Raw genomic sequence first — 72,089 nt, forward strand, 5'->3', positions numbered from 1 at the left:
ACTCGTGCAACTGTTGTTGCATGTGACCGGGCGGGCTTGTTAATGAAGTTGTGTGCAGCATGGAAAAAGTAGGAAGAATAATAATGAACGTGCTATCGCTGGCCTAGGGCCAGCGTGTAAGTATGTAGTAGTGTGGAGTATAAAAACAAAAAACAAAACTGATCAAACCGACAAAGAAGAAAAGAAAAAGTCCGCACAAATCTCTGCATAAAATAAATGGCATAGGAGTTTAGATGAGACTCTGTTAGTTTTCATCTAAATGAGAATTGACAAATCATTTTTTTTTATTTCAATCTACTGGGGAATAGCTAATGCGACCAAATATAAACATAACCCAAAATTTACCCCTAGACAAATTATATGTTTTAGAAAGGAAATGATATAAACCGATATACAAAAGCTCACCATACAAAAAAATGATGGAAGAGAAATGATATAGCCATGCCAATTTGCGATCGAATGTCCAGAAATTCGAATAAATCCGGCTCGTATGTTCCAAAGAAACTGGGATGTACTAAAAGTAAATGTTACTGCAGGGGTGAAGGAATTCTTTCGCACGGTAGTCATGCCAGAGGGTGTTAACAATATGACCATCGTTCTCATCCTCAAAGTAGACAACCCGATAATACTGACTGATTTCAGGCCTATTAGTCTCTGCAATGTTATTTACAAAGTGGTTGCAAAATGTTTGGTGAACCGCCTCAGGCCAATCTTGGATGAAATTATCTCGCCAGCTCAAAGCGCCTTTGTGCCCGGATGTATGATTACTGATAATGCTCTTTTGGCCTTCGAGTGTATTCACCATATTCAGCAGGAAAATGATCCAGAGAGAAGTTTTTGTGCCTTTAAACTTGACCTATATAAAGCTTATGATTGGGTAGACTGGACATACTTGAAGCAAATGATGCAAAAGTTGGGTTTCGCTCAGCCGTGGGTGAACTGGATTATGGCTTGTGTCACCTCGGTGAGATATTCTGTTAAACTTAATGGAACCCTCTTGGACTCATTTGCACCGTCGCGCGGGCTGCGGCAAGGTGATCCTCTCTCCCCGTTTTTGTTTCTGTTTGTTGTTGATGGTCTCTCCGCTTTGCTGAAGGATGGTGAGGACCGTGGTCTGTTCTCACCTATCAAGATATGCAGACGGGCTTTGGGAATATCTCATCTTGTGTTTGCAGATGATACCCTCTTATTTTTTAAAGCAGATAACAATCAAGCTATTGAGGTTCAAAAAATTCTAGTGTGACGCCCCCGATTCAATCATACACTAATCATACATGCAAACGTGTACGATCAAGATCAGGGACTCACGGGAAGATATCACAACACAATTCTAAAAATAAAATAAGTCATACAATGCCACGCACGGCTGTGTGGTTAGGCTCTAGCTTAGAGGAGATGGCTACCCTTTGTATGAACTATATTATGCCCCCTTAATTTAATACAATCTCCTTTCTCCCCGCGCAAAAAAACTCAAAGTTCAACACGAATCACAGTGCGAGACCTAGCGACAAAAAAGAGCGAAATGAATTGTAATTAGTATGTGGTCTGATCAAAGTCTACTCGGTAGCTGTAGATATAAAGGTCGGTTTCAGCCTTGCCTGGATCCGTGCCGCGAGACATGGCCCATCAAGGCCAAAGGAAAAAGAAGAAGACAAAAATGCCAACAATGGCAGCTCGACAAGCACGAATGGTCCGCCACCGCCGCGCACTCCATCTACATCCCACTGCTCGCCATGGCACCGGACCGCCGCGTACCAAACAACACCTTCAAGGAGGAATGCGACGCCAACGATGCAGCTATCCGGATAAGTCCTAGGGTTTCCCCCGGCACGCAGAAGGGGGGCGAGGGATGGGTAGCACCGACGCCCTTCAAGAAGGAGTGGCGGCATCCACCGGCATCACCACGTCGGAGCCGGAAAAACAGGCAGGGATTTCTCCCGCACCCCCATGCCTTGACCCCCACTAGAATGGAGCCAACCCACCATCTTGCCACCCGCAAGCACGCGCCACCACGGTCTTGGACCCATCCACGCCGTCTTGCTGCGAACATCACCACGAGGTCAAAAGAGCAGAGGCAAGATGCGCCTAGATGGCACGGACGGAGGCACCGGAGTCGAACGGGAGGGAACCGCCTCCACCGCCGTCACGCCAGAGGCCTCTGCCTCCCGAACCGACGCAGATTGCCGACCGGACGCTGCAGCCGAGGCAAACCAGGCCACCCGGGCCTGGCCGGGCCCATAACGGTACCGCAAAGCCCCGACCACCGCGCTGCTGCACGATGGCAGCCGAGCCGCCACCCGCCACAAGCCCGACGCACCGCCACCGCCTCCTGAGGGCCAAGCCAACGCCACACTTGTCGCCGGCCCGCCCCGGCCCAGAGCTCTGGGCCGGGCGGGCGCCGCCAGCCTGCGAAGCCCCGCCGTCGCCCAGAGCTCACCCCCGCCCGCGACAGGAAGCCCCCCCCCCCCCCGCCGCGCAGGACCGCCGCCGCCTGAAGACACCGCCCGGAGCCGTTCCGTCCCACGCCGGAAAAACCCTAGATGGGGAAGGGCCGGGGGCCGCCGCCGCCAACGTCGCCCAGGCCAGGCCCGCGGCGGGCGCCGGCGGCAGGAAGGAGGAGGGGAGTGGGGAGACGCTCACGGGGAAGGAGGGGAGACGCGGTCGCGGTCGAGAGGGGGCTATCTCTTCCAACACAACTATAGACGAAAAACCTGGTGATTTTTACCGTTAATCTGCTTTGGTCGATGACTTGCATTTGGGATTTGAGATGAAGAATGCAGATTCTGTTTCATAAGAAAAGATGCAGGAGTAGAACCCAAACATGTGGTGTGCTGATGGATCCCAGTGTTAACGTGCATATGTGTAACTGTGGGTCGGCTCCACGGCACTAGAGGCCTCCAAAACGTGTAGCCAAATGAACGCAGAACGTTGTTTGATTAGCGGTCGTGTAAGGATCGTCCCAACAGATGTCGCTGCGGGAAGTAGTTCGTGTATGTTATTTGGCTTTTTGGCACTAGTGCCCACCACTATGCACCCTGATGCCAAGCTACATGCTGATCGGATGCTAAATTGGGCTGCACATTAAAAGAAGTATGTTTTTATTGTTTCTCAACTTTCTCAAAAGTATAGAAATGGCTCATCAACTTTAAAATCAGCAAAACTTAATCTCTTGACTTCTTAAACCGGATAACTTTAGTCCCTCGTACCGCGTCCCCGCTTCAGGTGGTTTAAATGATGACATGGCATGGTTTTTTTAGGGGATACATGGCATGGTTTTGACTCTGGTGTTCCGAGTTAATTGCCACCTCGTCATTTTTTTTCTCTCTCCTCTCTTCTTATCTTTGTTTTGTTTTCCCATGCAACGGCCATTTCCTGGAATAGTTGATGTGCACATTTGTGGGCTCCTTCCACCTGCGCTCATCGGTCTCCTCCTGTTATCGCTGCCTTAGAGCAGAAGATTGCAGAGACATGGAGAGTTAGGAGGAGCTGGCGGGTGGCCGGGCCAGGAAGACGGACACCCCCCCCCCCCCCCAGCCGTAACGGTCGACGCATCACGGAAGTCGTGGCTGGAGTGGAAACCGACGAGGTTCTCAAGCAAGGCGGTAGCCCTTTGTGCCGTTTGTCGATGTAGCCGAGAGCGTACGATGGTGTAGCCGTGATCGAGGTAGCCATGCGAAGAATACTGTGGTCGATGTCGAGTCGGGGTAGCCGGTGTCGAGGAAGTCGCTGTGGAGCCGCGGGCGCAAGGAGGCGCCGGGTTAGTCATGGGCGCAGTGATGTCGAAGTAGTGGTGCGCCGGGGAGAAGACGTTGTTGACGACATGTCGCACTGGGGACACATCATAGACGAAGGCACACACCGGTGTTGCCAGCACCAGGCATGCATAGACGGACGAAGACGAAGTTGACGAAGTGCCGCACCAGGCTTGCCAGGCCCGGGGACACGTCGTGGACGAAGGCACGCTTCGGTGTTGCCAGCACCGGGCATGCGTAGACCGGGACCTGCACGAGCTGTACGCCATGTCGAAGAAGTCGGAGAGGCCAGCAGAGAAGGACTCGATGACGGTTGCGGCGCCAATCGGCGCGAGGCTGATGTTGCCCGCGGTCGTCGGAGTAGATGAAGTGGTCGGGGTAGATTAAGGCGACGCTGGCGACGGGCTGGTGCTGGACGAAGACGAAGGAGGTGGACGGGCGGCGGCAGCTACAGGGGTAGCGGCGGCGGCCAAAGAAGAGAGGCAGCGACAGCTAGGTTAGGAGCGTGGTGGCAGTGCTCGAAGGAGGCGAAGAACCCGATAGCGTGACGAAGACCGGCGCGGACGGTGGCGTTGCCGCGCCGAGGGAGACGGCGCGGCGCATACCATGGGGGGTCAATGCGCAGTGACGGCGGAGGGGACCGCGGGCCGCGGCGCTACGACCCGACGGGGCGACGCAGTGGCGGCGGGCAGGTCGGGGCGATGGCGGGAACGGATGACCTTGGGGCGGCGGCGGAAACCGCGGGCCGCAGCACTACGGCTCGAAGGGGCGGCGCAACGGCGGAAGTCGGGTCGGTGCAACCGCGGGAACGGTCTCGGGACGGCGGCGTCGACCGCGTGCCATGCTTGCTATGGCCCGACGAGGCGACGAAGCGGCGGCACGAGGGTCAGCGCAGCTACAGGGACGACCTGGTGCGGACAGCCTCGGGGCGGCGGTGGACCGCGGGCCGCGGCACTACGGCCCGAAGGGGCGACGCAGCGGTGACGCGGGTCGGTGCAGCCGGGAGAAGAACCATGGGGCGACGGCACTGCGACCCAATAGGGCGACGCAGCGGCAACCCGTTGCTCGATCAGTGGAGGGGCGCGCTGAACTCGTGACAGACTTTACAGGACCTGCAAGGCGTGCGCAACCGACGGGCCTGGGCGGGCGTACAGGCGCGGCGTAGATCGACGTGCAGGCCGGCACGCGAGCGGTGGCTGTGATGGGCCGTCGCATGGCGCGAGGCCGCCGGGTCGGGGCGATGTAGGTGGCCCGGTCAGAGTAGGGTGGTGACAGCCGGCGTAGGTTGACAGGCGGGCCGGCGCGCGAGGCCGCCGGGTCGGTGAAGAAGCCGATTGGTTGCGCCAGTGTCGGAGTAGAGGTGCACTGGTGTCGACGGCAGCGGCGGGCGACGCAAACCGATCGAGTATAGATCGGAAAACCAAAAAGAAAATGCCGATCAAAACGACCCGGAGCAAGGGCTCAGGAAAAAGACTCTTTAGGGCAGCCAGTCAACACGACTGACGGAAGAACCCTAGGTATTGGCGGCGCGGCCCCCGACGGCGGTCATGAAGGCCGACCGTCCCGAGGGCAGCGCGCGCGTGCGGAAGCCACGACGGTTTGGGTTTATGATCGAGGTAAGGCTGATATCATGTTAGAAGTGATAGAGGGATTTGGTTGAAATAGTTCGTTATATTGCTTGAGCCTCGTGGACACATATATATAGGAGTACAATGATCAACTTAAAGTACAAGACAAGCCAGAACAAATTTTAGTCTATCTCGTTTTTCTTAATAATCAATATACTCAACAGTGACGGAGCTGTGCGTGCGGCCAGGCGGCCAGCAACGCGGAGGCACGCGGCCGGTGAGATTTTCGGGTACCTCCAGTGGACACCTTGAGGCAGCGCTACAGATCGCGAGTGCGCGGCTAGAGGAGAATGACTTGGACGTGGAGGACCTTCATGGCTCCCTCCTATGTGTTCGAAGTTGAATAACCGCGGCTCCTCGCTCGGCTACGATGTGAGGACACCCAGCGTGATGCTCACGCTTAGCCTGGATTTTGCCATTAAGAAGCTCATGCAGGAGTGCGGTGCATGCCGGCTGCTCGCATGCATCAGGCAATGCCGAGGCGGTGCGAGAAGGCATGGCATAGCCCAGCTGCAGCGGAGCACGGCGGGGCTGGAGCGGCAAGCCTGCAACACGCATCAACATGCAGTGGTGACGCACATGGTGAGCAGCCGCGGGGCTGGCGGCGTTTGTGCTAGGGACGCACATAGCGAGCAGTACCGATGTGCAGTGGGCACGGTAAGTGGTAGCTCAATCCTCGGTAGACGCGACGGCCATCGGACGCCGGAGTGCAGCTGGACCAGCAAGCACGAACGGGGTACACATGAGATGGTAATGGAGTTGCAACGTGGTTGCTCGGCGTGCTCAAAATGGACTCAGCCAGGGGCAGTGGACGGCGCTAGCGAGCATGGCCTTCAGCACCCGGCGGGCTCCACTTCATCAACCGAAACCACCCGAGTCAGTTAAAATCATGCTACGACATCAACGAAACCACCCGAAGCAGTACAAAGTACTAAAGTTATCTGGTTTGAAAACTCGAGGGACCAAGTTTCGAGAGAGTCGAGGGACGAAAAATATACTTTGAGAGAGAAAAAGCAAACCCAAATGCCAGGAGATCAAAAAATGGCTACATTGGAGACAAACGAAAAAGTTGACATCGACGTCATATGTTTGTTGCATGTGAGATTTGAAGTTGGCCACATGGATGCCCGAAGTGTTTTTCTAGTAATGAGTATATTTTGCAGAACTGAAATATTGAAGTTTTCGTTGTCAATAAAAGAAACCTTGAAGTTTCTGATTCTGAGTAAAGTCTGAAACTCAGATCTAATTTATGGGTAAAAAATAGAATTAAATGTGGCACAAATTGATTAACTGGGGTAAAAATATGAAAACTTTACTAAATGGGGTAATTGCTGTCACAAACATCAAACCTGTGGGTAAAAAAAAGAATCAACTAAAAACTTACCTCTCAAGCGCCAGAATAAAAGACAAATGCCTTGCTAATATACCCGGAAGCCACCTGCTGTGTCCGTGAGATTTCTTCTCTGGAATGAATCAGATCTCCATCTTGCAAGTTTGAGGTTAAGGTGGTCTGATGAGAACTGGTCCCCATCATCGACTTGCATCTCCTTGAGCACCATGGCGTTCTCCACAAGGAACTTGGCGAGCTGGACCTGGAAGCAGTTAACCTCCATGGCCTTAAACTTGAGCGTCACCTTTCGCAGGCTCTTCTGCAGGCAGCTGAACGCGCATTTGTTGTTGGTCAAGGAACCCGGGAGCTCTGAGACGCCGCCGAGCTGCACGATGTCGCGATGCGTCGAGGACATGAGGGCGAGCCTATTGAACCTTTCCATGGATTGAGCGAAGGGTCTGCCGCCCATATTCCCGATCTTGCGTTCGTAGTCGTAGTCATATTCCATGTTTAGCCTAAGCCGGAGTTCGGACATCACCGGGCAAGAGTTGAGAAGCCTCGCCATTGCTAATCCCGTGTGTTTGTTCATGTACTTGTAGCGTCCTTCTACTTCGAGGAGCTCCAGATTTGGGAACGTGGGGAGGATGACGCCGGCGACGATGTCCTCGATGCAGCGGAGGCGCAGTTTCAGAGCCCTCGTGCCAGTGAAGCTTGTCAGAATGCGCGACACGGGCTCATAGTACTGTTGCACGCGATACTCGTGTCGAGAGACATCAAGGTCGACTCGTGCCAGAGCCGGCGTGGGTGATGTCAGCGAGAGCTTGACGGGGAATCCCTTGTAGCGGAAGGAGCGCAGACTCGGCATGTCGAGCTCGATGCCGGGATTGGCCCAAGGCTCGAGCTCCTCCTTGTGGGGACTAGCCTCGAGCACGAAGGCGGTGACCGTCTGGCACCGGAGACGGAGACGCGCCCTGAAACCGGGCCCACAAAATATCCACCTTGCGAGGTCCGGCTTCACCGCCGGCTTGTGGGCGACGTCCACCAGCACGAGGTTGGTGAGCGCCGGCGCGGCGTCGACCACGTCCTGGAGATACCCCTCGAAGATGACGCAGTCGCGCAGTTGCAGATCTGTCAGGCACGGGAAGTACATGTCGGTGGACAGCGGCGCCGTGGCCGTCGGCGGTGGATGTATGTCGCAGCGGGTGAGCGCTCCAACACCCGGAGCGTGGCGGCGCACGGCAGGGAGGCCAGCCAGGGGCGATAGCGATAATCGTCCGGCCGGCAGCGTACGTGGAGCTCTTCCAGCTGGACCGCGGCGGGGTGGGCGAGGACGACGCCGCCGACCCTGTCGTGGGCCTTCTCTTTCCGCTTCTCTTCTTTACACATGATGAAGCGATATTGTTTGGCCCCGCTGTACGCCGATTTGTCCAGGGACAGCGTGAGGCTCTTGAGGTCCGCCGCGGCGCGGCGGAGGGCGTCGAGGACCTTGACGGCGTCGGGCAAGAAGAGCGAATCGGTGTATGAGGTTCTTTGTATGTAGCCGCCATAGGCGTAGGGCTCGAGGTAGTTGGTTGCACGTATGGTGGCGGCGTAGGGCTTGCTGTCCAGGCTGAGGGCGCCTGCCCGGAGCCATACTGGACGCCACCGTCGCGAGAGGACGGCGGTGGATGCGCCGGTCTTGGGTGGCGCGAAGGATAGGATGTGCTGGAGCAGGTCGTCCGGGAGGGCGGACAGGCGGTCGTCGGGGGCGGCGGCCATGGACGCAAGTTGGATCAGATGTGGATGTACGTGTACGTAATGTTTGGATCTCGCTAGGTTTTGTGGAGTCGGCTTGTATTTGGGAAACGAATGCCCCTAATAGTCCGTGCATATTTTTAGCGATTTTTTTTTTCGGGGATCTATAGATTTGGGTTCAATTTATGGTTATTGAATTTTGCAAACCCTGCTAAAAATCACCAAAAAAAAGGACCCACATATCCAGTGGACGTCAGATTTTAGGCTTGGCAAAATAAACCTATTTTTTATGCAATTTGTGTTCGTCGAGGATGACAAGTCTAGTTGGTGAGCAAGGCAAATCCACCTCGGTTTATTTTTTACCAGGAAATTATTGTGCTTGCAAACTTAATTTCCATCCTCACGCCCATATAAATTGCCATGAAAAATATTCGATTTGCCATGCCTAAAACTCTGACATCAGATTTCTAGCCTTTTCGAAAATAAAAGGCGGGCCAAACATACAATCTAGAATACAGGTTCTATATGTCTTACCTTCTTTTCTGTGTCCTCGCTCCTCACCCCACCTCCTTCGTTTTTCATTTTGCCAATTTCACTTGTTGTTTTTGAAATTGTATTCATTGACCCACATTTTATTGGCTTACTAAGTAAAATCATGTTTCTTTGTTAAGTCAATGGCTAATGATTTAATTGGCAACTTAAGTCCATGAATATATTTAATCACATTTTTTTGAGGGGATACTTAATAACACTAACAATAATATTACAGGTAAATCATGATGATTATATACAAAAATGTTTGCTCTCACTGTAAGACATAGTCAATTATCTATTAATAATAGATAAAATGTATGGATATAGAAAATTACGATAATTTTTCTAGGTTGAATGCAATACAGAACACAAAACACAACCTTAAGTTTTCTTTCATTTTTCTCCTTTTTCCTTTTGTGACCCAGTCTGTCCACGTTCTTTGCTAGTATGGGCCAAATTACGGCGCATATGCTATATGCCGCATATGTCAGCATATATAGTACTTAGCTTCACATGTCGCTCGGGCATGGGTCGTGGCCCGGTAGCAAAATTTTCCGGGTTAGCACCTTTTTCTTCTTTCCAATTTTGTCTACTTTTTATTTTATTTTTATAAATTACATGGAAGACTTTTTAAATTTACATGGATATTTAAAAACTAGAGTGAAAACTTTTGTAAGTGTCACCAACACTTGCTGAAATTACAGAAACATTTGAAAAATTAGGGAGAACACCATTTTAAATTTGTGAACACTTTTAGTCTTAAAGTACACATCTTCTAGAATTACATTAACATTTTATAAATGTGCAACAGTTCTTAAAACTACACGAAATATATTTTTCTTCAAAAAAAGGCGTTAACATTTTCAAATCACAAAGCCTTTTTTATGACATGGACATTTTTTAAAATATGTAAACACATTTATAAAATGATGTGAACACTTCTATAAAATAATCATGAACACATATTAAATGGATGACATTGGCACACACCAATTCCATTGGCTACAATCCAAACGTTTTGAAAAAAGTCCATTGGCTACAAACTGTTTCATCAAACGATTCTTGGATGACGTTGAATTATCAAAGTCGAAGAAGAATACGCCTGCTACGACCTTTCCAACAACTACAACATTGATTGTGACTGTGCTAAGATCATGTTAATGCACCTGCAAAAAAATCAATGTTGATGCAGCATTAAGAAAAAACAAAGATAGGGCAGCCGTGGCGGCGGTCGCCTGCGAAGGCTAGTGATGCTATATGTGTGTGTCTCGTCGGCGGTGGCTTACTCCAGTACTTCTGCTCCGAAGACTCTCGAAGCGATGGCATGTAGAGAAGTGCTGGCACGACTTGAATATTCAACAAGCTATGGTGGCAAGAGAGATTTCCTTGGGGTGATAACACTTTCCAAAACAACCTGAAGCCTTTTTTAGGTCGCACTCACGAAGGAGATTAAAGCTTGGTCTAATGAATTATAAGCTATTGGTTTTAGCCGTGAAAAGTGAAGGTAATGTAGAAGCTCAAAGACTAGTGCAGAGCTCTATCTCTCAACCAGATGGCCGTCATACGTCTGGTTTCTAATTTCGTCAGGAGGCGTAGGCATTTCCCGTTTATTCGTTTGTAATTAATAAAAGGTGGAAATTCTCTCAAAAGGAAAAACCGCTGCCCTAAACAAGAGAAGATATTTCGTCAGCCCGAGGCGGTTCAACAGGTCCAAAATTGAATAAATCCAAACATGCACATGGACTTGAGGTTTCTGCTCGCGAGCTCATATGCTCCCCATGAGCAATAAAATTGGAAAAATATTAGTCCCTCCTTCCCAAAATCTTAGGCATATAAGATTTTCATGCAATCCCATAATCTAAGACACACGTGCCTTTATCTCTCATTTAGTTACAGCCATCACTAATGATCCCTATTTTTTTTGGAAACGAAAACAAATTGTTGGCTAGGTCTATCACGCGGTTAGCTCACAAGTCACAACGTCCTCTTCATTTGAGATTGGATCGCTCAAGTAAACCTGCCGCTAATTTTCATGCAGAAACTAATACGCCTAACATTATGGGAAGGAGGGAGTAATAAAAAAACCGGGTATTTCGTAGGAACAAACATTGACGAAATCTCAACATGTATTTTGGAATGTTGTTTCTTCATGAAAATTTACACATATGTTGAGATTTGTTTTATATTAACTCTAAAAATCAGTTTTTTTTTAGAACGAAGGCTCAAGAAGAGTCCGGCTTTGAATTAACAAAGCCATCAACCGGCCAGGATTACTGAGATTACAACCACGAACCACACAAAGAAAAGGAAAAACCATGGCAAAGATACAAAGGCGCTGGGAGACAGCTCACATAGCACACAACCAGCTAGATACCAGATCAACATGAAGCTAATAGCTAGGAGATGCTAGGGACCTCTTGCACACGCAACCAAGGGGAAGGCAACTGCCGGCTCAGGGCAAGGAAACGACGACGATGAGAGGCATGCCATCGCCAGAACACCAGGGGCTTGTAGAGAACACAATCAGACCGTTCCATCGTCAAAGAAGGCCCCTGCCTCCTCGCCTGGCTCGAAAGGCGCCGCACCGTTGAGCGATGGACTGGTTCACCCTAGAACCTGCCTGAATGGCACCCAAGGAAGCCACAGGAGCGGAACCAGGTGTTCCTCACATGTCGACGGCGACTCACCTAGAGCCAAGCAGCCCCAAAACCGAAGATCGGGTGAGAAAGAGGGTGAGCTGCCAGGATGAAGGGCAACAACAAGGGCCAAGACCAAAACTCAGAAGCTCTGGCACCCTCGGCGAGCTGGAGAGGGAACCACCGGAGGAGGGGAACCCTATCCCCTCCCTTCCTGGAGATCCACGGCACCGGAGGCCCTCAAAAGCCGCACGAAGTGCACCACCATAACAGAACCCCGCACCAGGGGCGGCATGGCTGCCGCTGGAGACTTGCTGTCGCCGCCGCCGCACACCCAACCGCACCACACCGAAGCCCACCGCCCCACTTGTTCCCAACAACAGCGTCTTCAAGAAGATTACGGTGCCAGGGGCGTCGCCGCTATCCAACAAAGTTTGGGTTTTCACCCGGGAAGCAAGGGGGCATGTGACGGGGAGGACAGGACCTGACCGGCGCCTCCAAGGAGGTGAGCGGCGCCCGCGGGCGTCGCCGCCGTCGCGCCAGCAAGGCTGGCTAGGGGTTTCCCCCGGTCCTGGAACCCCTCCATCCACTCCCACCCACCGAAACCAGCCCCCCATGTCGTAGCAGACCGGATTTGGAGGGGGAAGGAGCACGCCGCTGGAAAGTTGGGGTGGAGGCGGCCAGATCTGACGCCGCTGAAGCCGGAGCCGACGCCGAGCCCAGATCCGCATCCTCCGGAGGTCTCACCGTCCTCACGGTCAAGACTGTCGGCCCACGCCCGCGCCACCAGGAGCCAAAAGCTGGAGGCGCCACACCACACAGGGCCGCCGCCCCAGATCCCGCAGCCCCCTGCGCGCGAGGCGAGGCAGCGAGGACCCCGCCGCCACCATCATCAGCAGCACACCAAGCTTGCCCGGCGGCTGCCTTCGGTGGCGGCGAGGGGAGCTCGAGGAGGGGGGAGGTGCGGCGGCGGGATTAGGTATCGCCCCTCGAGTCGCCCGAGCGGGCGACGCGAGGGAGGGGAGGGGGCCAAAATCAGTTTTTGTAATAATTTTACTGTTCATGAGGGTGGAGAAGGTCACTTTGGCATGGACAGGCGCTTCAATCTTGGATTGATTGCCGACGACGACATCACATTGTTGCCTGTAAGAGTTTCCGTAGCTCCCAGGCTCCCACGATCAAGTGCCGTGAGCAGAGCACAGTGATTTTTTAAAAAAAAAATACTTTCTTTTTGCGGGGGAGAGCACATTGATTCGAACATGTATAAACGACAAGCCATCAGAAGCTGGAGCAGATCGCTACTGCTGCACACTAAAGTTCAGGTTCCGTAGTTCCTTCGAACTTTTAAACGGCGTGCATCTTCGGACGCCATTTGGCACCTGCTCCTTGTAGTTCAGAGGGCTAGGCTAAGCCAGAATGGTTACAGTTTATTCACCGACGTCAGCGGAGACTGCCGGCCTAATCAGATGCCTAACTAATGATTGAGATTGACTAATTTTGATGTTAAAAAAGGAGATTGAATAATTTTGGAGCATGACTTGCTAAATCAGTAGTTAAAACCACTGGACAATCAATCTCGAAAAGAAAAGAAAATCACTGGATAAGCCATGTGTGACCGCCAATTCGATAGGGTTCTACAAACATGTTGATCGGTGAACGTGTTGCACCTGAATCTCTATCTGATTCGATATAATAGTATATGAAATGGTCCGGTTAGATTTGATTGACCAATAATCCAGGCCGGCCAAAAACTGTTCATGCAACAGATAAGAAAAATGGTTGAAACATGCGTCCTTTAACGAAGCAATTGTTAAAATCTTAATTGCGCAATTTAATCTACTCCGTATTAATTTTTTATCAGAATTTACCATTACATCTTCTGTGTATTTAGTGCATGGTGCTCCTATCCTCGATCCATGCATGATCATGGATGCGACGAAGGAAAGTAGGTCCCATGCGGAGTGCCGCCCGGCCGGCTTCAGTGGAGGGTTCCCAATGGTGCAAAAATGTATTCCTCGGAGGAACCGGACGACGTCGACAACTTTTCCCCAGACCTGTCCCGCCGCCTGCTCGGCATTCGCAGGGGCCACCTGCTCCTCACCACATCTACACCCAGGCGGCAGCAAGGGTCGGGCTTCCATGAGCAGGACGGCGGCGGCCTCGTGGCGGCGTCGCCCGTCGGCGAAGGGAGGCGTGAAGCCGGAGGCCGCTGGCATTCCTCGGACGCTGCAGCTCGGCGCCATGATCCTCGTCTTGTGCCTCCTGAACATCTGCTTCAATATTTACAACAAGCCGGTCAGTACTAATCTCCACTTTTCTCCTTCTCCTTTGGGAATCGTTTCGTGATCCTATTCCAATATGCATGTGACTGAATTACTGATGATGATGCTACACAGGTTCAGAAACTATTCCCCTTCCCTTACACTTACACCATCACCACCTTCCACTTCGCATTCGGCTCCTTCTTCATCACTCTCATGTGGCTGCTAAACCTGCATCCCAAACCAAGGCTCTCGCTTCAACAGGTGACACAAGGATAAACACTGATCTTTCCAATTTGTAGAACTATAGAGAGAGAAGAATTGGCGAAATATGATGGATGTTGTATTGAACCTCTCGGGCGGTTTATACATAGTAGATGGCTTGGAGGGCAAGAAACATTTCCTGAAGATAAGGCAGGAGATTATTACAAATCATATGCTACCAAATACAAACATCCCCCGACAGTCGTAACGGTAGCGTCGCAGACAATAAGAGCGTCGCGGATGATCAGACTGGAGAAACCGACGGGCTGACATCCCCCCATAGTCGTAGTGGGAGCGCCGTGGACGGTGTCACGTCACGGACACGTTGACTGTAGAGGAAATCGCTGAGTTGCTCAAGCGAGGTGATATCCCTTTGTGCCGAATTCGAGGAAGCCGAGAGCATGGGTGGCGGAGCCGTGGTCAAGGTAGCCGTGCAAGGGGTCGCCGTGGTCGATGTCATGGTCGGGTGCTGGTGCGAGCTAGTCGCACATGAAGCCGCAGGCGCACAGTGTGCGAAGAAAGTGATGAAGGCACGTCGAGGCAGTCGTCGAGGAAGCAGATGCCGAAGGAGACGCAGTCCGAGTCATCGAGGACGAGGTGCGGCCATAGTTGTGCCAGAACCAGACGCACGTCGGGGACGAAGGCATACTCTGGTTTTGCCAGAACCGAGTACGCAAAGAAAAGAAGAACTCGACGGTGACATCATCGAGGCAGGTGTAGTGGAGGGTGTCGCTGCCGAAGAAGACATTGCCAATGCCAATGAAGACGAGGCGCCGATCTAAGCTTGCCAGAGGAACGCGTTGGGGACGAAGGCACGTACCGATGTTGCCGGTACCGGGCGTGCAAAGGCAGGGACCCGTGCAAATGCAGGGAGATGATTACAAATCATATGCTACCAATACAGAGATATGCATAGATACTCTAACACAATTTACCCGGTCATGTTAAAATTAAAACATTTCCTTTCGATAACATGTTCTTGAGTCATGTCAAGTCGTAAAGTAATGCAAGTCTGTAATGACTGGGTTACTCTTCTAATTATCGGTGCAGTACGCGAAGATCCTTCCTTTGGCGTTAATACACATGATGGCCATTGTCTTCGCCAACATGAGTTTGGGCAAGGTGGCGGTCTCCTTCACGCACACCATCAAGGCAGGGAACGCCGTTCCACTCTCTGTCTTGTTGCTCAGGCAGGTATTTGATTTCAGGCTTTCTTGTGTTATCTGTCCCAGTAATAAAATGTGCAGAAAGAGATGAATATGTAGTTCTTAATTGTTCTGTTCTTGCAGACACCTTCTCTACTTGTATTAGGTTCTCTCGGGTCGGTTCTTGGTGGAGTTGTACTGGCATCTATGACTGAAATTTCTTTCAACTGGTTAGTTGCAATGTTTGCTATCTCTTAAATTCCAGTGTCAAAAGATTGGGGAAACATTGGCTCTGTTATTACCCTCTTCACATCTTTGGAAGCTATATTTGAATGTATCACACTGTCCATTAGTTCAGTCAATCTTATTCACTGCCACTCTGGAAAGAAAGAAATAGTGGTTCACATTATTGGCAATCGAGTTAGTCTTATACGCATGTATCACTCAAAACATTCTAAAATGGGAAGTAAGGTGTGAACTTTGGATAGACTCTTGTTAGGTTGCAACTTAAAACTCCAGTTAGTTTAGCTCAATTAATGCAGGAATTTTTATTCTGTTTTGTAATCCAAAATATTGGCTGTACTTCAGGCTTTGGCAACTGGGTTATTTCTCGTGGTCTTAAGCAGAGCCATCTGCCATCATGTATACTAATTGTGTAAGTACGTTGGGGAAACAGGATAGGATTTTGCAGTGCCAGGGATTCCGATGACCAATCGCGAAATGCTTTCAACAAGAAAATTCTTGCTGATAAAGAGGTGACTTGCTACTTTATTTTGTTCTACTGGATATTCACATCGTAGAAGCATGATAAATATCGTGAAGCACATTCTCCTTGCACATAATTTTTTGTTGCAGGAAAAATTGGACGATATAAACCCTTTTCAATTATGACTATCATGTCATTTTTGTGTTCGGTCCAATTAACGCTATATCTAGAGGGCATAAAGTTTAGCCCGCTGTTCCTACGGAGCACTGTGAGTATTGCTAGCTTGCAAAAGTAGATATCGATTGTTTTGGCACTTTTTTGGCTAACAAAAAATCAAACATTGTGCCTTACTGTAGGGGTTAAATCTTCAAGAACTATGCCTGAAAGCGGGCATTGCGGCCACTTGTTTCCATTTTTACCAACAAGTATGTCAATCTTCGCGAAGGATCAGCTAAGACCACATAGCGCATAATTATACATAATAGTAGTTCATAACACCCACATAATTGTTCATAATTAAAGTAGAATAGCACTTGCTTTGAGCTAAACTAAAGATAAAATGGGTCGGAGTGAGGATTTATCAACTCAGCGTGTGGGTGCCTTGCAGGAGTCATCGCAGTCGGCGGTGGCAACCTCCTCGAAGATTACATCGTGCTTGCGATCCACCTAGGCCAAGTACCGGCGATAGGCCTCTGCCTCGTGTTCGCCGACAATGGACTGCAAGAATGCTTGTTTAACCTCCACCATCTCGGCGTCGGAGGCGAACTAGACGGCCGCCTCCGTGTCAGGCGTTCTACTCCTCCGCCTCTCGGTGCTCCTCGTCGGCAAGCAACGCACACTCATACTCCCGCTCTGCCACCTCCCATGAGAAGAGGATGTGGTCGCCGGCGCCACCCTCGTATCGGCTTCATCCGTCGCCTGCCCATCCTCCTCCTCCACCTCGCCCCCCTCCTGCTCTTCCTCAGCCTCCTTCTCCTCTTCCTCAAATTCCCTCAACATGGACACCGCGAGCTGTGCCACCTTCCGCTCATCGTCGGAGTCATCGTTCGACGATGACGAGTCGATGGGATAACGTCCGCTGCGGTGACACCCCATCTCTTGCCCCACGACCGGCAGCGCAGCATGGCTATTTGAGTGGCGGCGGCCAACTTTATAAGGGGGGAGGGGGTAAATTTGGCGCTTCTCCCTGGTTGAGTCATTTTTCCGGTGAGATGAGAACACAAAGGAGTTTTGAGGAGAAGTGGTGTTGCTCGCTCAAATTTGAGCCAAAAAGAATCTTTCGAGACTTAACTCCTCAATTTTTTGAGTTATAAGTTTGAGGCTTCGATTAGGTGTGGTTTAACTCCTCAAAAGATACCAATTTGAGAAGTTAAGAAATTTAAGTGTTCGATTAGAGATGCTCTTGGTAGTTGTAGAAGCTTTATATCACCACGATCAATCGGTTTCTATGCTCAGTGATGTTGGACGAGTGGTCGTGCATATTAAGTTTCATGACCTGAAATTCAACTATTACCACTTTTTTGTTTTTCATGTTTGATATTTACCATCAATTCTATTTTAATTTTCCTTTATTTACTTGTAGTAAAGTTTCTACTTTGTTTTTGTGGCAGGTTTCATATAGTTTATTGGCCAGAATATTACCTGTAACCCGTTCTGTTGCGGACTTCTTCAAACGAGTTGTCAACATATCATATGTTCTCTTCTTCAGAACTCCAATTTCACCTATAAATGTCCTTTGTAACTTTATAACCAACCGATCCTACTTTTTTATATTCTAGTAACTCACTCTCCTATTTATTTGTGTCTGAAATATATCCTTATCTGCAGGAACTGGTCTGCCTCTACTCGGTGTTTTCATGTACTCTAGATTCAAGAAAGCAAAATCGAAGACAAATGCTGCATAAAAATAGTTTATACTAGACGCGTTGTCGGGCCCGTTTATTTTTTGATAGAATAATAGAAATATCCGTACCAAATATTGGAGCAAATTTGCATAATCTAACCCATATATTGGTTAGCACTTGAAGAGGAATTTAATCTGATTGAAAGTAGAGCGATTGTAGAGGGGCTAGTATGCACTCTCTTTCTTTATGATTATGAGGGCATATGAAGTGCAAAAATCTTTGTGAAGGAAAACACAACTTGTATCATAACTGATCTGATTGTATTATCTAGACATTGTAGGAAAACAAAAAGTATGTTATATAATTTTGAATGACTTGTATCACACAAGTACGTTGAATGAAATGACATGTATGTGTGAAGGTAGAACCAGATATCAACAACCACTAGTAGAAAACAGGGCTTTGGTTCGGGCCTGGCCAGCCCATTAGTCCCGGTTCTGCACGAACCGGGACCCATGGGGGGCATTCGTCCCGGTTTGTGAGCCCAGGGGGCCGGCCGGGGCCTCGTGGGCATTGGTCCCGATTCATCTAGACCCATTTGTCCCGGTTCTAGGCACGAACTGGGACCAATGGTCCTCGCTCCTGGCCCACATACATTGGTCCCGGTTCGTGCATAGAACCGAGACAGAAGGGGGAGCTTTAGTCCCGGTTCCAGCCACGAACTGGGACAAATGAGTTGCCTATATATACCCCATCGCCACAGCAGAGCACTCCACAGTGCTCTGTTTTTTCTGGCCGGCGAAGGGAGGGCATTTGGGTGCTCTAGCTCACCTCCTATGCACATGAGGTGTTCGATGTAATGTCCGAGCCACACTAGTTAATCTTTCTCCTCTCGAAACTCGACCTCCGAGCTCCATTTTCCCCGAGATTTGTCTAGGTTTAGCGGTCTGTCACGTCCCGTCCCCGTCTTCACCTCCGTCGATCGCCCGTGCCAATCTCGTTGCCGGCACCACCGTGGTGAGCCTCTTGTTCTTATCTTCTTTATGAAAGAAAAAAATTCTTACTTCAGATAGATACTTGTCTAATTTTCTTACTTTTATTATTCCTTGTTATTATACAGTGCGATGGTTTTGGTATCCGCCCCCGTCGGCCCTCGTCCTATCTATGATTCAGATGTGGTATATATTATCTTTTTATAACTATTTGGTTCATTTATTGTTTATGACAATCATGCCGACCAACGTGACATGGATTTTATTTATCTAGGAGGTGGTTGAACCGGAAATTCCAACCGACCCTATTGTCGAGAGGTTAAATTTAGTTCAAGAAGAAAACAATTACTTGAAGGAAAAAATAATAAAAATTGAGGAGGAGAAGATGATATTGGAGTTGCATGTTGCGGATGTCGTAGATGATCACAAGATCAAGATGGATGCAATGCGGTTGAAGATTAGAAAGATTAGAAAATATGACATTCATACCGAGGCTTGGTATCATTATGCCATTGGATCAATTGTTACCTTGGTTGTGATTATGATCGCATTTGTTGTTGCATTGAAAGGTTTTACATAGTTTCAATGTATGGTTTAACTAGATGTTCTGGAGAGCTATATGTTGTTCAATTTGAACTATGTATGTACTTTGGTTTTAATGTGATGATGAACTACTATTAATTTGGTCACTTATCTATCCATGTGAATCTGTAATGGTTTTTGACACACATAATTATATATAATCCACGCAGATGAATCGCCAATGGATGTACGATGACAGACACACCTCCTAGTACATTAAGGGCCTGCATAATTTTCTCGAAGTGGCTGAGGCAAACAAGCAGAATGGTTTTATGTGTTGTCCATGCCCTAACCCTCTCAACTTTTTAGCACATGCTATGTGGGTGAAATGATGATACCATGCCAATTTTCAACCTTTTCAGAGTTCATTTGAAATGCTTTCGAATTTCAGGGTCTTATAGCTCAAAAAAATCAGTAAATGCATGAAAAATAACAAATGAAGTCAGAAAGGGTTGAAAATTGATGATGTGGCTTTGAATGGTGCATTTTGAACACACAAAAAGTCTGGAGTTCAAATAAGTTCACAAAAATGAAATCCCTTTGTAACAGATGAGTTTCCGTATGAAACCCTAATACTTCGAAAGAGATTGTCCATTTTGTACACGAAATGCATCTAGTTTTTGCCGTAACCCTCTCAACTTTTTAGCACATGCTATGTGGGTGAAATGATGATACCATGCCAACTTTCAGCCTTTTCAGAGTTCATTTGAAATGCTTTTCAATTTCAGGGTCTTATAGCTCAAAAAAATCAGTAAATGCATGAAAAATAAGAAATGAAGTCAGAAAGGGTAGAAAATTGATGATGTGGCTTTGAATGGTGCATTTTGAACACACAAAAAGTCTGGAGTTCAACTAAGTTCACAAAAATGAAATCTCTTTGTAACAGATGAGTTTCCGTATGAAACCCTGATACTTCGAAAGAGATTGTCCATTTTGTACACGAAATGCATCTAGTTTTGCCGTAATCCTCTCAACTTTTTAGCACATGCTATGTGGGTGAAATGATGATACCATGCCAACTTTCAACCTTTTCAGAGTTCATTTGAAATGCTTTTCAATTTCAGGGTCTTATAGCTAAAACAAAATCAGTAAATGCATGAAAAATAACAAATGAAGTCAGAAAGGGTTGAAAATTGATGATGTGGCTTTGAATGGTGCATTTTGAACACACAAAAAGTCTGGAGTTCAAATAAGTTCAAAAAATGAAATCCCTTTGTAACAGATGAGTTTCCGTATGACACCCTGATACTTCGAAAGAGATTGTCCGTTTTGTACACGAAGTGCATCTAGTTTTTGCCGTAACCCTCTCAAATTTTTAGCACATGCTATGTGGGTGAAATGATGATACCATGCCAACTTTCAACCTTTTCAGAGTTCATTTGAAATGCTTTTCAATTTCAGGGTCTTATAGCTCAAAACAAATCAGTAAATGCATGAAAAATAACAAATGAACTCATGAAGGGTTCAAAATTGATGATGTGGCTTTGAATGGTGCATTTTGAACACACAAAAAGTCTGGAGTTCAAATAAGTTCAAAAAAGAAATCCCTTTGTAACAGATGAGTTTCCGTATGAAACCCTGAACTTCGAAAGAGATTGTCCATTTTGTACACGAAGTGCATCTAGTTTTTACCGTAACCCTCTCAACTTTTTAGCACATGCTATGTGGGTGAAATGATGATACCATGCCAACTTTCAACCTTTTTAGAGTTCATTTGAAATGCTTTTCAATTTTAGGGTCTTATAGCTCAAAAGAAATCAGTAAATGCATGAAAAATAACAAATGAAGTCAAAAAGGGTTCAAAATTGATGATGTGGCTTTGAATGGTGCATTTTGAACACACAAAAAGTCTGGAGTTCAAATAAGTTCAAAAAAATAAAATCCCTTTGTAACAGATGAGTTTTCGTCCGAAACCCTGATACTTCGAAACAGATTGTCCATTTTGTACATGAAGTGCATCCAGTTTTTCCCATAACCCTCTCAACTTTTTAGCACATGCTATGTGGGTGAAATTATGATACCATGCCAACTTTCAACATTTTCAGAGTTCATTTGAAATGCTTTTCAATTTTAGGGTCATTTAGCTCAAAAATAATCAATCAAAATATTCTGTTATGATCAACTAAAACAAAACTATAATATCCTTTAATAGCAAAAAGAAAATCAACTAAAAAACTTTTATAAAACTCTAATAGCAAAAGGAATCAACTAAAAAGCTTTTATAAACCTCTAGTATTTTTAAACTAAAATTATATGAAATTTATGCAACTAAAATTATCAAAGTATTTTTTGTTCAAAACATGAAAAGCAGAAAGAATTATCATAAAGAATTTTTTGTTAGAAACTTTAGTAGCAAAAAGAATTTTCATAAAGAATTTTTTTGATAGAAACTAAAATAACAAAATATGTTTTTGAATATAATGATAAAACGCAGTAATATTAAATAGCAGGAAAAAGAATCACTCAAAATATATTTTTATAGTGAAGTTATTCACAAACTAGTGATTCACACAAATTTCAAAGAATTAAAATTTAAACTATTCAAATTTGGAAACTAATGGCAGTAACAGAAAATTTATAATTATTACGACCTAAAAGCAAAAAGAATAAAAAAACAAAGCAAAAATCAAAAGAAAATAAATAATTCAAAAAACAAAAAAACTGGAAAAAAATAAAAAATGCCGCCTAATGGGCCACACGGCCTGCATACGACTAGAAACCCATCTGTACATAGGCCAGGATGCAGGGCCGCAGGCCCAATAGGCCCAACATGGCAGTGACAAGGGTAGGCAAGTACTGCCTGCATATTAGAGAGGAGCTCAGCACCTGAGCCGCAACGCAGCTTATAAACAGGTGCTGAGCTCTCTCAGCTAGCGAGGTGGGACTAAACTCCCACCACACCACCGTTGTGCCACCCTTTGGTCCCGGTTGGTGGCACCAACCGGGACCAATTCCCCCCTTTGGTCCCAGTTGGTGGCACCAACCGGGACTAATGCCTACCTTTAGTCCCGGTTCGTGCCACCAACCGGGACCAAAGGTCCCTGTTTGCCGCCCTTTGGGCTGCTGAAAAGAGACCTTTGTTCCCGGTTGGTGGCACCAACCGGGACTAAAGGTACCGGTTGGTGCCACCAACCGGGACAAAAGGCTTTGCTATATAAGATGACACTTAGGAAATTTTCACTTCTCATCTCGCAGTTGCCGCCCCGACGATGCCGACGACATCGACGCCGCCAGGCTGCCCTAACGCCGCCCGCCGCCCGCCGCCCCCTCGCCCGACGCCGTCGCCGCTCGCCGCCCCTACCCCGACGCGCGCCGCCCCGGCCCTGCCCCGTCGTCGCCGTCGCCCTGCCCCGCCCCCTTCGTCGCCGTCGCCCCCTACCCCGAGCGCGCGCCCCCTGCCCCGTCGCCGTCCTCGCCTCCGACCCTGTGATACGTCTCCAACATATCTATAATTTTTGATTGTTCCATGCTATATTATATTCTGTTTTGGACATTAATGGGCTTTATTATACACTTTTATATTATTTTTGGGACTAACCTATTAACCGGAGGCCCAGCCCAGAATTGCTGTTTTTTCCTATTTCAGAGTTTCGCATAAAAAGAATATCAAACGGAGTCCAAACGGAATGAAACCTTCGGGAACGTGATTTTCGGAACGAACATGATCCAGAGGACTTGGACCCTACGTCAAGACATCAACCAGGAAGGCACGAGGTAGGGGGCGCGCCTACCCCCCCCCCCCAGGGCACGCCCTCCACCCTCGTGGGCCCCACGTTGCTCCACCGACGTACTTCTTCCTCCTATATATACCCATGTACCCCCAAACTACCAGATACGGAGCCAAAAACCTAATTCCACCGCCGCAACCTTCTGTACCCGTGAGATGCCATCTTGGGGCCTTTTCCGGAGCTCCGCCGGAGGGGGCATCGATCACGGAGGGCTTCTACATCAACACCATAGCCTCTCCGATGATGTGTGAGTAGTTTACCTCAGACCTTCGGGTCCATAGTTATTAGCTAGATGGCTTCTTCTCTCTTTTTGGATCTCAATACAATGTTCTCCCCCTCTCTCGTGGAGATCTATTCGATGTAATCTTCTTTTGCGGTGTGTTTGTTGAGATCGATGAATTGTGGGTTTATGATCAAGTTTATCTATGAACAATATTTGAATCTTCTCTGAATTCTTTTATGTATGATTGGTTATCTTTGCAAGTCTCTTCGAATTATCAGTTTGGTTTGGCCTACTAGATTGATCTTTCTTGCAATGGGAGAAGTGCTTAGCTTTGGGTTCAATCTTGCGCTGTTCGTTCCCAGTGACAGTAGGGGCAGCAAGGCACGTATTGAATTGTTGCCATCGAGGATAACAAGATGGGGTTTATATCATATTGCATGAGTTTATCCCTCTACATCATGTCATCTTACTTAAAGCGTTACTCTGTTCTTATGAACTTAATACTCTAGATGCATGCTGGATAGCGGTCGATATGTGGAGTAATAGTAGTAGATGCAGGCAGGAGTCGGTCTACTTGTCTCGGACGTGATGCCTATATACATGATCATACCTAGATATTCTCATAACTATGCTCAATTCTGTCAATTGCTCAACAGTAATTTGTTCACCACCGTAATACTTATGCTCATGAGAGAAGCCACTAGTGAAACCTATGGCCCCCGGGTCTATTTTCCATCATATTAATCTTCCAACAACAAACTATTTCCATTGCCTTTTATTTTGCTTTTATTTTACTTTGCATCTTTATCATAAAAATACCAAAAATATTATCTTATCATATCTATCAGATCTAACTCTCGTAAGTGACCGTGAAGGGATTGACAACCCCTTTATTGCGTTGGTTGCGAGGATTTATTTGTTTGTGTAGGTGCGAGGGACTTGTGCGTGGCCTCCTACTGGATTGATACCTTGGTTCTCAAAAACTGACGGAAATACTTAGGCTACTTTGCTGCATCACCCTTTCCTCTTCAAGGGAAAACCAACGCAGTGCTCAAGAGGTAGCACCCCGCGCCCCTCCTCACGTTGGTCCGGCCGGCGCCCTCCCTGTCCTTTTTTTCATATATATGATGATATATATGCTTGTTTTTTTTCATATATATGCTTGTTTTTTTCATATATATGATGATATATATGCTTGTTATCATAATTGTTTTTGTTCATATATATGATGATTTTTTATAGAATATGATGTTTTTTTATTCATAGATGATCATATATATGATGTATGCATGGATGTGGATGAAATATGATGTTTTTTGTTCATAGAATATGATGTTTTTTTATTCATTGATTATTTTGTTCATGTGAAAGGCAGGGACGTCGAGGAAGTTGTACTGTTTAGGGTTAGGGTCATCAGGAAGAAGGAAAATAAGGAAAAGGAAGAAAAGAGGAAGAAGGGAGAAGGAGAAGAAGAAGGAGGAGAAGAAGAGGAGAAAAAAATAAGAAGAGGAAGTAGAAGAAAAAAAGGAGAATAAGAAGGAATAGAGGAGAAGAAGAAAAAATAGAAATTTTCTATTTTTTCTTCTTCTCCTCTATTCCTACTTCTTCTCCTCTCTTTTTTTTCTTCTATTTTTTCTTCTTCTTCTCCTCTTTTTTTAGATGTATTTTTTGTATGTATGTATGTATGAGGGATCATAGATGTATTTTTTCAGAATTTTCTATCATGCATAGACCGATTTTAGACCACGGGAGCACCCCCCCCCCTATCGTTGCAAAAGTTGCTAAGTGATATTAAGAAGGAAGAAGAAGAAAAAGAAGGATAGGAAAAAGGAAAATAAGAAGAGGAAGAAAGGAGAAGAAGAGGAGAGGAAGAAGAGGAGAAATAAATAAGAAGAGGAAAAAAGAAGAAAAAGAAGAGGAGAAGAAGAAAGGAATAGAGGAGAAGAAGAAAAAATATAGGAATCCTCTATTCCTCTATTTTTTTCTTCTTCTCCTCTATTCCTTTCTTCTTCTCCTCTTTTTTTCTTCTTTTTTTCTTTGATCTTCTGCTCTATTCCTTTCTTCTTCTCCTCTTTTTTTTTCTTCTTCGTCTTCTTATTTTTTATCGGGTATGTCGTTGTCGATATACCCCCTCCCCGATAACTTCAACATGAGGGGGGGATCGATATACCCCCTCCCCGATAACCACTAGTACAAAACAGGGCTTTCGTCACAGGGCAATATTCACATTAGTCCCGGTTCAGTCACAAACCGGGACTAATGTGAGCATTTGTCCCGGTTCGTGCGGCTAAGGCATTAGTCCCGGTTCGTGCGGCTAAGGCATTAGTCCCGGTTCACCTGGGCCCTTTAGTCCTGGCTGGTGCCACGAACCGGGACTAAAGGGTGCGATGCACATTAGTACCGGTTGGTGGCACCAACCGGGACTAAAGGTTAGACCTTTAGTCCCGGTTGGTGCCACCAACCGGTACTAATGGGCTTTGAGGCATTAGTACCGGTTCATGGCACGAACCGGTACTAAAGGGCCCATTTTCAAACTCTACCCCCCCCCCCCCCCCCCCCGTGGACCGCCTTTTTAGTTTTAGAAAAAACAAAAGAAAATGATGGAAATGTCAAAAAAATAAAATAAAATAAGTTTCCCATGTGATATATGGTCTAGTTGTTGGGAAAATTAACAAATATGAATTTCGACTTTATTTGCAAAATCTCTCTGGAATTTCTTAAAATGGGCATAACTTTTGCATACGAACTCGGATGAAAAAGTTTTTATATGAAAAATCATCTACTCGAAAACCTAACAGAAAAAAAAGTTACGGGGCTTTTAAGATCTGGAGAGGCAAAAAAATTCAAAAAAATTCAAATTGTGGTCAAACTGTGGTCAAACAATGGTCAAACTAATTATTCTAGAATATTAGTGTTACTAAATAATTATTTCAGTTTTTTTGAATTTTGGTCAAATCTGGTCAAACTGTGGTCAAACAATGGTCAAACTAATTATTCCAGAAATTTTAGTGTTACTAAATAATTATTGTTTTTTAAAACAATAGTTTCAAACTCAAACAGTGAAATGTGTCACTTCATGCTCAAGCTAAATTCCTGAGGGTTAATAGAATTGACATCTTACTATTGTCAGGAAAACAACAAGTGCAGACTTGGAAACGAGGGAGAATAGAACCCGGAAGTTAAGAATGCTCGGGCTGGAGTAGTGAGAGGATGGGTGACCGTCCGGGAAATTAGATGATTTGGAATGATGAGGGGTGATTAGAGATTAGAGGATAAATTGAGCAGTGATGGGGGGTGGTGATTAGAGATTAGAGGTTAAAATAATTCAGAAATTTGAAAATCAAAAAAATTCACAAAAAAATCACAAAAAAAAAATTCAAAAAAAAATATCATAAAATTTCCTTTAGTCCCGGTTGGTAACACCAACCGGGACTAAAGGTGGAGCTCCACGTGGCCGCGGCCTTTAGTCCCGGTTCGTGTAAGAACCGGGACTAAAGGGGGGAGGCATTAGTAATGACCCTTTAGTCCCGGTTCAAAAACCGGGACTAAAGGCCCTTACCAACCGGGACAAAAGCCCCCTTTTCTACTAGTGAACTTCGACATGAGGTTTCGAGGGTCAAGGGGTCAAGGGTCGAGGGTTCGAGGGTCGTCGAGGGGTCGAGGGCCGATGATCGAGGGTTCGAGGGTCGAGGGGTCGAGGGTCGTCGAGGGGCCGAGGGGTCGAGAGGTTGCCTAGCTAGTGTCATAGTATTGAAGAAATCCATGGCTTTTGCATATGAACCCTTGAAGCGTTGCCGAGGCCACCCAAATTTACCAAGTTAAAAGAGTGTTGTCGTCGAGGCCACCCCGAACCCTTGAAGCGTTGCCGAGGCCACCCCAAACCCTAGAGAAGCGTCGAGGCCACTAATATGATTCCTTGTTGTGATTAGGTAGCTAGGTCTACGTTTGCCACTAATATATACCACCTGCTGTCATGTTTGTATAATAATTGCCATGTTGTAATATTTACAGAAACAATGGAGAACGGACGAGACGAGGCAGCAGAAGAGGTGTTGGGGGACATAATCGCAGCCAGAGGTGATGTCATGTTGTATCTCAATGAAACCGATGGTCTGGAAGGACAGGGTGAAGAAGCAGGCTACGGTGATCGAACAATGGAGGAGGAAAGACATGATTATGATGGCTCCGGTGACCGAATGCCGGTGCAAGAAGGAGACCGTGATGACGGCTCCGGTGACCGAACAGAGTCCGGCCAGGTATATATATTAATTAAGCCTGTGCTGACTAGCTAATTGATGCATTCATTATTTTGGTATGTACACATATTAACTCTCGTCTTTCTTCTTTTTTCTAGCCCTCCGGATCGAGCACAATTTCGGTAAAGAAACGAGGCCCGAAGAAAAAGTTGCGCTCGGATGAAAGGTTTGAGATCATATCAATCACGCGCGATGGCCAACCGATTGAACCCATTCGGACCAAGGAAGCATTTTCTGCTCAGTGCGGGGTTCTTGTTAGGGACAAGATCCCGATCAGCATCCACCAATGGTTTAAGCCTAAGAAGGAAGACCCTGAGGTGTCTTATGTCAACGATATGCAGAAAGATGATCTTTGGACCGCGCTGAAGGCAAATTTCACCCTACCGCCAGAGGAGGATCTGGAGAAGCCAGTTAAAGAGCAATTGATCAAGTCTCATGCTCTTAAGAAGATGGCAGACCTATTCAGGAGGTGGAAGAATGAGCTGAAAACATCGTTTGTCGACAAAGAAATAACACCAGAATTCACCGGCTGGTATGAGAAGATCAGAGATCACTCGGACGCATTTGTGGACCACAAGACATTGGACAAGAGTAAGAAGATGTCAGCGAGAAACAAGATAAATGCTGCGAAGAAGGAGCATCACCATCGCACGGGGTCAGGTGGCTACCTTAAAGCCCGGCCGTTGTGGGCCAAGGCTGAGAATGACCTACTTGATAAAGGGGTCGAACCAGAGACATTGAACTGGCCAGACCGTTGCCGGACTTGGTTCTTCGGGGTTGGCGGAACCTTGGACGCTGTATCAGGGAAGTGCGTTTGGACGAAGGAGCAACTGCGAATACCCATCACGAAGCTTCAGGACTATATCGCCGCAGCGCAGCAAGGGACGTTCGTTCCAGACAGAGAGAACGACGAGCTCACAATGGCACTCGGGAATCCTGAGCACCCTGGACGGACACGAGGCACGCCTGGCTCCGTTCCGTGGAAGGCTGGGTTTCCGGACGTAGGCGGTTACAAATGCCAGGAGAGGAGGAAGAAAGTGGAGCAGACCCAACTGCAGAAGCTGCACGAAAGGGTACAAGCGCTAGAGGAACGAGACGCGGTTCGCAGCAAGCGACCTGCCGAAGCTACCCCGCCATCTCAGTGGAGAAGCAGCGTGGCTTCCACCGAGCTGCTTCAGCTGGAGCATGTCTTGACGGCTCCTGCTAGCTACCCCGTGGATGCTATCACGGAGTCTCAACATTGCCACTTTATGACGCAATGGAAAAACTTCAAAGTCAAGGCGGTTGTCGGCTCTGTTCGACCTCCTGAACCCGGTGCAACTTTTCACTGCCGTCCGATTCCAGAAGGATATGCTAGGGTGATGGTGGACAAAATAACGGAGGGATTCGAGGACCTCGAGCTTGACCACCCTACCGGTGAAGGGGAGACTCGGCTGGGTTCTTCTCTGAAGACTCCATGCCTATGGCTGAAGGAGCTCATCAACCTTCTGAACTGGAGCCTCCGCCTCCTCCCCCTCCTCCGGCGAGTCAGGGCACTCAGCCTCCTCCTCCGGCGAATGATCAGGGCACTCAGCCTCCTTCTCCGGCGCGTGGCGGCACTCCGCCTCCTTCTCTGCCTGCGCCGGTGCGCCCGAGCAAACAGCCTCCTCCTTCTCCGCCTCGTCAGCAAGGGCGGAAGAGACCCGTCGCCGCTCCGGCTGCTCCGGCGCGTCGTAGTCCTTCTCCTCCGCCTCGTAAGCAAGGAAAGAAGACAGCTGCAGCCGCTCCGTCTGCTCTGGCGTCTAGCAGTACAGCCAGAGGCGGGAGGCAATACAGATTCGGTCCATCTCTCAAGCCTCTAGAGAAGTTACCATACGAGAGGACCATGGAGGAAAACGCAAAGATCATGGAAACCGAAGTGAGGGACTTCTTTCAAGCGGTGAAAGCAAAGAAACATCCACCTCCGGAGGAGAAGATAGATCCGGTGAAAGCAAAGCGCACTATCGATGCCCTGAAGAAACCACCACCGTCTCTGCCGAAAAACAACTATGAGCGCATTACTGAAAAGGTATATATCGAAGCGGAGCGGTCGGGAAGTACTATTAGTGATCAAAGGTTAGCAGAACGACGAGCTGGGAAAAAAATTGCCCAGCTCAGCGAACAAGCGAACCAATCGTGCCCCCAGCTCAAGGTGTCTAGCGATATCGTCACTAATCATCCGGAGATTTTGCCCAATACCAATCTTGGAGATTACTTGCTCGACGATGTACATTATGATTTCTTGGAGGTGGACGAACACAAATACCATTACGGGAAGCCTCTCGTCAAAGATGAATGATCTCTAACAATGATGATGCGAAGATTCCATGATTGGTACATGGAAACCTGCAGAGAGTCTGGGGGGACGAATACTTTGACGCCGAGAGTTAAAGAGGAGCACGACCTCGTTGGAATTGATCTATTGTCTATTCCATTTGAGGAGTTCTTCCAGTTTTTCAATCAAAAGGCCCTCGATAAATTAACGGTCACTTGCTACTATCTGTAAGTACTACTTCTGCCATTAAGTCTCTATATATAGCTCAGCTCTTTTATTGCATGTATTTATAATTATCCTCACTATATTATGCAGATTGAAGATCGTCGAGTGCAGAAAAGAATAAATATATGATATTGGGTTCATTAACACAAATCTCATAGATGAATATACTGTTAAATTTCAAGCCAAAGAAGCCGAGGCCAACTTGCTCAAATCGTTGGTAATAAATCAAAACAAAGATAAAATACTCTTTCCTTACAACTTCAAGTGAGTGTTACTGTCTTGTGCATATTCGGTTTCCCTTATTAATCGAGGTTATAGTAATGTAATTGATGAGTTATGCATGCGTGCGCAGCTTCCACTATATTCTCCTGGAGATTAAGCTTGAGCAGGGACTAGTAACCGTCTTACTCTCGAGACGAAAAGATCCCGAGACCTATGCGGACATGACTAAAATTCTCAACAAGTAAGTTCAATCGATCATTATCGCACCATATCGGCAACTTTTTGTTCATTTCCTGATATCTCAAGTAATAATTATTTTCTTTGTCTTGCAGGGTTTGGAAAAAGTTCACCGCAGAAGCTCCGGGACTGCCGAGGGAGCTGCGATTTACATACCCGAAAGTAAGTACTACTTGCTAGCTAGTTCCGCGCATCTCCCGTTGATTCTAGCTACTTTCATCAATGCCATTTATAATGCTTCATTATCAGTTTGATTGACCTCTATTTCTCATAAAGTGCTTGTGGCATGAACAAGGGATTGATTACTGTGGATACTACGTGTGCGAGTTCATCTACAACGCGACTTGCAAAAATAAGCGGGGCTACTCTAAAAGACAATATGATGTGCGTAAGCAATAATATTCACAATTTCATTTTATTACACCATCATTTCTGTTGAGTTTCATTCATATATATGTATTAACCCCCTTCTTTAAATTAGACGTGGCAGATGCGGAATGAACTCCTACCACAAGATCGCATGAAAGCAATTCAAGAGGAATTGGTGGGATTCTTTCTTGACCACGTCATCAATAAAGCCGGAGAATACCATGTTGCACCTGAGTTCATATATAATTAGGGAATTATATTGTAAGAGATCTTAATATTGTATATGTGTAGCCAGTAGCATCGGATGGATATACGAAAACTTGATGTTCGCCCAATCTCTCGGAGAAGGAGAGGTCGATATCACTTCTCTCGGTATGCATATGTTCATGACGAACTTCTGTACTTAATGGGTTCCTTCATTTGCTTACTAGCTAGCGTGTCGAGGGCCTCTCTATACGTATAGTATGTAGCGTCGACCAAGCACGGAGATAAGAGAGGACACTTCTCTCTATTAATTAATTAGCTACTTAACACAATATATGAAACACCTAAATTAACTCCCAAAACCCCCAACCCCCCCCCCCCCCCTTCAGAAAAAAACAAAAACCCTAGCCCCTGAACAGTTGACGCGTGGATGCCTTTTGGTGCCGGTTGGTGCCACCAACCGGGACCAAAGGCCCTCCTGCCTGGGCTCGCCGCAGCGACCACGTGGAGGCCCATCTGTCCTGGTTGGTGTGAGAACCAGGACTAAAGGTATAGGGCTTTAGTACCGACCCTTTAGTCCCGGTTCCACAACCGGGACAAATGAGCCTTACGAACCGGGACAAATGGCCATTTTTCTACTAGTGAACCAATATCCATAAAAATCACCTCCCCAGGAATTGCAGTTAGGAAATTCATAGCACCTAGCTTGTTGCTCTTGCAAGTATTTTTTCAAGCATTCTTAACTTAGTCAAGCCTATGATATATAAGCTAACCCAACCCTGTCTAAACCTACATGATTTTTTTAACAAAACGGATTAGCTAAGATCTCAAGGCAGGGAAGAGGAACACAGTTGGGCACCGACTGCAGAGGAGAAGGGTGCATGAGGAGTCACTCAAAGTGATAAAAAAGGTGGCGATAGAGTGCCGACAGCATGGGATCCAACACTGGCCTGCCGTGCAATTCCTTTTGGAATGTTCATGTATCGTTGCCATTGTGAAAACCACAAAGGTGGACGCTGCAACACAAATTAAATTGCTTGCTCAACATGACCAAAAAATTACGAGAGCTAAAAAATGCATTAAGCAATAGTAAAAATAGCGACGAATTGCAAAATAAAAGATTCCTCCAATGGATAATACGATATGATACTTGCAGGGGATCCGGGTCAGCTCATGTTAAAATGACAATGTTCAAAAACGATCATGATAAGCTAACCGATACCACCTGCATAGAAATCATATGGTCTCATAGATTCTATATCTTGCAAAGCATCATGATGCAATGATATAATGGTTGAATAAACTAATAAGGGTAGCTTCTTACTTCTAATTATGCAACAGAAGAATGAGACACTCAATATGTCAAAATGGAAAATGCAGTACTAAATTAATTTCATATACCTATAGCCTTAGCCGATCAGTTCTTAAAGAGGGAACGCCCAACATGAAGTCCTAAATTACCATGTTGGTAGTTGGCTCTTAGTTTACGAATAGGAAGATCCAACCTACATATTCAGGCGCCGGCACATGATTCAGGAATTAGGTACTCATATGTAAAAATTTCCAGCATGGCTAACACATATTGAATATCTTATCGATGCAATGTTCCAGCATGGCTAACATATATATTTAATATCGTATCGAAGAAAGAACAATGTGTATCTACTTAATCAATTCAAGGATTGTCCTCATCTCAATATTAAACTCAACGCTAGTTTGAGTAGCACTAGGTTTTGGGGGCGAAACACTTCGACGGGGGGGCCTTATCTAGCAACATGAAGACACAATTTTTTTAGTAATTTGTCTATGATAGCGGAGTGGCAAAATGAAGCTAGTCAAAATAGACCCAAGAGGAAGACATTTTCTATGACATTCATCAATATCATAAAGATCTTCATTAATAGTTAGACACAATTATATGAAAAGGGGAATCAAGCAAGGCAATTACTTGAGTTACACGAAAAGGTACATACATATTCATTTGTTGGAATAGTTGGTAGCAGCCCATTAGGATATCTAGCCTAGGTTGTGGCTACCGTCATTCTTAACATAAGTTCAATGCCTAACCAACGGCCAGCAATGGCCCTGGTCAAGAGAGTGGACGGCTCGAGAGGCTGGTGGCATGAGAGGTATCCTAGAGTGCTCATTTTTACTATCCTAGAGTTCTAATTCTGGTATTATAGCTTTTGGTGTAACTTTTGATTGGACCAGCCAACGTCAACGTGGGAGCGGCAAAATTTCCTTGAAAAGCATTTTTTTGGGGGTTCTTACGTCTTTGTTCCGTCACGTGTGGCATGATTATGGTCCACTAGTGTAGGGTGGTGATATTATTGTGTAGATGTTGTTTCTAGACAACTCCAACATGGATGTGCTTGGTTTTGTTAAGTCATTTGTTTGCCATCAATGGTTGGCACTGGTTGACATTGTTTAATAACTATTGATCGATCCACATGGATGTATTACCATTATTTTTTGCTAAAAAGAATAAGGTCGACGTAGATCAAGAGTGACCATATTTCCATCTCTTAATTATTGAGAAAAATCGGTATCAATAAATTTTGTAAATTCGATCTCGATTTGTTAGTGTGCCGAAATTTTTATCTAAGATTAGCTCACGTCGGGTCGACCGAACGACTTATTGAATTCATGCTTCAACCAACTAATCCAGAAGTCTAAACTGTTGGAGGGGAGCGGGCAATATATTTCAACACCCCTCATATATTGGCTTTTTGTAGTCCTTGGGACATTTTTATAATACCGCGTTGGCAGGCTCTTGAACTTGAAACTTGTCTCTTCTGATACGATATCGAATTCATGCTCCGATCAATTACTCTAAAAGTCCGAACGGATGAAAAGAGATGGACAGGACAATACATTTCAACAGGACTCGGATATCTATCTGGAAATTTGACAACGGTACCGGATTATGTTCAAACAGCCCAATCACCGTCGCCAAACTGTATATCTGCCGGTGTCTACTAAAATTACTAGTTTTTTTTTCTTGAAATAGGAACTTTATTAACTTCTGTTTTTTTCAGCAGAGAATTGTATTGTATAATTGGTAACGATGGTATTTGACACACGAAGAGAGCAGGGCCAGATCGCAAAAGACCTGAGGTGCATGCACCATACACGCGGACAAGCAAAGGCTTGGGTGCCTTTGCGTTGCAGCCGCCCGTGCAGGTGCTGCAGCGGCCGAAAGCAAACATTCCGATTCCCATCGGCGTGCATGCGCACATGCAGGTCCCAGTCGCAGCCTATTCCGCCACGTGAGACCGCGCGACGCACAGTGCCAAAATCGCCAATCAGTCAGCGCCCGGCCAATCATTGTCACGGGCACCGTGAATCGGAAAACCCGGGGACTACTCGGCGACCCGGAAATCGTCTACGAAACCGATGCTCTCGTCCGTGGCGTTTACCGTTCGCGGCACTGCAGAGCAGGGGACGATCGCGGCCCCGGGCACGCGAGCGGCAACGGCACGCTGGCGTCTCCGTCGCGGCCGGACACGACACGGCACGGCACGCTGGATGCGGCCAACCGATGGATCGGTGGCGTCGCGACTGATGCAACGATGGCAACGTAGCGTCTCATGCGGAGTGCCGCCGGCGCCGGTGGAGGGTCCGCAACGGCGCCAAATTCAGTTCCTCGGAGGAAACGGACGGCCTTGTCACCTTATACTCATTTACTATTCACCAATGTTTTTTATTTTTTGAGTAGTACTAGTATCCCATTTACTCATTTACTATCGTTTCATTTACTCATTTACTAGTATCCCATAGTAATGTATTATTACGGGTGGGAGTGACGGTGACGATTCGCTCCGATCTCCATCATGTGGCGTGGCGTGGGTGGACCATGCATGATGGATCGCGCGTTGCGATTGCGAGATCCACGAGGAGATACAAGAAGAGATCGCCCATGTGTTCTCGGTACTTGCTCGCCGCGCCATTTCTTTATCTGATAGACCTGTGTGCGGCGATCGTGGCCGGCCGTTCCAGCGCCCTCTGTTTGTTGCACACGCATCAGATGATCAGAGCCCTGCAGTCGTGCATATTTTATCCGGGACGGATCCCAGATCGTCACAAGAATATCACAGCGCTACTAGCAGCAGTACTACTGTTGCTTGGGTCGGGTGCAGGGACCAGAAGAAGACAGTACATGTTCTTCCACTGATCCACTCGATCTTCCGGTGTTCTCCATCATTCCATCATCATTCCGTCGCCAGCTTGCTGCAGCAGAAGGTCAGTACAGACATTTCCATTCTCAAAATGATCTCTTTGGTTATCGTGCTCCCTTCCCTTGCAACGAAAGATAAGGATCTCCCTCCTTTCGATTCCCCTGCACGACCATAAAGAAATGAGATCGGATAGATCTACCGCCCCTGCATTAATTGGAAGAAGAATGCCAAGATTCTTCTCCATCCTCCACCTCCCCTAGCTAACAAAAAGGTAGTAGACACTAGTGACATGCTGAGTGATATGGAGAGGAGGTGGTAGTATGGAACTTGAGCATGCCCAGTGGTCTCATCCATTCGTAGTCGTGGTTGCTGGTGCCGATCAGTTGCCATCGGCCTGCTCATCACCGATTTCATCGATCAATCTTCTCCCCGCCAAACTCTCAAAAGATATGTGTAGCAGACACGGATCTTTTTCGTCCAGGCATCTCCAATCGCCTCCATCGCTTTGCGGCAAAGGAGAAAGGGAAGAAAGCCTAGTGGTACGTAGATGCGAGGCGAGCCCCGCCATTAGCGCGGGGCGGGGCGGCGGCAGCAGCGATCTAGGGGAGGCTGTCCCTGGTCCGCGCCCCCGAAAGCTAAAGGTCGACGATATGATAGATCAGGAGGAGTCGGCAGAGTGGCGTGAGAATGTGTGTGCGTTCAAGCACATGCCTTTCTTTGTCCTCCGGCCCCACCCAACCCAACCACACTCACGGCCGCCGGCCGGCCAAAAGCTTGGTCCGCCCGTGTCTGCGTGCACATCATCATATCCATGGATTTTAGTATGCCGGCCTCACTTTGTCTGAATGAGCGAGTTGAGTTGATTTATCTCTCTTTGAAGCAGCTAGGGAGAGGCGCACTAGCTGTGGAGGCTGTAGGTGGACGGGCCCCCACCACACGTGACACGTCTCCGCACTCGTCCCGCTCGGTGATGCCCACCACCATGTTTTCCTCGGCGGATATGTATGCCGCAGTGTATGCCTTTCTCCATTCCCCTCCACTATCTATCTGCTTCCTCGATCTCTTCGTCCTCTTCCCCCTTCATATACCCACCTTGAATCCTTCGTATACCACTAGTATAGTATAGTGCCGTATCCTGTCATTGCCAGCTCCCGCTTCTTTCGAGTTGCCCGTCCGTTCGTTCGCGTGTGCGCGCCGCAATCTTGTCCTTGGCTGTGCTGTTCTTGATGTGCTCTCTTCTTGGACCTGGCAGAAGGAGAACCTAGGCGTCATCATCAGAGCCAGTTTCCTCGTCGAGCTTCGGAGCTCAGCAGCCATGGAGCCCGGAAAGGTCAGCCATAGATTCCCAATTTTTCAAAATTAAGCAAGGTAGGAGGAACATGAATCAATGCTGAAACTGGCGCCGGGTGTCGCAGCGGGAGACATGGCGGACGACGATGTTGCTGGCGTACCAGAGCCTGGGGGTGGTGTACGGGGACCTCAGCATCTCCCCGCTCTACGTCTACAAGAGCACCTTCGCCGACGACATCACCCACACCGACTCCAACGACGAGATCCTCGGCGTCCTCTCCTTCGTCTTCTGGACGCTCACCCTCATCCCGCTCCTCAAGTACGTCTCCATCGTCCTCCGAGCCGACGACAACGGCGAGGGCGGCACCTTCGCGCTCTACTCCCTCATCTGCAGGCACGCCAACGTCAGCCTCCTCCCCAACCGCCAGCTCGCCGACCAGGACCTCTCCACCTACAGCCTCGAGCGCCCGCCGGAGGAGGTCGCCGACGGCTCGCGCGTCAGGCGATGGCTCGAGGGCCACCGGAGCCTCAAGACCGCCCTCCTCGTCATGGTCATGATCGGGACCTGCATGGTCATCGGCGACGGCGTCCTCACCCCCGTCATCTCCGGTACGTAGTAGTATCTTCAGCCTTTTTCGGTCCATCCATCTTCTTTCTTTTTTATTGGCTTTTTATTATTCATTCAGTTGGCTCTTCAGTTCAGGGAGCAGTTACTTATTGGTACTGCTGTCGATTTTTGTCTGTTGCAATTGCAGTGTTCTCGGCTGTTTCTGGGCTTGAGCTCTCCTTGTCCAAGCATCAGCACGAATGTGAGCCTACTCCAATTCTTAACTGCAAATTTGTTTTTTGCATTTAAAGATTTTGTTAGATTTGTCTGCAACCAATGACCAGAGTACTGAACAATAGGTCATAATAAGTAAACACTAGTGATTTTACTGATAAATTGATACAGTACTTTATAATGATGCTTGTGGATTCGCAAAACTGGTAAAAGCCTTTTTACGGAATTACCAAAACTGGTAAAGATTTGGCGACTCCGCCAGTTAAAATGAGGCAAAACTGGGAGGAAAAGTTGTCAATAATGTCTACTACTTCACTTACCTGGCCCAAACACTCCCAGTTATCAGCACGGTCTAGCAGGACTATATGATGACTTTTATGTCTGAAATTTCTGTCACAAACTGAACTGCCTGGAGAGGTTTCCTGAAAGAAAGTATGACCGAACTGTTAAACGCGATTATATGGTTTTGAATTTCAGTTTCAGGAATATTACAGCCACAGCCAAAATCACTAAATTTCAGTTTTCATGCCGGACAGTAATCATCACTTGAATTCGATTAAATCCAATCAAATAGTTTGAAATTTTTAAAAACTCTTTTGAATTTGTGTGAACTGCCTAAAATAGTTTGACCAGAACCCAATTATTTCAGTACCTACTGAAATGATCCGAATTTCTGAAATTTCGTTGAATGTGAAAACCATTAAACTAGTTTCTGTCACCTGTTTTACCTTGATACTTTATTCACTTGTTCTGCCATGCTCATTTCCTCTTCTTGTTGTTGCTTTCATGCAGATGCCGTCACTCCGATAACCTGTGCCATAATAGTGTTCCTGTTCGCTCTCCAGCATTACGGCACCCACCGCGTCGGATTTCTCTTCGCTCCGATAATTCTGGCCTGGCTGATCTGCATGAGCGCGCTCGGCGTGTACAATATCATCTACTGGAACCCTCAGGTTTACATGGCACTCAATCCCGTGTACATGTTCAAATTCTTGAAGAAGACCAAGAAGTCTGGCTGGATGTCCCTGGGAGGGATTCTGCTCTGCATGACAGGTAAAGTTCAGTATGAAATGAATCCTTGGTTTGAACAAAAAAAATTGCCAAAATTACACAGGGAAATTTTCCATAAGTGAACTGCCTGACATGTTTGCTCCATTCCAGGATCTGAAGCAATGTTTGCGGATCTTGGCCACTTCTCCTACAGTGCAATCCAGGTACTACTTAATTTCAGCAAGCAACTAGTTCAGTTGCTATGTTATTTTTGCTCAACTCATCATGCTGTTTGGGCAAATGTTGACTCTGCTCCTGGTTTTGCAGCTTGCTTTTACTTCTTTAGTGTACCCTGCACTGATCCTAGGATACATGGGTCAAGCTGCCTATTTAACCAAACACCATGACTTTGACTCAAGCTACCAAATTGGATACTACATCTCAGTTCCAGGTACCTACTGCTTACTTTTTTGAAACAGAGGCAAAACTTTGTCTCATCATCAATTAATTAAAAAGAAGAGAATTCCCCGATTAATTAATTAAAAAACAGGTGAAAACCGACCTACTGCTTACTTGGATTAGTAGATTACCAGTACTAATGCTAGCTGATGATTCTGCATTGCTCTGCATTGACCATTTTATTCAGTAAGCAGACACTAACTGAACACCAAAATTTATTTATGCAGAGGCTGTGAGATGGCCGGTGCTGGTGCTGGCGATCATGGCGTCGGTGGTCGGAAGCCAAGCGATCATCAGCGGCACCTTCTCCATCATCAACCAGAGCCAGGCCCTCAGCTGCTTCCCGCGGGTGAAAGTCGTGCACACATCGGCGAAGGTCCATGGCCAGATCTACATCCCGGAGATCAACTGGATGCTCATGGTGCTCTGCATCGCCGTCACCGTGGGCTTCCGCGACACCAAGCACATGGGGAACGCGTCGGGGCTGGCGGTGATCACGGTGATGCTGGTCACCACGTGCCTCACGTCGCTGGTGATGATGCTGTGCTGGCACCGACCCCCGGCGCTGGCGCTCGCCTTCTTTGTCTTCTTCGGCTCCATCGAGGCGCTCTACTTCTCGGCGTCGCTCACCAAGTTCCTCGACGGCGCGTGGGTGCCGCTCCTCCTGGCGCTCATCCTCGTCGCCGTCATGTTCGTGTGGCACCACACCACCGTCAAGAAGTACGAGTTCGACCTCCACAACAAGGTCACCATGGAGTGGCTCCTCGCGCTCTGCGACCGGCTCGGCATGGTCCGCGTCCCCGGCATCGGCCTCGTCTACACCGACCTCACCTCAGGCGTGCCCGCCAACTTCTCGCGCTTCGTCACCAACCTCCCGGCGTTCCACCGCGTGCTCGTCTTCGTCTGCGTCAAGTCGGTGCCCGTGCCACGCGTGCTCCCCGCCGAGCGCTACCTCGTCGGCCGCGTTGGCCCGCCGGGCCACCGCTCGTACCGCTGCATCGTGCGCTACGGGTACCGGGACGTGCACCAGGACGTGGACTCGTTCGAGACGGAGCTCGTCGAGAGCCTCGCGTCCTTCATCCGGCTGGACGCGCTCTTTCGGTGCAGCGACGCCCGCAGCGATGCCGACTACGAGCGTGAGAATGCCTTCACGGTCATCGGCAGCAACCCGCTCCGGCGCCGCATCAGCTACGACGACACCCACGACAGCGCATCGTCCGTGGAGATACGCGTGGACAGTCCAACGGGCAGCAGCAGGACGAACACCATAGAGCTCGCGGCCGTGGCGGCGCCGCGAGTGGTGAAAAGGGTGAGGTTCCTGGTGGACCCCGGGAGCCCCGACGCGGAGGACAAGCAGATGCTGGAGGAGCTCCACGAGCTGTGCGAGGCGAGGGAGGCCGGCACGGCCTTCATCATGGGGCACTCCCACGTGAAGGCCAAGCCCGGGTCGTCGCTGCTCAGGAGGCTGGCCATCGGATATGGGTATAACTTCCTGCGCCGGAACTGCCGCAGCCCGGACGTCGTGCTCCGCGTGCCGCCGGCATCGCTGCTCGAGGTCGGCATGGTCTATGTGCTGTGACTCACAGACACGGGGCTTCTGTTCTGTCTCTAGCTTCCGGACATGCTGCTGTAAATTGTAATGTGACGGCGTGATGCGTGATGGAAATATATGTTTTGATTGATGAAATGCAAAAATCGTATGCGGTCGCGAGGTGATAGTGTAAAAAGATCGACCGCTTCGCCCAGTGGCGGAGGATGGACAAAAGTTGAGGTAGGGCTAACTTTGGTTACTGGCCACCGCCGCCGTCGCGCCGATGCGTCGCCTTGCCCTACCTGGTCCTCCACCACTGGCTGCGCCGGCCATCCACAGCCCCTGATAGCCGTCCGATCTCTCCCACATGAGCTAGCCTTGGCAACAAGGCTAGTGTTGTGATCGGCCCTCTGCAACAGGAGCTTTGTTGCAATATCCTTGAACCATTTTTTTTCCTTCTGGAACAAGGTCTCTGTTGCAGTCGTAACAAAATCCCATTATTATGGCCCGTCCATACAGAGGTGCAGTGAGTGCGGCGCCGCCCTCCCGTTGCAAAATCGGCTACTATAAAAATTCCAACTTAAAAAGGATCAAAATAATCTAAGTTGCATTAGGACATGCTATGGTCAATCAAGGACAGAGCAACAATGTAAAAATTATTGTCAGCTAACTCAAATGTAATTTGACAGACTGGTACTAAATCATTGGTTGCCGCTACTCACTATTATAATATGACACCTCTAAAGTACAATCGAACCCAATGTTCCAGTTGTCTCACTTTACCTCTCACGGTCACTATTGTGAAGTCCACATGGTATTTAGGGCTAAGTTTTCGATGCAAATGATTTTAATCCATCAAACATTCAAATTAAGAGCATCTTAGACTATTTGATGAACAAACAAGAAACCAGCTTTTATGTATAAAATCAAGAGCATCTTAAACCATTTGATGAACTAATAATAAATAAATAGCATCTCTATGTTGGATTCAATGGCAATATACATGTGATGTGAAGATGGAGTAGAGGCACATACATGTGTGATGTCCAAACAAAGAGCTTGATACTGCCGTCATGTTCAGACGACCAAACAAATGCAGTGCTTCTCTGCTGCAAGCATGATACAAGATAAACAGCAGCAACACTTCTTCATTATTCTCTCTTTATATGAATATAACAGACTCGACATTCTGGCATAGTGGTATTCAGGCATTAAAACTATGATTCGTCCAGTAGGAGGACTACTAAATGTGATTGGCACCAGCGGCAGCGCTGACAGAATATGACACGAACCTGACATCGAAGATGATATCCAAATGTTAGTGCTTGTATGGTCAACCAGCAACACATCAAGCACACCTGCAACCAATACAAATTAACACAAACATGACTAATTCTGCACGTTTTTATCAGCAGCCAGTAGATACCATCCAGGCTATTGCTACTGGTTACCGATTGCATAGGTACTAAAAACAGTTGCACATCAGGATTATTTGTTCTCTCCTCCTTATTTTGTTTTCAAATAAATTTCTTCTCATGACCGGGTTCACAGAAGAGGCATTTTTGCAGCTCCGGGTACATGTGAAGCAAAACAATAAAATCAGAAAAGACGACTCTTATTACCCAGGTACATGAAAGAATCAAGATAAAGCAGGGGACCGTCCCTAAATTGTTAGCAAATAATTCAAAACATAAATAGATTGCAACAATACATGGTCAGAACTGAATTGCTAGTGATTGGAAATAGAACAAGGAACTCAATCGTACACAAGTAGTCCTTAGTATCACAAATAGTAGGCATAAGCATGGTTATATAGAAGTATTAACATTTGTCCATTAGAACGAGTGTGGGGTGTCCTATTAACAAAGCAACATCAAGCAATGGAAGTCTATAGATGTGCTTGCTCTACAGAAGAAGAAAAAAAGCACCACCCCACCTTCCTGAAACTGTAGGAGAAAAAAAGTGATCATGCATCATCTAACCAAAAAGAAAAACAAGTTTTCAGAGTGGGCATTCACTATTGTTTGGCAGACAATCAACAGATACTGAGGACCTTGCAAATCAGAAGCAATATGCATACAACAATAGCAGGTGGAAATCATTGGTTGCAAAAAACAAAGGATTCAGGGTCCAATAGCAGGTGGGGACTCACAATTGCATCCTTCTGTTTGGTGATAATATCCAGGATGAACAAGCGCTCTGCGAACCGACGTGCCTTTGCTCTTCATCTCTTTATTGATCTGGTCTGCTTAGCACACAAGTGGAAGCTGGCACACAAAGGCATCAGTTAGTAGTTCGTGAAATTACAGAACAACATCAGACCAATATCACAAAGGAGGTTCTAGAAAAAAAAAGCTTGGGACCATAATTAAGAAGCTCCAGTCATCAAACGTTAACAATAGAATGTGATGGCAGTTTGATTTCTTCACTCCTTAACTGGAACTGTAGTAATCAAATCAATACGTTCCCCACTTCTGCTCAAACACAAGCCCTCCGCCAGAAATACGGCGCCCTCCGGCACCCGCCGCTGCCACACAATATTGCATGGTCACCGCCGAGGACGACAAGTCCGAGGGTGAATCAGTGCCAGTGTCCGGTCGGAGCTCCACAGGAGTTCACCAAGTTCCAGGCGGTCGGTCCCTCGACCAGCCGCCGTTGGGCGCCGTCCCAATGGGAGGACTGATAAGGGGGGAGGGGCGGCGTTACCTGATTCCCCGCTAGCGCCGAGGATGCAGTCGCCCGCCACCGCCGTTCCAAAGAGAGAGGATTGATTCGCAGCCTCTCCACGCCGCCACGCCACCTCTGACCCAGGAGAGTCGCCGCTTGTGTGCGGCAAGTTTTTTTTTTTTTGAGGGCTTCGCTGAAGCCAAAGCAGTTGGGCCGGCCCAGCAAGCAGTTTTATGTGCTCCCTCCGTTCTACTCCCTCCGTTCCTAAATATTTGTCTTTCTACAGGTTTCAAATGGTGACTACATACGGAACAAAATGAGTGAATCTACACTCTAAAATATGTCTATATACATCCGTATGTGGTGACCATTTGAAATCTCTAGAAAGACATTTAGGAACGGAGGGAGTAAAATAGATGGCTCGACTTTGTACTAACTTTAATACAAAGTTACTATAAAGTTGGATCATCTATTTTGGAACGGAGGAAGTAGCATTTTACTGACTTTACTGTAGGGGCGCACTATAGCGAACCACTTTTTTTTATTTCAAAAAAAGAACATTTCCCCCCAAAAAAACTACACTATAGCGATCGCTTATAAAAGAATAAATAATGCTGGAGTGCCCACCTCCTCGGGCTTGTCGAGGGTTGAGAGCACTTCCGAGCCATCTGTCCCCGTGGTGGCGTGCCGCGAGGGCCTGTTGAGGCGTCTCTACGCTGTCCAATCTGCCCGGACGTTGCGTGCATGGGTGATCCGCCTAGGCGGTCTATGACGGGTGGACCGCGGGGCGCGCCCAGGACCACCGTCAGGCGGGGCCGCGATGGCCTCCCCGCATGCAAACGTGGTGTTAGGCTCGCCTGTCGGTGGACTCGCCCCGCGCACTGGGGCTGATCCGGTCACGACAAGTGGGGTGTGCGTCGTGCACACCTGCATCGGCTCGCGTATCATGCCTGCGTTATCTCGCTCGAGCGCGAGGCAAGGCGGTCATGTTTGCTGGCCCCATGCAGGGGGCGCGCCCCTGTGCGGGTGGCCGTGGGGTGCGATGCCCTTGTCCTACGTGGTGCCCAGAGCGACGGCTGGCACGTGGGACCGGGTTGTCGATACCGCCCGCCCTGTGCCGGGTTGGTTCAAGTTGTGTCATTTGTGACATGCGGATGAGGTGCGCGCGGAGTGAGCCCAACGGCATTGTCCGTCCGACGAACAGATGCACGTCCGGGCAGGCCATCCGCACGGCCACATCCGGCTGGCACGTGTGGGACGGCCGACTGGGGCCTGCCCGCCTGCCAGCGTCTTCGAACCTCGCCGGTCTGGTCCGGGCACGCCAAGCGGGCCCCGCGCGACCGGTTGGATCAGACGTAGCCAGGCGGCGTGGCGTGGTCGCAGAGGCCCGTTTGGCTCCGGCGTGGCACGTGTCCAGTGGTCGCAAAGGACCGTCAGGCCACGAGGGCCATCCAGCCAGAGGTTGCGAGACGGGAAGAGCCCGAATGGCCAGCCTTTTGTTTGCCGTGCTGATATCTACTACACAACCTTCTTCTTGTAGACGTTGTTGGGCCTCCAAGTGCAGAGGTTTGTAGGACATTAGCAAGTTTCCCTCAAGTGGATGACCTAAGGTTTATCAATCCGTGAGAGGCGTAGGATGAAGATGGTCTCTCTCAAACAACCCTGCAACCAAATAACAAAGAGTCTCTTGTGTCCCCAACACACCCAATACAATGGCAAATTGTATAGGTGCACTAGTTCGGCGAAGAGATGGTGATACAAGTGCAATATGGATGGTAGATATAGGTTTTTGTAATCTAAAAATAAAAATAGCAAGGTAACTAATGATAAAAGTGAGCGTAAACGGTATTGCAATGCTAGGAAACAAGGCCTAAGGTTCATACTTTCACTAGTGCAAGTTCTCTCAACAATAATAACATAATTCGATCATATAACTATCCCTCAACATGCAACAAAGAGTCACTCCAAAGTCACTAATAGCGGAGAACAAACGAAGAGATTATGGTAGGGTACGAAACCACCTCAAAGTTATTCTTTCTAATCGATCTATTCAAGAATCCGTAGTAAAATAACACGAAGCTATTCTTTTCGTTCGATCTATCATAGAGTTCGTACTAGAGTAACACCTTAAGACACAAATCAACCAAAACCCTAATGTCACTTAGATACACCAATGTCACCCCAAGTATCCATGGGTATGATTATACGATATGCATCACACAATCTCAGATTCATCTATTCAACCAACACAAAGAACTTCAAAGAGTGCCCCAAAGTTTCTACCGGAGAGTCAAGACGAAAACGTGTGCCAACCCCTATGCATAAGTTCACAAGGTCACTGAACCCACAAGTTGATCACCAAAACATACATCAAGTAGATCACATGATATCCCATTGTCACCACAGATAAGCACATGCAAGACATACATAAAGTGTTCTCAAATCCTTAAAGACTCATTCTGATAAGATAACTTCAAAGGGAAAACTCATCCATTACAAGAGAGTAGAGGGGGAGAAACATCATAAGATCCAACTATAATAGCAAAGCTCGCGATACATCAAGATCGTGGCGAATCAAGAACACGAGAGAGAGAGAGAGAGAGAGCGAGATCAAACACATAGCTACTGGTACATACCCTCAGCCCCGAGGGTGAACTACTCCCTCCTCGTCATGGAGAGCGCCGGGATGATGAAGATGGTCACCGGAGAGGGATTCCCCCTCAGGCTGGGTGCCGGAACAGGGTCCCGATTGGTTTTTGGTGGCTACAGAGGCTTGCGGCAGCGGAACTCCCGATCTAGGTTATGTTCTGGAAGTTTGGGTATATATAAGAGGTTTTGGCGCCGGGAACAAGTCAGGGGGGTCTCCGAGGCGGCCACGAGGTAGGGGGGCGCGTCCAGGGGGTAGGGCGCGGCCCCCACCCTCGTGGGTGCCTCGGGACTCTTCTGGCCCATCCCCGATACTCCGTGGGCTTGTTCTGGTCCAAAAATAATCTCCGTCAATTTTCAGGTCAATTGGACTCCGTTTGGTTTTCCTTTTCTGCGATACTCAAAAACAAGGAAAAAACAGAAACTGGCACTGGGCTCTAGGTTAATAGGTTAGTCCCAAAAATCATATAAAATACTCCCTCCGTTCCTAAATATTTGTCTTTCTAGAGATTTCAAATGGTTACCACATACGGATGTATATAGACATATTTTAGAGTGTAGATTCACTCATTTTGCTCCATATGTAGTCACTTGTTGAAACCTCTAGAAAGATAAATATTTAGGAACGGAGGGAGTAGCATATAAATGCATATAAAACATCCTAGATGGATAATATAATAGCATGGAATAATAAAAAATTATAGATACGTTGGAGATGTATCAAGCATCCCCAAGCTTAATTCCTGCTCGTTCTCGAGTAGGTAAATGATAAAAACAGAATTTTTGATGTGGAATGCTACCTAACATATTTATCACACTACTGGAATTAGCTTATTTGCCGTCTGCCAGTTCTTTGTCGTCCGCTGGCGGGCGGCAAAGAAGGTCTTTCCCGTCCGCTTACAAAAAACCGACGGCAAAGAATAGGCTGATGGCAAAGAATGTCTTTGCCATCAGCCTGTTCTTTGCCGTCCGCTGGCTGACGGCAAAGAGAGAGGTGGGCCCCACTAACGAGCTAATTGGGAAAAACTTAACGGCCCCCCTCTAGCAGACGGCAAAGAGAAAACAAAGCGGACGACAAAGGGTGGGCGGACGGCAAAGAAGTAACCTAACTAATGGCCGAGCCCCACCCCGCCCCTTCCTCTCTCTGTTTCTCTCCCTCTCTCCTACCCGACGACCAGAGCAGCCCCCGCCGCCCCCGCCGCCGCCCCCGCCACCCGCCGCCGCTTGCCCCGTCGACCCACCACCCCGCCGGCCACACGCGCCGACGCCTTGTCGCCCACCACCCCGCCGCCCCGGCGCCCCACCACGTCGCCGCTCGACCGCCCCACCGTCCTGGCGCCCCGCCGCCCCCACCACCCAACCACCACCCGGCGCCACCGCGGCCCCATCACCCCCGCCTCCCTGCCGGCTCGGCGCCGCCGCTCACTGCCCCGGCGCCGCCGCTCCGATGAGTTATTTTTTTCTGTTTTTTCTTTTTTTGCTGTTTAATTGTTAGTGTTAGATTTAGTGCTAGATATGTCTTACTGTTAGATTCAGTTTAGTTTTAGTGCTAGAATATGTAGAAGGGGAAGAAGAAGAAGAAGAAGAAGAAGAGGGGAGAAGGGAGAAGAAGAAAGAAAAGAAGAGGAAGAGGAAACCCTAAACCCTAGTTTTAGTTATAGTTTTACTTTAGTTTTAGTTTTATTTTTAGTTTAGTTTATTTTAGATTAGTTTTAGTTCAGAAGAAGAAGAAGAGTAGAAGGAGGAGGAGGAGGGAGGAAGAGGAGGGAGAAGAAGAAAGAAAAGAAGAAGAAGAAGAAGAAGAAGAAGAAGAAGAAGAAGAAAGAAGAGGAGGAGGAGGAGGAGGAGGAGGGAGGAAGAGGAGGAGGAGAAGAAGAAAAGGCTGTCACGTGCCCCGACCCCGACCCACACCCTGACCCTGACCCCGACACCCCGACCTCGACACGCCACCCCGACACCCCGGCCCGACACCCCGACCCCCGACACCCTGACACCACACCCCGACCCCGGCACCCCGACCCCGACACGGCACCCCGACCCCGACACGCCACCCCGACACCCCGGCACGACACCCCGACCCCGACACCCTGACACCACACCCCGACCCCGACCCCGACACCCCGACATCCCGACCCCGACACCCCGACCCCGAAACAGCACCCCGACAGGGTCATATATTTGTGAATTATGAGTTAGGTCATATATTTTTCGATTTTGTTATGAGAAACATCATATATGATTGTGTTGATCGGGTAGATTTAAACATCATATATATTTTTTAATTTTGTTATGAAAAACATCATATATTATTATTCATGTCGGTGTATTTTTTATGTTGTATTAATTTCGTTTACTCTTTGTCATGGCAGGTGTTGAAAGATGGTGGGCGCTAGTCCGGAGCGCTCCGAGGCCCCTTCTTCGTCGGGCGTGGTGGGAGGTCTTCCATTCCACCCGCACAAATCCGCCGAGCGTTGCTGGACAGTATGGCGACACCGCCGGGCCCTTCTTCGTCAACCGCGGTGCCCAGCAGGGGACGAGGAAAGGGAGGGAAGAAGAGAGGAGCTGGAGCACGTGGTCGCGGGAGAGGAGGTAGGGTGACTGCTAGGGTGCCTTCCTCGCCGCCACCCCCAGCTGTTTCACCCGAGCACGTGACTGCTAGGGTGCCTTCCTCGCCGCCACCCCCAGCTGTTTCACCCGAGCACGTGACTGCTAGGGTGGACTCATCCGAGGAGGAGGCTACACGGACTCCGGTCCACGAGCCTTGGGTCCACGGGCCTTCGGCCCACGAGAGTTGGGCCCACGAGACCCCGGATGAGCACACGTCTGGATGGGGTACCTGGCCGGATCAGCCTGAGGGGCCGAGTGGCCATGCTGATGATGGCGGGGAGCCGACTGATATTGAGGAGGGGGCACCGTCTACCAGCGTGGTTGTACACGGCTCCCGTCCGTGCCGGAGACCCGCGAGCAGAGGTGGTTGATTTTCCCTGATGGGGAGAGGTAAGTGCATTTAATATTTTTGTACCTTCTGCATTCACGTTTCTTCAAATATCTAATGCGCTGGCCTTGTCATGCTACAGGGGTTGGGACCACCATGAGAAGGTTCGCCGGCCCAACTCCGTCCTTGGAGTGCTTTGCCGTCAAAACTTCTCAGGGTTTGTCACGTTGCCTGGTGAGGGTCGGCTTCTAGAGCTTGGATTGAGCTGGGAGCACTACTTGGCTGCCCCGGCCCCGCCGGGTGAGATTATCAACGGTGTCTTGTGCGACACGAGGGCAGACGTGGTGATCAGAAAGTTCTAGGTAATTTATCCTTTACACAATTAAAAATCTTCAACTAGCTAGTTATTAATTGTACTAATCAATATTGTCTCATTTGATTGCAGACATTCTACAGGTGTGAGGAGGGATACGAGGAGGAGGCGACAAATGTTATCGAGAACGTCTGCAAGCGCCTACTACAGAACTTACGGCACGAGGCTCGGGTGCAGGCTGTTCGAGACTACTACGCCTTGCGTGGTATCAAGAAGCCCAAGCCGGCGTGCCGCGAGAAGTTCCTGAGTAAGGAGCAGTACATGAAGGTAATTCTTAAGGCCTTGTACTTACTTCCTTCATTTAGTAATCCATAGCCGTAGCGCTTAAGTTTCTATTTGCTAACTTAGGCGCCTCCGAGATGGTGTGCGGATCGGATGGATTGTTGAGAGGTGTTGGTCAATGAGTGGTGCTCAAAAGAATGGCTAGCCGTCCACAACGCGGCCAAGGACAAACGTGCCCAAATGGAAGGTGTGCCACACCATCAAGGCAGCTCCAACTTATATCAGTTCGGGCGGAACTGGGTATGTGGTTTGCTTCATGATTCATGCAATTCATTCATCATGCTAGCTTGAGCCCTTTAATTACTAATTTACGTTGTTTCTCTCTTTCAGGCACACTACAATAAGGCGGATAAGGTGCCAGAGGTGTACGACCTCTATGCCATGGCCCATACTGCCTCTTACAAGAAAGTCAAGGCATTCTCTCCGTCTGACCTCGATGATGCAAACAACTTCACCAACATCTCCTCCCACGACAAGCTCGTGAAATATAGAGATCAAGGGAAGTCGAGGAAAGGGGAGGACTTGAACCCGAGCCAGGGTCCCATTGATCCAGAGCTGGTGATGATAGCTGGTGGCGGGAGGTCCCATGGCTCGATAGCCATTGGAGATGGACTTATCCGTTGTCCTAGCACTCTCCCGGAGATCAAGGCGCGCAAGTCGAGATCCGCTCCTGAGATAAGGCCTCATGAACGGCCAGTCCAACTCGCCTTCAAGGTTAGTTATACGTACTCAGCTATCTTTCTCCATTACATTGTGTGCGCTTCCATCAATGATTACAAATTCTAACGAGGAGTGGTGTTGCAGGCTGCTATACAGAGCGAGAGAGATAGAACGGAGAAACTTCTGTCGGAGGCGGCGGAGAGGCAGCGGGAGTTGGAGGAGAGGACAGCAAAGATGTTGGAGGAGGAGAGGGCACGGAATGACATGCAGGCAAGGGCAATGTACGAGCTCCTTGTGGTAAGTTTCTTCTGCTGATTAGCCAAAACATTCATGTAGTGTTTGTCTCATTACTAACTAGTATGACTGAGTCGTCAAAACCAAATGTGCAGTCTGTGTGCGAGAAGTCCGGTCAGACCGCTCCGCCGATGCCAGAGATTGCTCCTGGGACGACGGTGAGTTTAATTTGAATGGACACTACTTGCTAGTCTTAACATTTGAGTGTCATCATGCTAACGAGACATTGGAAATGATCTTTGGTGCAGCGTAACTCCAGACAAGCATCGCACGATCCTTCTCCAACTACCGGCACGAGCCAGCCAGCCCGCTCCCACACCTCCATGATCACGGTAAGTTTCTCTAGTGTTTTGCTTAACAAATGCATAAAGACCTAGACTTAGCTTTATTTCCTCCAAAATGACTTAATAAGCTTACTGACCTCCAAAACCATCCATTTTACCTAAGTTAGCTCTAAAACGATATATACTTAGCTTTGTTTCCTCCAAAATGACCAAAGTTAGCTCTAATATGCTTAGTTAACTAGGTTTGCTCAATAATGACATGTACTTAGCTTACTTATGTCAAAAATGGCATAATTAGCTTAGTTAGCTCATAAACGATCCATTTTACCTAAGTTAGTTCTAAAATGATCCATTTTACCTTAGTTAGCTCATAAACAATCCATTTTACCTAAGTTAGCTCTAAAATGACCCATTTTACCTTACTTAGCTCATAAATGATCCATTTTACCCAAGTTAGCTCTAAAATGATCCATTTTACCTAGGTTAGCTCCAAAATGATCCATCTTACCTAGGTTAGCTCTAAAATGATGCATTTTACCTAAGTTAGCTCATAAGCGATCCATTTCACCTAGGTTAGCTCATAAACGATCCATTTCACCTAAGTTAGCTCACAAACGATCAATTTCACCTAAATTAGCTCATAAATGTCATATATTCTTCTTCTTCATTTTATTCTTCTTCTTCTTCTAATCTTCTTCTTCTAACTTTCTTATTTCCCATTTTACAGAATTCATTCGCTTCACGGAAGCTTGCTTAGATGGAGTGCTTGTTTGGATGAACTATGTTTCTTTTGTATCGATGAACTATGCATGTATGGTAGGATGACACTATTGTAGTATGTATGGTTGGATGCATGTATGTGGAACTTGCTATGTATGGTTGATGAAACTATGCATGTATGATGAAATTATATGTGTTGGATATCTCATATGTTTGCTGTGAACTTGCCATGTGAAAAATATATATGTATCATCTATTTGCTGTGAAAATGGTTGGGTATAAGAAAAAACAGAAAAAAAGAGGCAATGCAGGCTCTTTGTCGTCTGCCACCGACGGCAACGGGTTCTTTGCCGTCCGCGGCGGACGGCAAAGAAGCCACGTGGCAACCACCTATGCTTCCTGGCAGCTGACCCATTTGGTCAGTTTGCCTATAGTGGCAGACGACAAAGGCTTGATGCTCTTTGCCGTCAGCCACGGACGGCAAAGACTGTCGTTAGCCACCTAACGGACTAACAACGAATTTATTGCCGTCGGCTTTCTTTGCCGTCCGCCGCTGATGGCAAAGGCTCCTTTGCCGTCCGCGTCAGCAAGCAGACGGCAAAGAAGGTCTTTGACGATCCTTTCTTTGCCGGCGCCTTTTGCCGTCCGCCTTCCATGCCTTTGCCGTCTGCCTTGGCAGATGGCAAAGTAGCTGATTCCTGTAGTGGCAAGAATATGCAGATCCATAAGATTCAAAACAAAAGTTTAATATTGACATGAAAACAATAATACTTCAAGCATACTAACAAAGCAATCATGTCTTCTCAAAATAACATGGCCAAAGAAAGTTATCCCTACAAAATCATATAGTCTGGCTATGCTCTATCTTCATCACACAAAATATTTAAATCATGCACAACCCCGATGACAAACCAAGCAATTGTTTCATACTTTTGATGTTCTCAAACTTTTTCGATCTTCATGGAATACATGAGCGTGAGCCATGGACATAGCACTATAGGTGGAATAGAATGGTGGTTGTGAAGAAGACAAAAAGGAGAAGATAGTCTCACATCAACTAGGCGTATCAACGGGCTATGGAGATGCCCATCAATAGATATCAATGTGAGTGAGTAGGGATTGCCATGAAACGGATGCACTAGAGCTATAAGTGTATGAAAGCTCAAAAAGAAACTAAGTGAGTGTGCATCCAACTCGCTTGCTCACGAAGACCTAGGGCATTTTGAGGAAGCCCATCATTGGAATATACAAGCCAAGTTCTATAATGAAAGATTCCCACTAGTATATGAAAGTGACAACATAGGAGACTCTCTATCATGAAGATCATGGTGCTACTTTGAAGCACCACTACAAGAATCAGCTACTTTGCCGTCTGCCACGGCAGACGGCAAAGGCAAGGATGGCGGGCGGCAAAGGCCTTTCCCGTCTGCGGTGGACGGCAAAAGGCTCCGGCAAAGTAGGCTACGGTAAAGAGCTTCTTTGCCGTCAGCGACTGACGGCAAAGAAAGCCGACGGCAATAAATGTGCTGTTAGTCCGTTAGGCGGCTAACGGCAGCCTTTGCCGTCCGCCGCTGACGGCAAAGAGCATCCGGCCTTTGCCGTCCGCCGAATGACGTCAGCTGGACGTCACTGCGGGACTAGCCTTTGCCGTCTGCCACTATAGGCAAAGTGCTCAAACATGCTAGTCCCAGGAAGCACAGGTAGCTGCCACGTGGCATGTTTGCCATCAGCTAGCTGACGGCAAAGAGCCTGTACAACCCTGTTTTTAATTTAATTCATTCAATTTGACAGCAATTCATAGATATACAGAGATATACACAGCAATTCACATATATACACAACAAGCATATCCAACACACAAGTTTCATCATATATACATACATAGCCAACACATATATAGTTCCATCCTTACATATTACAAAAGTTTCACATTGTTCATCCTACACCGTTATCCATCCATCCATATAACTAGTTCCAACCATGCAAGTTCATTGATACAAAATAAAAGCACAAATGGAAAAGAAGCACTCCATCCATGCAAGCTTCCGTGAATTAAATCAAATCTGCAAAATGATAAACAACAAGATGTTAGAAAAAGAAGAAGAAAAAGAAGAAGAAGAAGAAGAAGAAGACTATAAGAAATAAGCATACTTAAGTAAAATGGAGCTAACCTAGAAGAAAATGAAGAAGAAGAAGAAGAAGACTAGAAGAATACTAGAAGAAGACTAGAATAATAATAATAATAATAATAATAATAATAATACTATAATTAAGCTTATTATGTAAACTTGGTCATTTTGTGCTAACATAAGTAATTTTGGAGTTAACCTATAGGAAACTAAGCATATTAGAGATAACTTAGCATATTAGAGCCAACTTAGGTAAAATGGAGCCAACCTAGCTAATTATGCCATCTTTGAGTGAACTAAGCATATTAGAGCTAACTTATGACCTAGAAGAAGAAGAAGACTATAAGCTTATTATGTAAACTTGGTCATTTTGTGCTAACATAAGTAATTTTGGAGCTAACCTATAGGAAACTAAGCATAGTAGAGATAACTTAGCATATTAGAGCTAACTATATATAGATCATTTTGGAGATCTGACATACCTGACATAGTTCAGTTCTCATTGTTCTTCTCCTTCTCCTTCCTCAGCCTGATGCGCCAAGAGCGGCGAGGAGGTGGAGGCAGTGGGATGTAGTCTTCTACCACAATTGGCGTGGTCATGTCGCCCAGCTGTGGGATCGCCGGCGCCACCACCGGCGCGAGGTCATTGTCAGGCACCACCACCATCGCGAGGCCATCTTCAGGCAGGACAGGCATGACCATCGCCAGGTCATCCTCAGCCACCACCATCTCTTGCCCATGGTGTGCCACCACCATCTCCTGCCCTTGGTCGGCCACCACCATCGCTAGGTCATCCTCAGCCTGATGCCCACTCTGCTCCTCTTCTTCCCCACTCCAGTCCGGATCATCCTCCTTGTTGTCTTTGCTGTAGCCCGAATCGCTGTTGCTTTTGCTACAGCCAGAATCGTTGTTGCTTTTGCTACAGCCAGAATCGCTGCTGCTTTGGCTGTAGCCAGTGTCGCTGCTGCTGCTCCCATTGCCTGTCCAAATGCAACAATTAATGACCGTTAACAATCGATGCGAGACAAAGCCAAATGTAGAGGAATAAGAAGAGGTAGAACGTACCGGCATCATCGTCGTCAGCGTAGCGCATGCGACACATAGTCGCGTTGAACACCTTCACGATGAGCATGGTGGCGTCGTCGTCGTACCTGAAGAGAAGGAAGTACCCCAGCCACAGGTCGTAGGCACGGTAGAACTTCTCCCAGCCATGACACAGGTACATGTGGCCCTCCTTGATCACCAACTCCACGTCCCACAGCCTGCGAAACCCGCTGCCGGCCTATCGCAGCTTCACATTATTTGGCGGATCTTCACCCAGCATGTTCATAAAAGTGTCAGGCAGCCTCTGCAGTTTGGGACAAGGAGTGATGTAGCAAACAACAGAGTTATCATAATGAGATGGGTGAAGGGGAGATCTCTCCTTTTATATACCTGCCTCTTGGAGGAAGTCCCGAGTATGATACTGAAGAACTCGAAAGCATCCAACTCGTACTTCGGTGTGGCAGAGCGGAGCCTGCGGTGACAGCCTCCCCCCATCTCTAATAAGCAGCAAAAGAGACCAATTAGTATCTAGCTAGAAGCATATCTATAAACATAGAGCCAAGTTTCTAGACATGAAAGAAAACTGAGAAAAAAAAGCAATGCACTTGTGCTCAACAACATCAACAACACTTAGTTAATTTGGTAGGTTAGTTGGCAATGGCAATTGGCACCCTTCAAAACTAGGGATTTCTTTAGACGTGAAAGAAAACTAAAAATGTTGAAAAAAAGAGCATAGTAATCTAAAAATAGGGGGAAAATACACTTCTTCTTTCTCCTCTTTATCTTCTTCTTTTTTTCATCTTTCTTCTTTCTTCTTATCCAAAACTAAACCTAAAGTTCCTTCTGGTGTGATCACATTGGAATACTTGCGGCAACAAATCATAGTTGCACCATATTTTAGGTGGCTCTAGGTGCCACACACCAAGCAAACAAACAAACGTCAAATCAGAAACTAAGGGTGTAGTGTCGTAAAATCAATTTACTCTGTATGCAAATCAGAATGTATAGTTTGTCTTTCCGCAAAAAAGAAAAGGAAAAGACGGGTATAGTTTGCCTCTTATGACAGATTCCATAAGCAATATGCATGCCTTGTTGTTTTCTCAAATTAAACTAATTCGAGTGTTGCTGATTGATGAATTTGAATATATGCAAAGGAATTTGAGGAAAGCTTTTGCTCTTCTCACTATTGGTTTCATAATCTTTTATACAACCCCTTCAAGGAGTCTGTGGATAACTTTCGTTTATAGTTCACTAGATATGTGTTACATTTTCTATTGGAAATGCATTTGAATTCATTTATCACAAATACTAATTCTAAAGTTTAACTCTGATGATACGGTTGCCACGTACCTACCAAGACATGCCAATTTTTTTTCTTGTATATAAAAGAACTCGTGCACTAATATTTACTTCACTGAAAGATTTTTCACTTTGAAGGGAAATAGTTTTTGTTCCATCATCTATTAATAATATAACAATAATAATTCATTATATGCCAATGAGTTGAGAAATCTGGCACTACATTATTTAAATGACACATAAAAAGCATAATGTACAAAAAATTGATCATGCATAACTAAACACTGTGGATCAATAATAGTATAGAAGATGATCTAACTAATAAGACTACTAGTGAGAATTGAGATTATACACAATTATAGTAGAGAAGATGCTATCTATGCTCTAAACCTAAACTAAAGTAAACCTAAACTAAACCAAACCTAAAATAAACCTAAACTAAACTTAAAATACAGAAACAAAAACAAGAGGTCTCACCGGGTGGAGGAGGGGGCACCGAAGGGGTGGGGCGGCCGCGGTGGTGGAGGAGAGGGGCGCCGGGGCGGCCGAGTGGAGGAGGGGGCGCCGGAGGGGCGGGGAGGCCGCGGTGGTGGAGCGGAGGGGCGCCGGGGCCGCCGGGTGGAGGAGGGAGCGCTGGAGCGGCGGGGTGGCCGCGGTGGTGGAGCAGAGGGGCGTCGGGGCCGCCGGGGTGGAGGAGGGGGTGCCGCGGCGACGTGGGTGGCGTGGGGCGGCGGCGGCTCGGGCACGGGCGGCGTGGCGCGACGACGGGGATGGCGCGGGGCGGGGAAGGGGGTCACCGGGGTTGCTGGGGCGGCGGCGGCACGGGGGGGGGGGGGGATGGTGCAGGGCGGCGGCGGCTCGGGCGCGGGCGGAGAGAGAGAGGGGACAGATGTGGGGCGCGGGCGGGCGTCGATATGGATTTTAGTTAGGGCACGGTTCTTTGCCGTCCGCCAGCAGACAGCAAAGATCCTAGCTAACGGGCGTTAGCTTGGACACTTTCTTTGCCGTCTGCTAGCGGACGGCAAAGACAGTGTCCGTTAGGTGGTTCTCGGTAGTGGGCCACCCTCATTCTTTGCCGTCGGCTAACGGACGGCAAAGACTATATGCCGTCTGCTGGCGGATGGCAAAGACTTGGCTGACGGCAAATATGGTCTTTGTCGTCAGCCAAATCTTTGCCGTCAGCGGGTCTTTGCCGTCAGCTAGCGGACGACAAAGACATGGCTGACGGCAAAGATCCTGATTCCAGTAGTGCACAAGTGTGGTAAAAGGATAGTAGCATTGCCCCTTCTCTCTTTTTCTCTCTTTTTTGTTTGTTTTTTTGGGCCTTCTCCTTTTTTATGGCCTCTTTTTTCTCTTTTTTTATTTGGGCTTCTTTGGCCTCTTTTATTTTTTTTTGTCCGGAGTCTCATCCCGACTTGTGGGGGAATCATAGTCTCCATCATCCTTTCCTCACTGGGACAATGCTCTAATAATGATGATCATCACACTTTTATTTACTTACAACTCAATACTTAGAACAAAATATGACTCTATGTGAATGCCTCCGGCGGTGTACGGGGATGTGCAATGAATCAAGAGTGACATGTATGAAAGAATTATGAACAGTGGCTTTGCCACAAATACGATGTCAACTACATGATCATGCAAAGCAATATGACAATGATGGAGCGTGTCATAATAAACGGAACGGCGGAAAGTTGCATGGCAATATATCTCGGAATGGCTATGGAAATGCCATAATAGGTAGGTATGGTGGCTGTTTTGAGGAAGGTATATGGTGGGTGTATGGTACCGGCGAAAGTTGCACAATATTAGAGAGGCTAGCAATGGTGGAAGGGTGAGAGTGCGTATAATCCATGGACTCAGCATTAGTCATAAAGAACTCACATACTTATTGCAAGAATCTATTAGTTATCGAAACGAAGTACTACGCACATGGTCCTAGGGGGGTAGATTGGTAGGAAAAGACCATTGCTCGTCCCCGACCGCCACTCATAAGGAAGACAATCAAAAAATAAATCATGCTCCGACTTCATCACATAACGGTTCATCATACGTGCATGCTACGGGAATCACAAACTTTAACACAAGTATCTCTCAAATTCACAACTACTCAACTAGCATGACTCTAATATCACCATCTTCATATCTCAAAACAATCATAAGGAATCAAACTTCTCATAGTATTCAATGCACTTTATATGAAAGTTTTTATTATATCCCTCTTGGATGCCCATCATATTAGGACTAAATTCATAACCAAAGAAAATTACCATACTGTTTAAGACTCTCAAAATAATATAAGTGAAGCATGAGAGTTCATCTACTTCTTCAAAATAAAACCACCGTCGTTCTCTAAAAGATATAAGTGAAGCACTAGAACAAACGGCAAACTACTCCAAAAGATATAAGTGAAGATCAATGAGTAGTCGTATAATTGTGCAACTATGTGAAGACTCTCTAACATTTAAGAATTTCAGATCTTGGTATTTTATTCAAAAAGCAAGCAGAAAAAGAAAATAAAATGACGCTCCAAGCAAAACACATATCATGTGGTGAATAAAAATATAGCTCCAAGTAAAGTTACCGATGAACGAAGACGAAAGAGGGGATGCCATCCGGGGCATCCCCAAGTTTAGGCTCTTGGTTGTCCTTGAATATTACCTTGGGTGCCTTGAGCATCCCCAAGCTTAGGCTCTTGCAACTCCTTATTCCATAGTCCATCGAATCTTTACCCAAAACTTGAAAACTTCACAACACAAAACTTAACAGAAAACTCGTAAGCTCCGTTAATATAAGAAAATAAATCACCACTTAGGTACTGTTGTGAACTCATTATAAATTCATATTGGTGTAATATCTACTGTATTCCAACTTCTCTATGGTTCATACCCTCCGATACTACTCATAAATTCATCAAAATAAGTAAACAACCCAACGAAAACAGAATCTGTCAAAAACAGAACAGTCTGTAGTATTATGTATCAAATGTATACTTCTGGAACACCAAAAATTCTGAAATAAATTGGTGGACCTGAGGAATTTGTCTATTGATCATCTGCAAAAAAAATCAACCTAAAAGCACTCTCCAGTAAAAAATGGAAGCTAATCTCGTGAGCGCAAAAGTTTCTGTTTTCTACAGCAAGATCGCAAAGACTTCACCCAAGTCTTCCCAAAGGTTCTACTTGGTACAAACACTAACTAAAACATAAAAACACATCTAACCAGAGGCTAGATGAATTATTTATTACTAAACAGGAGCAAAAAGTAAAGAACAAAAATAAAATTGGGTTGCCTCCCAACAAGCGCTAACGTTTAACGCCCCTAGCTAGTCATGATGATTTCAATGATGCTCACATAAAAGATAAGAATTGAAACGCAAAGAGAGCATCATGAAGAATATGACTAGCAAATTTAAGTCTAAACCACTTCCTATGCATAGGGATTTTGTGAGCAAACAATTTATGGGAACATGAAACAACTAGCATAGGAAGGTAAAACAAGCATAACTTTAAAATTTTAAGCATATAGAGAGAAAACTTGATATTATTGCAATTCCTACAAGCATATGTTCCTCCCTAATAATAATTTTCAGTAGCATCATGAATGAATTCAACAATATAACCAGCACATAAAGCATTCTTTTCATGATCTACAAACATAGAAATTTTATTACTCTCCACATAAGCAAAATTCTTCTCATTAATAATAGTGGGAGCAAACTCAACAAAATAATTATCATGTGAGGCATAATCCAATTGAAAACTAAAATCATGATGACAAGTTTCATGGTTATCATTATTCTTAATAGCATACAAGTCATCACAATAATCATCATAGATAGCAACTTTTTTCTCATAATCAATTAGAACCTCTTCCGAAATAGTGGATTCATCACTAAATAAAGTCATGACCTCTACAAATCCACTTTCATAATTATCACAATAATATTCAACATCCTCCAAAATAGTGGGATCATTACTTCCTAAAGTTGACACTCTTCCAAACCCACTTTCATCAATATAATCATCATAAATAGGAGGCATGCTTTCATCATAATAAATATTCTCATCAAAACTTGGGGAACTAAACATATCATCTTCATCAAATATAGCATCCCCAAGCTTGTGGCTTTGCATATCATTAGCATCATGGGTATTCAAAGAATTCATACTAATAACATTGCAATCATGCTCATCATTCACATATTTTATGCCAAGCATTCTATGTAATTCTTCTTCTAGCACTTGAGCACAATTATCGGAATCCTTATTTTCAAGAAAGATATTAAAAAGATGAAGCATATGAGGCAACCTTAATTCCATATTTTTTGTAGTCTTCTTTATAAACTAAACTAGTGATAAAACAAGAAACAAAAAGATTCGATTGCAAGATCTAAAGATATAACTTCAAGCACTAACCTCCCCGACAACGGCGCCAGAAACTGCCTGATGTCTACTACACAACCTTCTTCTTCTAGACGTTGTTGGGCCTCCAAGTGCAGAGGTTTGCAGGACAGTAGCAAGTTTCCCTCAAATGGATGACCTAAGGTTTATCAATCCGTGGGAGGCGTAGGATGAAGATGGTCTCTCTCAAACAACCCTGCAACCAAATAACAAAGAGTCTCTTGTGTCCCCAACACACCCAATACAATGGCAAATTGCATAGGTGCACTAGTTCGGCGAAGAGATGGTGATACAAATGCAATATGGATGGTAGATATAGGTTTTTGTAATCTGAAAATATAAAAACAGCAAGGTAACTAATGATAAAAGTGAGCGTAAACGGTATTGCAATGCTAGGAAACAAGGCCTAAGGTTCACACTTTCACTAGTGCAAGTTCTCTCAACAATAATAACATAATTCGGCCATATAACTATCCCTCAACATGCAACAAAGAGTCACTCCAAAGTCACTAATAGCGGAGAACAAACGAAGAGATTATGGTAGGGTACGAAACCACCTCAAAGTTATTCTTTCTAATCGATCTATTCAAGAGTCCGTAGTAAAATAACACGAAGCTATTCTTTCCGTTCAATCTATCATAGAGTTCGTACTACAATAACACCTTAAGACACAAATCAACCAAAACCCTAATGTCACCTAGATACTCCAATGTCACCTCAAGTATCCGTGGGTATGATTATACGATATGCATCACACAATCTCAGATTCATCTATTCAACCAACACAAAGAACTTCAAAGAGTGCCCCAAAGTTTCTACAGGAGAGTCAAGACAAAAACGTGTGCCAACCCCTATGCATAAGTTCACAAGGTCACTGAACCCGCAAGTTGATCACCAAAACATACATCAAGTAGATCACATGATATCCCATTGTCACCATAGATAAGCACATGCAAGACATACATAAAGTGTTCTCAAATCCTTAAAGACTCATTCCAATAAGATAACTTCAAAGGGAAAACTCAATCCATTACAAGAGAGTAGAGGGAGAGAAACATCATAAGATCCAACTATAATAGCAAAGCTCGCGATACATCAAGATCGTGGCGAATCAAGAACACGGGAGAGAGAGATCAAACACATAGCTACTGGTACATACCATCAGCCCCGAGGGTGAACTACTCCCTCCTCATCATGGAGAGCGCTGGGATGATGAAGATGGCCACTGGAGAGGGATTCCCCCTCCGGCAGGGTGCCGGAACAGGGTCCCGATTGGTTTTTGGTGGCTACAGAGGCTTGCGGCGGCGGAACTCCTGATCTAGGTTATGCTCTGGAAGTTTGGGTATATATAAGAGGTTTTGGCGTCAGGAACAAGTCGGGGGGGTCTCCGAGGTGGCCACGAGGTAGGGGGGCGCGCCCCCACCCTCATGGGTGCCTCGGGACTCTTCTGGCCCATCGCCGATACTCCGTGGGCTTCTTCTGGTCCAAAAATAATCTCCATCAATTTTCAGGTCAATTGGACTCCGTTTGGTTTTCCTTTTCTGCGATACTCAAAAACAAGGAAAAAACAGAAACTGGCACTGGGCTCTAGGTTAATAGGTTAGTCCCAAAAATCATATAAAATAGCATATAAATGCATATAAAACATCGTAGATGGATAATATAATTGCATGGAACAACCAAAAATTATAGATACGTTGGAGACATATCACGTGCCCTGTGCTCCATGGAGTTCGTGATCCGATCTCACGAGTCGGGCTGTGGCGTGGGTTATTTGGTACTCCCTCCGTTCCAAAATAAGTGTCTAAAGCTTAATACAACTTTATACTAAAGCTAGTACAAAGTTAAAACACTTATTTTGAAACGGAGGGAGCATTTTTTTTAAGTTAAAACCCCTTATTATTACTTTGTGATCAGAGTTACATCATTCAACAGTAGAGGATTGAGCTCGCTAGGAGGCTCCTGAAACAAACTACTACATGTCACTCCTTTGGCCAAATAAGCTAGCTCATGAGCAACAGTATTGGCCGCCCTCGGACAGTGTACAAATGATGCATAAGGGAATTCACATGCCATGTGATCAGGGGCGGAGCCAGCGCCCAGCCACCCCGGGCACTTGCCCGGCTCGTTGACTGTGAGACTGTACATGCTTGATGAACAATGTGCAAATTTTACTGTTGGTCGTGGTTTACCTGGGCACCAGGCATGCACGGATTGATTCAAAAAACGGTCCATGTATATGCATGTATGTGATAAACAATGGGCTAGCTTATTTTTAGGGGTAACAATAGGCTGTTTTTTTTTTCTACTAAGAGTCCGACTAATATTTAAGTAATGGGCTAATTCATCTAATGGGCTAACTCCAGCCAAGGAGCAAAGCCAAGGTTAGCACTATCTAACACCACCTAATACCTATTACTTAGACTCAAAACATCCTAATACCTAGTACTGTCTACTGCTCATATCTCTCAAATCTGATCTTGTGCATACCAAAAATATTAATTAGATTTAATTCTGTTGGCCATAAGATATCTGATGCAAAAGAGAAAAAGTCGCCAAACACCACAAAATCTATTTATTTGTTAAACATGATAATTTGATTTCTTGAAGTAAAATGTGAGGCGACTTGCTTCGGAAAGCATGATAATATACATCAAAAGAGAATTTGCAGCTAAGATCTCTTCTGGTGAAATTATTACTAATTTTATTTTATCGGCAATCATAGTGGCAAATTTAAGTTAACACAAACTTAATGATGTTTTTATAATAATGAAGCAGAATATTATGTAAGTTATTTTTCCACACTTGTACTTTTTTTAAAACTTGGCCTATATCAAGCATAGTGTTCAACAGTCATGGGGTGCTAAGTTTGCTTCTTTCAGAATAATTACTTGAGAGGAACACGAGCAGCCACAACCCTTGTCCGCACTTTAGATGTCCGTTTGTACGTATTGTGAGACGGATTGGCGACAAGCGGAGGCAGGCCTTGGTGCAGAGTAAGTGTTGGGCAGAGCGGATCCATTTTCAGGAACGGCTTACATCCTCGACAACTCGTCATCTCATCCCCTTTATGATGATCAGATAAGACTACTAACTGATTTGGAAATTGGTAGGTTTAAGGCTTAAATTTTGAGGTCAGCCGATGGGGAATTGATCTCCGGTGATGATCACGGCCTCATAAGTGTCTTTAGTTTATGGATTTGTTTTAGATAGTTAAATGTTAACTTCAATTTTGAAATTACTAAATTTCATAGATGGTAAAATTTGGTTAGTAGAGCAAGCACTCACACTTACCACAATGAATTTTCCCTCATGATTTTCTTTAGCATATTATTGTTATGTTTTATCTAATCGTCTCTATTCTCTAAAGCTCTTTCACAACACGTACTTTATTTGCACTACAAATCCTTTTTTTATCTTGTAGTGTTTTCTAGGACGTTTGGAAGCTAATTTTCTAGCAACATGGTGATCAAAGCAATATTCAAATCCAAGCTCTACATTTGGCTCATGCCCGAAAACTGATAGTAGAAGGGTGGATGGGACCCCGAGACCTATGGGATTTGGTCCTATGCATGGCCTCATTCTAAGACTTATGTTGTCTAAGTCTCAACTTTATTTTGTTCGATGAAACTGAGGATTAATATGTTATATATTAGTTTACTTAAAAATTACATTTGCATGACTACTATGTTTATATTTTGACTTCATATTCACTGGCGGAGCTATGTCGAGGCTGAGGGGGCCTGTGCCCCCCCTCCCCCTCCTTGGACCAAACTCAGATGTTTCGAGCTATTTTATACATTGTGTATTGTAACACCTAATTTTGTTCTAGACCAGATACTTAGGCTCAAGTTTGCCCAGGCTTTACAAAATTTCTAGCTCCGCCACTACATGTGATAGCAGTCGTCAAAAATCGCAGCAGCAGGACTTGCAGATAGGCCACCTTCTTTCATTGTATTAATAACCTCAATGTTATCTGAGTTCACTATGATTTTATTGCAGCCAACTGATTGTGCAAGGGAGAGTCCATAACGCAGTGCAATTACTTCCGCAGAGAGAACATCAACATAAAAACCAAGGTTCCAGTTGCCCGCGTTTATGAAGTTTCCCTCATCATCACGCAGAATTGCACCAGCAGTAGCAATGAGAAGATTATGATCAAAGGATGCATCTACATTTAGCTTCACATGTCCCCTAGGAGGCGGCACCCAACATCCAGATCTTCGGAAAGCTTTCGCCTTTCGGTACAGCTGCACATGTGTAATTTGCAGTCAAAGTCCGAATGGCAGAAGAGATCTGAAGGGCATTTTGAATCGGCTCCCCATGGCCACATTTTCTCCTTCCCACCATAAGTATCAGCCTAGCTCGTAACAGAATAATTATTGTTCGCATCGCTCCGCTCCCCTGCCTAGCGCTCCGCGCCGGCGGCCACCATAGCGCCGTCCCCCGCTCCGGCGGCGGCGCCCACCCCCGTCTCGTCGCTATGGCCTCTCGTGTCTCCCTCTCGGGCTCGCTCTCGTCGGGGTCCGGCTTCTCGTCCTCGGCGCCCCCGGCGAATCTGGCGCTCCCATCTCCCCTGCAACCACCTCCTCGCCCTGATCTCGCCCCGTCTTCCTTGATGCGGCCGCGTCCCCTGATACGCTCCATCATCGTGCCGCCAGTCCTGGGCACGGCCTTCGGCCCGATTGTCCAAGGGGAGACGGGTGGTCCGTCGCGTGTCCCTGTTCCGCGCCGGGCGGAGGATGCCTGGCACACCAAGGTGCGCCGCCGCCCGCGGGCTCCGCCTTGCCGGGATCGGCTTCCAAGGCGCCGCCTTCCGCCCAGTCGGCCTCGTGTGCTGTCGGCCCCTCGTCCGCCGCCCTTCTCGCGGCTTCCGGTAGAGCTACATGGTTGCTGCTACAACTGCGGAAGCGACGGACACATCTCGGCGGACTGCTCAAACCCGCCCTTCTGCGTGCGTTGCCGCGGAGTCGGTCACATCTCGCGCGGGTGTACTAGGCCGCGTAGCCCTTCTCCGGTGGATCAGCCTGTGCAGCCGCCTGCTCTGCGCCGTCGGGTGGAGGACGCCGCTCCCCCGTCGCCTCGGCACTCAGCCACCTCGCAGTCGCTTCCCCCACCGCCGCCCGGCCCTCCTCCTCTAGGTGTCGTTCGGCTTTGGAGTGATGTGGTGCGGGAGCCAGCCCAGGGCTCGCTGCAGGCCGCCGGGGCGACTGCTGGGCCGGAGTTCTCGGTGCCTTTCGGTCAGCACGCGCCAGTGCGGCCTGCGGCGGTGCGTGCTCAGGCGGAGCAGGAGGACCTGGTGGAGGCCTGCTTCCTGGAGGCCTCTGAAGACATATGGCAGATGGAGGCGGAGCTTGCTCGAGCTGTTCTGGTTACGGTGACTGGCAACCGGCCTACGGTGGATCTGGCGTCGGCGACGGAGGCCTTGCACGCCGCGTTTGATATCGGTCCGGCGGATATGTCCATCCGGTCATACTTCCCTGATGATTTCCTCGTGTTGTGCCGGGATGGGGCGATCCGTAATAGGATGGTCCGCGCAGGACACGCGCACTCCTCATGGTTCGAGCTCAACCTCAGGCCATGGAACAGGCAGGCGCATGCAACGGCGGCTTCGCTGCCTTTCCTGGTCCCGATCGCCCTGCGCGGTGTGTAGGCGGTGTGCCTGCGCACGCCTCGAATCAGAGGGCGGCGAGTGTGATCTTGCGAGGCCTGGGATACGTCGTGGGCGTAGATGACAACACTGCTCGGCGTTTGGACATGGCGGATTTTCGAGTTTGGCTTCGTACGGACTGGCCACGGCGGATTCCTCGACGCCGGCTGCTCTTCATCGACGAGCCAAGGCGGAATCTTTGGGCGGAGGAGACCGGCCATCAGGTGGCTGCTGGACGGCGGGCCAAGACTGTGTGGTACCCGATCGACATCATTGTTCTTGCAGAGCCGGTGATGGTGGACGTTGGAGATGTTGATGGGCGGCGGCCTCCTCCTCCGCCGCCGCCACCATCGCCTTCCTCTGGCAACGATGAGCATGTGTCTGGCTTTCGTCAGCATCGGCCTAGGAGGGGTGCTGCCGCTGGTGATTTCTCGGCCAGCACGGTTGGTTCGTCCTCGTCGGCGGCGCCACCGCCAGCGGGGCGTCAGGTTGAAACCGCATTGGATCCGGTCCGGTCTTCGGTCAGCAACAGCTGTATGGGGGACGTCATCGGGTTGTGTCCGAGCCCTGCTTTGGGACCGGTTGCTGCTGCTGCTGCGTCTCACCAGCCAATCGGGGTGCGGCCCGGGTCGCCTGTGTCTTCCATGGTCAGGATGCACCTGTGGGGTCATGTGCGGCCGCGGAGCGGATGGAAATTCAGGCTTTCCCCCCTTCCTCGGTCTAGCTGTTGAGATGGACCAGGGCCGACAGGATTAGCTGCGTGCCCGAGGTTGATAGGCCTGGGGATCTGGTGCCTGCTGGGGGTCTGTGCGGCAGCGAGTCCGTCCTGATAGGATCCTACCGTATCCCCCTGGTGGGCCCGATGGATGAGGACAGGGCCAGCTTTTCTGGAGATTCCCGGGCTTTGGACTCGCCGTCTCACGAGTTGGGAAGTGACACGTGCAGGTGCAGACAAACCGGGCAGGTGGAGGCCATGGAAACCTTCTAGGTGTGCCTATCTGATGCTAGTTGCACCCATGCAGCATGCATGGTACGTAGCGTGGAGCAGGTGGGCGTGCCAGAGCATGCGCCCACTGTTGTTGATGATCCTGAAGAAGAGCAGGCCCAGTCCACGCCGCCTCGGTCCGGTGGGGAGATGCTACTGCACGGTGATATGGAGAGCATGCGTGCCGAGATGTGCAAATCTCTATCTCCACTTTTGTCGCTTCTGACCAACCGCGCATCTGTGGTGCAAACGCGTAACCCGAGGAAGAAAAGAAGATTGGATGTCACACCAAGGAGGAGTGCGAGGTTGGCAAAGCATGGGGCATCCAAGCAACAGCAGGTGCTCATTAGGAAGCTGTGTTTGGCGCATGAAGGGGAGGTCATCTCGGAGGAAGCCCTAAGGATGTAGGTGGATCTGTTTTCTCGCCCGCTTTCGAATGTGCACATCGCTGCGGTGCTGGCCTTATTCGGGTGGGAATCGCCGGCTGTGCCTCTGGAGGGGGTGGAGGTGTGTTAGCGGACACGTCGGCGGCATGGTTGGAGCTCGTAATGAATATTCAACCTTTGAGGATGATGGTGTGGAATGTCCGAGGGCATAATGCGCCTGCTCGTCGGAACGCTGTTTTCTAGGTGGTGACTGAGGCTAGCCCAGCCATTGTGTGTCTCCAAGAAACAAAATTGCATGATGTATCGCTAAATGTTGTACGGCAATGCCTCGGTGCTAAGTTTGAGAAGTTTTTCTATTTGCCTGCGTTGGGAACGTGCGGTGGGATCTTGGTGGCCTGGGATGCCACGATAACTCAACTCTCAAACCCGCATTATACCAACCATACGCTAACGGTGCTTGTTAAATGCCCAGAGGATGAGCAACCTTGGTGGCTCACATGTGTGTATGGGCCACAAGAGGAGGATGAGAAGGTAGAGTTCCTACAAGACTTGGTGGATATTCACGACTTACATGTGGGGCCTTGGTGCACATACCTATTTTATCATTTTAAGAGATGGTACAAATTTGTGCTTTAGACCAAAGCATAATCTTATTTCGTCTATTTGTTTTGCACCAAGATTTATCTTGTTTGGTCCTCTTATTATGTTAAAATAATTTGGACCCGTGGCAACGCACGGGCACATACGTAGTATATATACTTAAAAGAATACTTAAGGTTCTGTCGTCCATCCTTTTTCCATCCTCCATCCGCACCACTCCCCATTCATTTTTCATTTAGTCAATTTTTCTCCCCAGTTTTTCTTAAAATCATCTCAACTGACTCACGTCTTATTGACTTACCAAATAAAATAATATTGTCTTTGATAAGTCAATTAATATCGATTCAAATACCTTTTTGGTATGTAATCGCATTAACAATAAAAATACCTCATAAATCACGGTGATTGCGTATAAAATATTTGTGCTCTGTTGCAACGAACGGGCAATTATCTAGTGTATACCCACACTATCACACACACATGGACCCTATGGGGTTATTCTTAACAATTGACAATCATATTCCATCGCAAGTAAAAACCAATTCGATTATTCTTATTTGTTTGACGAAAAAAAAAGACTGGGTAGATTTTCATTGCAATTCGACAACGAGTTCAAGCTACTTGGGACGTTAGATCCCTAAAACGAAAAAAACTATGATAAATAGGATAACAATTGGGCACGACACAACTGCGCATCATGCACCAGTCAAATTAACATCGACGACGGTGCCTTTCAGTCTGGGTCAAGATTCATGAGTGCCTTGTGTTGTCCTCCTGCCTTTAAGTGTCCGGAGAATACTGCAATACCATTGTAGGATGGCTTATCCAAGTAGGATCTTTTTATTAATTTTGCTGTGGTAGCTCATGTGGCCACCATATGCTTGTGGTGTTTTGAACCTGATGTTACACTGCCTACATGTGTACTCATCCAATCTTAGTCGAGCCGCTGTTGAGATGGTACAGGGTGCAGGATTTTGTTGAAACATAACACTTAGGCCACCCATCATTGTTTGGTGCATCGCCATTCGCCCACTGTTAGATTCTGGGACTGTACAAGGTGTCTGGTTGACAAGTGGTAGGACCCCACAAAGTTCTTCATATGATGATGGCCCTAGGATTGTATATGGTTTCTGATCCTGCACATAGTTGGATGTGAAAGACAGTTGGGTTTACACCTACTATAGAAAAAAAGGCAATGGTAGTGAGTTTACCTTGGAGACTAGCAATTCAGAATACTCGAAGACCGGAGAAATATTGAAAACTCCACTAGAGTTAAGGTTGGCATCCATGATGGCAAGCGTACTTCCTTGGATCGCAGAATGGGTCTCCATGGTAAAGATCTATATTTCATCAGACAAGCAAACCAAAGTATTTACTCACCGGGCAATGCATGCATGATGTTTGTGCTACTATAGATAACACCAAACGATGGACTAACCGTGAAGTTGTCCACGAAAGGACTAACAGTGAAGTTGTCCTTGAACGGACTTGCGCTATCCGGTGGTGCAACAAGAACGGAGCTGGACGGGAGTGCTGGTGGAAGACGCGCAAGTCCATTCATAGAGTGTTCATCGAACGGAAACATAGACTCTTCGGGCTCTGGGTTGGTGGACATACTATTCATATATGGAGTTGAAATTGGCATTGGGTTCATCTTCTGGAACTCTTCCAACGTTGGCATGGCGGTTGTACCTCTAAGCGCTTCATGCAACGGGGAAACATACGAAATGTAGTCCTCGTCGCTTGTGAAACATCCTGTATCCTTGGTCAGAGAACCATTTGGATCCATGGAAGGCTAATCTAATAGGAGAGTGACAAGCTCTCTGTGCGTGTGTGTTTCTTTCTTTTCTTTGTAGAAGCGTATGTAGGTGGTTTCTAAAGCACCGTAGGGTGCTCTTTATAGCAACCACGTTGAAACAGAAAGTTGTTCTTGCATGCGTCGGAGTAATTAGCCGTATCTATAATATATGATCCACATTATGCTTGCAATCTACAAGATACGGTTCACAAAGGCGTAAAAGTATTTTGTTAACGTATAAATCATTTTGATTTACAGTATGTATTAAAAGAAAAGATCAACTGCTCCGTACAATGTAAAAAGACAAGTACGCCACCCTTGTACAATTTGATATTGCACGTGTACGCCATCTTTCTCTTCACGTGCTCATGGATGGCTATCAAATCAGGCAGGTATCTACATGCGTCACTTATATTTGGCAAGAGAATAAATAGGGATACCGGCGGTCCATCAGACCGGTAACTGAAAATTTTGAAGATCTAATAGTTTTTTTTAGCAAAACTTGCATCAATAGTTGACATTTGCTTTCTCGATTTTCAATTGCCTTCGGCTGCTGTGTGCCGATATTTGGCTGTCCAATATGGGCCTCATCTTTCAACGTGTCCAAGAGACTGCCACATGTCGACGAGTAAGGATACCTAGATGGCAAACCCTATTTGACGCTCTCTGTGTCAAATGGTCAACCCGAGCGACGGACATGGGTTGGCACATTTAGCAGCAAGTGAATCCTGGTTTTACCGTCTTTGGGAATCTTCTGGAAGGTTTTGGTCTGGTTCAGGCCAAGCTTTTAGGTTTTTCATTTTTTGCTGGTTTCATTTTCTTGTTTTTCTTTGGTTTCTTCTTTTTCATTTTCCCCATTTCAAGTTTATTTTTTTTTAAAATAATTCATTAATTTTAATATTTTGTTTTCAAAAACAGTTTGCATTTAAATGTTTGTGTTTTCAAAAAATGTTCATATTTTTTTAAAATGTTCATGTTTTCAAAAGTATTCATGTTTTCCTAAGAAAATATTCCGTGTTCTCAAATTTTGTTCGCATTATAAATTTTTGCGGTTTTGAAAATAAGTTTGGGTTTTCCAAAAGTTGTTCTCATTTTCAAAAAAAAAAGATTGCGTTTCCAAAATAGTTTGCATTTTCAAAACTATTTTTGTTCACAATAAATATTTTGTGTTATATCATATTTATATTAAAATCAGCTAAAATTTGAAGGAAATGAAAAATATGTAAAAACTGAACCGAGAAAACCTAACAGAAAATCAAAAGTAAAAAAGGGCAATGTGCAACATGCTAAGGAAGAGCGCTCGCTACGATGACCAAACTGGGCCGGCCCAGAACAAACAAGCCTCTGCGTTTGCCACGCATCTGAAATATGTGTCGAATAGAGCTCCCTACCTAGTACTGAACATATTTTGTCCAGACCCCAGCCCAGGGGCTCCGAGCCAAATCAGAAGCATACAACAACCTACTCGAGGCCACCTGGAGGCTTTGAACGCCCTCCAGGCTAAACTAGAAGGTGCAACACAGCCTGCCCGAAGGCCATCTCGTGGACAGTCTGCCAGACCTGACATGCGAGATCCAAATTTAACCCCCCCCCCCCCCCCCCCCCCCCCCCAACACACACACACACACACATTGTTGGTGTGTGTACTGTTGGGGAACGTTGCATGAAAAACATTTTTTTCCTACGCACAAGCAAGATCTATCCATGAAGATGCATAGCTACAAGAGGGGAGAGTGTGTCTACGTATCCTCGTAAACCGTTAAACGGAAGCGTTTATCAACGCGGTTGATGTAGTCGTACACCTTCATGATCCGCCCGATCAATTACCGAGTGTACGACACCTCCGCGTTCAGCACACGTTCAGCTCAATGACGTCCTCGCCTTCTTGATCCAGCAAGACGGGCGAAGTAGTAGATGAGTTTCGGCAGCACGACGGCACGGTGACGGTAGTGATGCAACTATCTTCACAGGGCTTCGTTGAGCACTACGAAAATATGACCGAGGACGAACTAGAGGGAGAGGGGCGCTGCACACGGCTTGAGGATCGTGGTGTGTGTTGCCCCTCTTCCTCCACACACACACACACACACACACACACACACACACACACACACACACACACACACACATATATATGGAGGGGGAGAGGAGGCAGCCCTAGGGCGCCCCCAAGTGGCCGGCGGCTGCCCTAGAGGCCTAACTAGCCGCCCCTTCCATATTTGAACATGGGGGAAGGAAAGGGGGGCTGACTGCCTTAGGGCACCTCCCCCTTCCTTCCCTCCCTTCCTTGGCGCGTGGGTAGGGGTGGAGAGGCGCGCCAGCCCCCTGTGGGCTGGTGTGCTTCCCCCCCTTGGCCCATAAGGCCCACCGCTTATCGGTGGCCTCCCGGAACCCCTTCCGGCACTCCGATAAATACCCGATACGTCCCGAAACCTTTTCGGGGACCAAATACTATCGTCCTATATATCAATCTTTACTCCGGAGCATTCCGGAGCTCCTCTTCAAGTCCGTGATCTCATTCGGGACTCCGAACAACA

The 72,089-nt window shown here is 47.1% G+C and overlaps 1 protein-coding gene, 1 long non-coding RNA gene and 1 pseudogene across 7 annotated transcripts; 2 read left to right on the plus strand and 1 right to left on the minus strand.

Annotated features, from left to right (window-relative positions):
* Nucleotides 1-13,753: 13,753 nt before the first annotated feature.
* Nucleotides 13,754-18,012, plus strand: LOC109784595 (phosphoenolpyruvate/phosphate translocator 3, chloroplastic-like; annotated as a pseudogene).
* A 17,117-nt stretch (nt 18,013-35,129) lies between these two features.
* On the plus strand, nt 35,130-40,558 carry LOC109784592 (probable potassium transporter 9). 3 transcript variants are annotated; one of them, XM_045232596.2, is made up of 8 exons: nt 35,130-35,407; nt 36,596-36,673; nt 36,759-37,242; nt 37,389-37,442; nt 38,207-38,467; nt 38,576-38,628; nt 38,732-38,855; nt 39,091-40,558. In XM_045232596.2, exons 2-8 carry the CDS (start codon nt 36,659-36,661, stop codon nt 40,440-40,442), a joined length of 2,343 nt encoding a protein of 780 aa, XP_045088531.1. In that variant the 5' UTR covers nt 35,130-35,407; nt 36,596-36,658; the 3' UTR covers nt 40,443-40,558. The 3 variants fall into 3 exon arrangements, with proteins under 3 accessions (XP_045088531.1, XP_073364073.1, XP_045088530.1); XM_073507972.1 differs by lacking the exon at nt 35,130-35,407 and adding an exon at nt 36,190-36,345; XM_045232595.2 differs by lacking the exon at nt 35,130-35,407 and adding an exon at nt 36,222-36,357.
* LOC109764222 (uncharacterized) lies at nt 36,677-43,226 on the minus strand. 4 transcript variants are annotated; one of them, XR_006669389.2, is made up of 7 exons: nt 43,101-43,226; nt 42,547-42,661; nt 41,687-41,752; nt 41,430-41,503; nt 38,143-38,456; nt 37,735-37,836; nt 36,677-37,464 (listed from the first exon to the last, which is right to left on the minus strand). It is a non-coding gene; the product is annotated as an uncharacterized lncRNA (long non-coding RNA). The 4 variants fall into 4 exon arrangements; XR_006669393.2 differs by having other exon boundaries at nt 41,430-41,583; XR_012201770.1 differs by lacking the exons at nt 42,547-42,661; nt 43,101-43,226 and adding an exon at nt 41,846-41,992 and having other exon boundaries at nt 41,430-41,583.
* Between the last annotated feature and the right edge of the window lie 28,863 nt (nt 43,227-72,089).

Source organism: Aegilops tauschii, chromosome 2 (genome assembly GCF_002575655.3).
Source record: "Aegilops tauschii subsp. strangulata cultivar AL8/78 chromosome 2, Aet v6.0, whole genome shotgun sequence".
Lineage (NCBI taxonomy): Eukaryota > Viridiplantae > Streptophyta > Magnoliopsida > Poales > Poaceae > Aegilops > Aegilops tauschii.

What these genes read in the sequence shown, in the direction of transcription:
- LOC109784592 (XM_045232596.2), top strand. An exon ending in GTCCAAGCATCAGCACGAAT is followed by an intron (nt 37,443 to 38,206) that starts GTGAGCCTACTC and finishes GCTTTCATGCAG; the next exon opens with ATGCCGTCACTCCGATAACC. An exon ending in TCTCCTACAGTGCAATCCAG is followed by an intron (nt 38,629 to 38,731) that starts GTACTACTTAAT and finishes CTGGTTTTGCAG; the next exon opens with CTTGCTTTTACTTCTTTAGT.